Here is a 72089-nt window from a genome sequence, read left to right as displayed (position 1 = left end):
CAATCTTTTCAAAGGACAGGGGCCAGGTAATATGATCTTCTTCTATTGTGGTATTACTGGAAAGTGGTCTGGACTTCTGTTCGTGTTCCATTTTCTGCTAATTTGTAATTGTGACTGAAGGCAATTTATGTCACCTCTTTGGAACTTGGTTCTTATGTGTTAAGTGCGGTGGTCACATAGTTTGATCTCCAACCAATGTTTTTGATCTTTCAGCTCTGAATTTCCAAAGTATTAACTTTGCTTCATTAGTTTCCATCTTAGACATAGGCTGGAAAAGATGAGACCATGGTAAGAGGCTAGCAAAAGTCATTGTACTAGATAATTTGGAAAGGATGTCTAAAAGATAATTATAAGACAGATGGCCATCTTTTATTTGTTTTAATTTCTCTAAAAAGGATAACAACTGTAAATTCATTCTTTGCTTTTGACTTAAAAAAATCACTCATTTATTCTAAGGGATATTTAAGAAGTGCTTTATAGAAGTCCAATGAAGCAATTTCAAAAGTAAATTAGACAGGTACCTGGGTGGCTCAGTTGGTTGAGCATCTGACTCTTGATTTCAGTTCAGGTCATAATCTCACGGTGGAGGTCAAGCCCCATCTCAGGCTCCATGCTTTTTGTGGAGCCTGCTTAGGATTCTCTCTCCCTCTCTCTTTGCCCCTTCCCCATGTGCATGCAGGGTCTCTCTCTCTCTCTGTCTCTCTCAAAAAAAAAACCAAAACCAAAACCAAAAACAAAAACAAAAAAGTAAATTAGAAAAAGAGACAAGAGTTATAACAAGCCAATGCAATAAGCCGAACTTGTTTTGACCTGGCTTGGAAAAAACAGCTGTAAAATATCTGTCTTGCACAATTGCAGAAAATTTGAATTCAGCTTAACTATTAGGTGATATTAAGGAATTATAATTACTCTAATTTTCCTAAATGTGATAATATCAAGATTTAGGAGAATCTTTGGGAGAACATTTTGTGAGAAATTGGAAAATTGTTCTTATTTTTTCCATGATATCTACTCAAATATTTAGCATTAATGTGACAAAATATTAACCTTTTTGATGAAGGTTCTATGGCTATTTCATATACCAATCTCTCAGCTTTTCTGTAAGCTTGCAAATTAAAACAAACAAAAAAACCCTAATTGGAGACAATGGATTATCCTTTAATGTTTCAAGCTGTGTTCACCTTACATTTTTATTTCAAATACAGTTCAAGTTTTAACTTTTCCCAGTTGAAACAGCACTTAAACCTTTTTAAGTTAGCTAAAATATGGCACCGGGATTTTCATCTTTAGCAGTGTGAGTGATAAGGTAGCAAAGTGGCAACCTATTTTCTATGAATTAGGCCTTAAATAGAATCCTTAATAGTTAACACATCCCTACATACACATAAACACCTGAATCCTTGTAACTTTTGCTAATTGTATCGATGAGGCAAACAATATAGTGGTGATGCATTCAGACTCTGAATCCAGTTGCCTGGGTTGGGATGCTGTTTGTCTTACCACTAATCACCTGAATGACCTTGGGTCAGTTACTTCACACCCTGTGCGTCAGTCTTCCCAGCTGTAAAAATGGGCCAAATGTTATTCATATAATGGGATCTTTTTGAGCATTAGGTACACAACATACTTAACACAGTTTCTGGCACTTAATAAAGTGTTAATGATTATTTATGTACTTTGCCATAGGAAAGACAAAAAGGTCAATGTCAATATTTAAGGAAAAAAATGCTTTTGCATTTCAGGCGATAAACTTTGTTCAAGAGATATGTCCTGCCCTATCTCAGTGAATAGCACTGAGATAGATTTTTAAAAACAGAAAGGGGGGCGCCTGGGTGGCTCAGTCGGTTAAGCGGCCGATTTCGGCCCAGGTCATGATCTCCATGAACTCTATGATCTCCATGAACTCCAGGTCTGTGAGTTGGAGCCCCGCATCGGGCTCTGTGCTGACAGCTCAGAGCCTGGAGCCTGTTTCAGATTCTGTGTCTCCCTCTCTCTGACCCTCCCCCGTTCATGCTTTGTCTCTCTCTGTCTCAAAAACAAATAAACGTTAAAAACAAAATTAAAAAAAAAAAAAAAACAGAAAGGGCAGCATCGCACTGTGGCGTCTCTTCCATTTTAGTAATTTCCGTACCAAGTGGTTTAGTTAAGGTTTTCCCCAAGTGCTAGAAAACTAGTATCTGAGAAAATAAATTTCTCAAGGGTCTCTAAAAATAACTACATTTTCCCAACAACTTCAGGCTGGAAATATATTTGATAGATGCTTCATGGTACTTGGCAGACATACTAAGATGATGGTGTGGTTGTTATTACAAAATATCCTGCAATCGTTTATAACCAAGTAAGACTCCATCATTAGCTTATATACCTATTGTAAGTGCTTATTAAAAATCAAGGACTTGATCTCCTTGTAATATGTTTCCCATTATCTATGACCTTGTAAAACATTGCCCAAGAATATGAGCAAAGAGGGGCACTTGGGTGGCTCAGTTGGCTAAGCATCTGACTTCAGCTCAGGTCATGATCTCATAGTTCATGAGTTCGAGCCCTGCATCAGGCTGTCTGCTGTCAGTACAGAGCCTGCCTCTGGTCCTCTGTCCCCCTCTCTTTCTGCCCCTCCCCTGCTTGTTCTGTCTCTCTTTCTCTCCAAATAAGTAAATAAATAAACTTAAAAAAAAATTAAAAAAACAGAATAGGAACAAGGAAATTATTTTCAATGGAGATACCCAAATATTCTTTTTCTTACCAGACCTTATTATGAAAATTCAATACTATTCAAATTTATTTAATGAAACTTTAGAGAAACTGCCAATGACTTGGGTTTCACGTCTGTGATACATTTTTATGACATGTATGTTTTACCCAAAGTAATTCTTTCCTCTGGAAGGTTAGGTCATGGGCGACTTCTTTATGGAGACTTCCCAGAGGCCTTAGAGTCCTCTGCCATGCCAAACACAACTCTTTGCCCATCACAAAAGCCATTTAAAATAATCTGTATAATTAAATCTGTTGTATTGCCGGAATCCATGTAAAGAAATTCTTTATCGCCTTGGAGCCACGGCAAGAAGCTAACATCTAAACTTCTTAATTCAACATAAATCAGGGAAATCTTTTCCTCTCAGGGAGCTGTTGGTATTCCTTTGGAAACAAGGTCATTTCGGTTCAGGTCCTGTCACTCCCTTTGCAAACAGTCCTACTGCAGGGAGACACATAATAGAAGCTGTTCAGGAAGGCCCAGTCAGATTCAAGGCTCCTTTGGCCCCAGGGACTCAACCCAGGTTGAGGTGGAAGTGATCACTTCTTAACATGGTGTCACTCAGCTTTGCTCCGGGCAAGATAGATGCCTTGATTCCATCTTCAAAACTGTCAACTTGAACATCAACATGCATATCAGAGCTTCCTTGTAAGTGAAAATCACTTTGATAATATGATTAATAAGTCTTCGCCATTTCCAACTGGCAGTATCATTTTCTTCTACTCATTTTTAAGTCTTTAATGTTTGGCCCAAGTTTTAGCACTAAGAAGAGTACCCAGACCTTGAAAGTATCTAGCCAGCACCGCATGCAGAGCAGTAGAAGGACACAGGGTGCCTCCAAATTATTGGGGATTTTGCCCTCTCTTTTCCAGCTCCTTATGGTATTCACTTTGAACCATTACTCTACTGTATCTACATATTTACCAAAAAGAACCCACATCTGGGGGAACTTGGGTGGCTTAGTTGGTTAAGCGTCCAACTTCAGCTGAGGTCATGATCTCACAGTTAGTGAGTACAAGCCCTGCATCGGGCTCTGTGCTGACAGCTCAGAGCCTGGAGCCTGCTTCAGATTCTGTCTCTCTGTCTCTCTGCCCCTCCCCCACTTGATTTTGTTTATCCCTCTCTCAAAAATAAATAAACATTAAAAAAAAATTTTAAATCCCCATCTGTAGACTTTATATGCTTATAAATAATAATAATAACAATTATTATTATTATTATTATTATTATTATTATCAGATTATAAATTTGTGCCACATCCTCAATTTCTTTAGGCTCATTTGTTCTTAATAAATGTGTTTCTAATTGCCTTTGACCATATCCTTCAATTCTGGCCCCACCTGGCCGCCAAACGAATTTGCAAACTTCATGAAAATGTAAAGCAGCCAGGGTTCCAGGTCAGCCCTCACATGTGGTTCTCTGTCCCTGTGAGTTCGCATTTTCTCAAGTCTTTGGCTAGCAGTCTAGGAGCCCAAAAAGGAATGTGACGTCTTACTAAACTCTCCAGTGGTGAGGCAGGCAAATTTGGACACGGCAGCTGTCTGCTCCTGAAGACAGTTGGAAGTAACCATGTCTGATAAGATCAGCTATCAGAGGCAGGGCAGCACTGCTGTGTGTAAACAGGATGCTATCTCTGAGACTCGAGACAGTGACAGGAGCAGCTCTGGTTCAACCTGCCCCCAAAATGGCAGCGAAGACGCTTCACACCCAGTTTTGCCTAAGTAGAATGAGAACCACAGACTTTTAGGACTGCAGAGCCCCTTGGAGATCGTGTCACAACACTCTTGTTTTACAGATGAAGCAACAACAACAAAAGCCTAAGACCAGGGGAGATACGGAGACCAGTGATATTTATAATTGTCACGTTTGCATGGATGGATATATAACTAAGTCCTTTAGGGAACGTATCATTCTTTTGTGCGTAAGCTAGTACGTTTGTGGCCTTCCAAAGAGGTAACTCTGCACATCAACAAATTTCAACAAAGCTAAGATTTAGCTTTAGACATAAGAGTAAATATTTGGATCCACCCTCAATCCAAATATACCCCTACCATGAATGACATCACCAGTTCTGTGGTTATTCCATGCTAGCCTTTGTCTGGGATCAGGCACTAAAACTACAAAGCTGAAAGGCACAGGGATCTAAAGATGTTCACAGTCCAGTGTGGGAAACAGGTACAGAAGTAAATAATTAAGGGACATTCAAAGGGAGATTTATGTAAAGTGTGATATTAGCATCTGAAAAACGAACCATAGAGAAGGTGAGGAGAAAATCAATGAAGGCAGTGCAGAAAAAATCATATTTAAATCTCTATAGTAACATTTGAATCCTGGAGAAGGGAGTAAGAAAGATGAAGTGAGGGTACAGAAGAGACGGTGCAGAGAGAAAATTTCCGACAAGAAGTAAGACTGTTTGCATTCAACGTGAGCTAGCGTCAGAGTCATCTTAGCAAAATGATGCAGAATGTATTCATTTTCTCTCTCAGATTCTTCTATTTTGTCATGAAAATTTGTATAAACAAACTCTGTTATAAGGGTCTGTTTTGGAGCAATACGCGTGAACTTCATGACTGCATTTTCCTTCATTGTAGAGACCTTTATATTTTATCTCTTGGTGTGTGTTTGTGTTCTGTTTGACTGAGGTTGTCAGAAACCCTAGAATGGACAAGAAGCATTGTGGGTTAGAAGTGACCAAAGAATGACTGATGTTAACTCTTAAACCAGAGAAGACATTGGGAAATCGAAGGATCATAAAAATAACCCAGAGAGAAAGACTGTTGCTGTGACTTCAGACTAAAAGTAAACAAACAAAACATTCACCAAAAAATAAAAAAGGAAGGACTAAAGCACAGACTTTCAAAGTTCAAGTTTTTAGAAGTCAGGAACACACAAATTAAGGCAGTAAGATAATTGTTTACCTACAAATTGGGTTTTAAGAAAGAAGAGGATAAAGGGAAATAGGTACTTCCTTTTATTTCTGAGGGAATAAAAATTGGTAAAATCTGTATGAATATCCTAGAAGATAATTCTTTTCTTTTTTCTTTCTTTCTTTTCTTTCTTTTCTTTCTCTCTTTCTTTCTCTCTCCCCCCCCCACACGTATATCTTATATTTACATATATTTTAAAACAAAATATGTATTATATAAATATGTACATTTTGCTAAATTACTTTTAAATTTATGAATCCATAGACTCTCATCCCAAGAAGGTAATATGTATGCATCTTGACTATGATATAAAGATGCTTATGGTAGAGATGTTTATTTAAGCCAAAATATGGAATAAATCTAAATATTTAATAATAAGATACACTTCAAATATCTAGATATGTTCATATAATGGAATACTATATAGTCAATAAGAATTATGTTCTTCTGGAAGTCATAAAGATTAAAATAGTAGACATAAAATACTTAGAACAGTGCCTGGTACCTAATAAATATTCGTTCAAAGTTAACCTTTCCATCATCAACATCATCATCATCATCATCATCGGTATATCTTAAGACATAGGGAGATGTTCCTACATGTAAAATGAAAAAAAATTATAAAACAGTATTAAATTATTATATCAACTCAAAAATATTTATACATATGTGTATATGCATGTATGTATGTGTGTCTGTGTGTGTGTGTGTATATATACATATATATATATATACATATATATATATATATATATATATATATATATATATACTCAGCAAAAAGATGAACAGTGTATTAGTTTTCTAGAGCTGCCGATAACAAAGCGCCATGGACCAGGTGGCTTCAACAACAGAGGTTTGTTGTCTCACAGTTCTGGAGACTATAGGTCCAAAATTAATGTGTCAGCAAGACTGGTTCCTTGTGAGGGCTGGGAGGGAAGGATCTGTTCCAGGCCTCTCTCACTGGCTTGTAGGCAGTGTTTTTTATCTATGTCTCTCCACATTGCCTTCCTCCTATGTGCAGTAGGTCTGTGACCAAATTTCTCCTTTTTGTAAGTCATGTTGGATTAGGACCCAATCTAATACCCTCACTTTAACTTGACTGTGTCTGTAAAGACTACCTCAAAGAAGGGAACATTCTCAGGTACTGGGGGTTAGGACCTCAACATTTGAATTTTGGGAGGACACAACTCAACTTATAACAGAATGTATGTATATTAGTAATTTTGGAACTATGGATGACATTTATTTTACTCTTTTTGCTTATCTGTTATTTTCTACGATGGACTATTACCACTAATAACAATTTTAAATGTTATTTTGTAAAACTCCATGCTTCAGAATCCTACACACCTTGTTTAAACATAAAATGAAAATACTTTTAATTCGTCCCATAGTTCTCTATTTAAATATCACCTCTATTTCTACTGTTTAAGACTAAGCCTAGGACTTCTAAAAGAATACTTAACGTTCTCTCTGCAAAGGGGAAGTTTGAAGATTGAAACTCTGGATAGTCAGATTGTATGTGCTATGTATACTGCCTGGACTATAGAGTCCAAGATTATTATTTTCCCTTGGAGTTCTTGTTTCATTGTGAATTCCTACACTGCACTGACTTAGGATAAAGTAGAATTATTATGTAGCTTTTGACTACTGTCTTTGGAGGAATGCTTATTCCTTTGCCAGTTTCAGAGCTTGTCAAATCTAAAGCTGGTACTGTACATATTTCTTGAGTGGTGCATTGCTATTCAGTAGGAATCCTGAGTATTGAAAAAGTTAGAGCAAATGTAAACCCTGTTTTATACAATAAATAGGCTTCTGAGCAACCATTATTATAGAAATCAGATTAGACTTAAATGCAATAAACTGTACATTTGTAAAATAAAGAATAAATCTGTAAGCAACAAAGTGATGATTAATTCATTTATATATATGTTTAAACTTTGTTGCTGAATTGGACTTTTTTGAAGCCAAGGATGTGCCTTGCTTGTGGTCATAAAATGGGTGGAATTAAGACATGCTTCGTGAAGATGAAAAGTTTCTATAAGAAGACCTCACACAAAAATTGTTTTGAAATCTATCATTTGAAAGTGCTAGTCCTTTTCTTTAAGCTTCATAGCTCATTTATGGGTGGGGTATTCTGCCAAATTAATTCATTGCCCATAGTTATATATCCTCGACATACTGTCTGGTGGCTTATATGGCTAATGCTTTAGCTGTCATAATTATTGATCCAATTTCATAAAATAAGTCAGATACAAAAAAAATCAGTTTCTTTACTAAGATACCTGGTGAGGCTATAGAATTAAAAAAAAATTACTGAAGCCTGTTTGGTGGCTAATACCTTGCAGAGTGAGAAAATTACTCATTATGTTAAGTAATGTCTTCTATCAGCATGTAAATAACTTGAGTGATTGCTTGGAAAGAAAACTACTCCAAAGAGAAAATTAATGTATCTGATTTGTTTATTTATTCATCTAATTTAGGGCCAAAAGATTTTTGGACTGATACTAGATATGAAAATGTGTCACTGAAATTTATTGGAGCTCAGAGCTAGAGACCTTCCCTATAAATATAGATTTAAATAGTCGCATGCTTGGTTATCTCTGATAAGTTAAATCAGATAAGATATTTAATATATAATTCTCCCTTGTATATTAGAAGACAGTCTTACCCGTCTCTCTGTTTCTGTTAGTTGTAGCTTGGATGGGAAATTAAAAGTTAATTTTGTCTTTGTCCTTCTGTCTTTTTCTTATCAGCAATGCCTGGGAGGCATGGTAAAGTATGCTGAAAGTGACCTTCAGTTTCCTCATATCATCTTGACACAAATGAGCCAGGCACTTGTAATTTTCATTATTCGCCACAAGAAGAGGAGCTTCTCTCAGTAGGAAATATACAACATCCGAAAATATAGAGGTATTTTATGTATCTCATGAGTGATTACTTAAAGAAGGTTGAAGGGTTGGAGAATCAATGGAGAAGGTGACGAGTGAAGGAGAGAAAGTTATAGCCAAACTGCCACCATGCAGAGGGTGACGTGATTTACCCAAGGTGAGTAGCAGAACTTCTCTTTAGGGGCACAGTCAGAACTGGAACCCAGAGATCCTGGCTTCTGGTGCAGAATACCTTCTCCAATTCCATCCTTCCTGAGTGGACAGAAAAGCAAATGAACTTCCCTTGTCAAATGGGGCAAGATAACTGTTTTTGGTGCTGCGTCTCCACATGTCAGCATGTCATGTTGTTTCTTTACCTCTGCCCTATTCATATTTTTGTCTCTCTTGACTGAAGTCAGAAGGCACTGCTTGTAAGGACACAAAGTGGCCCCATGTCAACTTTCCCCCTGTAAATTATTTTTATGAGCATACCAACCAAGAGCATATCTAGAACACATGATCGCTTTTGGCATCTAACCCACCCTTCTCTCCCCCCATCCTCCTACCACCATTTTATGGGTAAAAAACACTTTTTCTCATCATTCTTCTCAAACAGGATCCTTGAAACTACTGTAATGTATAATGTTAATATATCAACTACCAAAGAAAAAAAAAAAGTAACCTGATGAAAGTAGGCATCTGGGAGTTCAGGCTTCTGAAATCGACTTCCATTTCTTAGGGATATGGAACACGTGACTTCAGGCTATTCCTGCATCACTTTTCACTCCCCAGTAAAAAGCTGATTTTAGGAAGATGTCCTGTTCAAAAGTTGCTACACTAAGAATGTTAGAACTACAAGTTTTCTGCATCTATGGCTGAATAGATAGGTGGGGTTGCTAATGACTTTCTTGCATGTTCGATGAAAAATGCTGTGTAAAGATCTTAACCTGGATTTTCTGTGTGACCCCTATGTGTTCAGTAAACACAGTGCAGGGCATCTGAATTCAGCAAAGGACACTGAGCTGTAGTCTGTGCCCTTGGGATTCTTCTTTATAAACATGCCACAGCAGAGATAGTGACCTCATGCTTCCCGGGGAACATCTTCACTGGGTTGTCCTGAAGTCACCTCAAACTCAACACGTCCAAAATAGAACACAGTCCTTCTCACACATTCATGGTCACATCATGGGGTCACATCATTCCTCCGTTTGCTAGGACCAGAAGTCCCACTTTCGTGCCAATGACCAATTGTTTCTGGGTCTGCCCTGTCTCTTATATCTATACCTTCCATTTCTCTCCCAACATCACTAGCTTGGTGCGGGCTGGAATTACCTCTTGCTTTGACTTTTGTAATGACCTCACAGATGGTCTCTGCAAATGCAGATTCTCCCTCACCAGCCCACCTTCTGTGTTGCTAACAGGATAGCTTCCTAAAACACTCAAATGTTAACCACCTTCCCCAAAACTTTCATGGGCTCTTTGCTGCCTACAGAATAAATTCCAACATTCTCAGTCTTGCAGACAAAGCCCTTTTGTAATTGGGGCCCACCATGCCTTTTACAGGCTCATCTGAGACTAGATCACTAATGAAATAAATCCATTTCCTTCAAAAACGTGCTATGTTCTTCAGCCCCTAAGTCTCCTCTCAAACTATCCCCCGAAAAGAATTCTCTTCCCATTTGAACTACCTTTTAAGATCTACCAAACTTTTATATCCTTATTAGGAAGACTGGGTAAGTGTCAACCCAAGATGGAATCCTAGCAGTTGCCCTTTATGCAAATATACAATCAAATCATAAAACATGTAATGATGAGAAAATATGATGTGGGAATGGTTGGCTGGATATCAATAGGCAAGATTCCATTACAATGTGGCATGTTCGGAGGACAAAAATCACACTGGAAAACATGACCCACGTATCACTTGTACTACTGAGAAAACTACATATATGTGTGTGTGTGTGTGTGTGTGTGTGTGTGTGTGTGTGTGTATTATGTATATATTACTGTAATCGGGGATGAAAGTTAAGGAAGGTGAGAAGGCAGATGTAAATGATGAATGGGAGTTCTTCAGTGGTCTTTGTTTCACAATTAACCTAAGGCCGGGAGCGGGGGGGGGGGGGGTTGAAAATAGTTTTATTCCAACACTCACAATTCCTATACTTCCATTGTATAGGAAGATGAGATTTAGAGAGTAAATTAAACTTTCTTGCACTTCATTTGTTTCTTTCAAATGTATTTACCAAAGCACATTTTAAGGGAGGGGTGGGAAATGTCAGTTACACAAGAAAATCTATCCTCTGCCCGACTGAAGAAATTGTTCAAATGAAGTGCATTCTTTCATAAGCACTGCTTCCTAATGTAGCCAGGGTCACTAAGGGCTTAGGTTATTAGTTATGTAATCCCTGGTTCCTCAAACTGCAGTTTTGATTTGAACACATGGTTTCAATTAGTTACTTCAGTTTTTGCCTCTAGATGTATTTCATTTTTAGGATCAAGAGAGGCTCAGACAATCATAGCATTTTAGAGCCACTCCTAATTTCACAAATATACACCTGACTCCCAAGAGGTAACTTTACCACAGACACAGCTCTCAGCCCAGTTCTCTTTCCATAACATCACTTGTAGGTTGAATTATGTTCCCCAAAAAGATTTGTTGAAGTCCTCAGCCCTGGCATCTGTGAATGTGATCTTATTTGGAAATAGTCTTTGTAGACATGATGAAGATGTAAGTTAAAGTGAGGTCCTATGAAGCAGGTGGACCTTTAATCCAATATGACTGAGGTCATGACAAGAAGAAGAAAAGAAGAGTGCCTGAGTAGATTAGTTGGTTAAGCATCTGACTTCGGCTCAGGTCATGATCTCACAGTTCCTGAGTCTGAGCCCCGCATTGGGCTGTGTGCTGTCAGCATGGAGCCCACTTCAGATCCTCTGTCCTCCCTCTTTCTCTGCACCTTCTCTACTCATGCTCTCCCTCCCTCAAAAAGAAATAAACATTAAAAGAAGAAGAAGAAGAAAAAAGACATGGAGACAGACACATGGGGGAACACCATGTAACAATAGAGGCAATCCATGGTGTCCCAGGAATTGTTGGCTCCCACCAGAAGCTAGGAAGAGGCACGAAAGGATTCTACCTGGGATTTAAGAGGAAGTATGGTCCTCTTGGCAACTCAATATTGGACTTTTATCCCTCAGAGCTGTGAGAGAATACATTTCTATTTTTTTTTAATGTTTATTTTTGAGAAAGAGAGAGAGTGTGAGTGGGGTAGGGGCAGAGAGAGAAGGAGACACAGAATCCAAAGCAGGCTCCAGGCTCTGAGCTCTCAGCACAGAGCCTGACACGGGGCTCGAACTCACAAACTGCGAGATCATGACCTGAGCTGAAGTCAGATGCTTCACCGACTGAGCCACCCAGGCGCCCCAGTTCCTACTGTTTTAAATCTTCCGACTTGTGGTACTTTGTTACAGCAGACCTTGCAAACGAAGACACCACTTGCCATCTTTTGATTGCTCATTTTTGTTTTTATCATGTTCTTGGGGAATCTCAAAACAACTTGGGTAGTGTCTGGGTGCCAGACACTGCCTTTCCACTGGTGAAATCATCACCCCTGTCACCCTCCACCTGCTGCTCCTGAAGTACATCTCTTCTGACCTTTGGGGCCATTATCATCCATAATGTCACATGAAATCTTATGTCTGCCAGTATGTTTGGTCCAATGAGCACTTTAAATTCTGATCCCTGGATGCTTCTATAAGCTGCCTGATGGTACTGTAATACATGCCAGCCCTATCTCTCCATGTTGCTGTGGATCTAGTGGCATAAAAATAATTTTACAAGTGTAATATTACTGGGCTAACATTTATTTAATACTTCTATGTGCCTAGGACTATGCAGATGCTTTACATATGCTGTCTTGTTCAATTCTCACACACACAAAAAAAAAACCTTGAAGGTAGATGTTACCATCATCTATGCCCATTTGACAGATCATAGAAATCGAAGCACAGGTTAAAAGGCTTGCCCAAGGCCAGATGGTAGGAGAACACTGGAGCTTGGATTTCAAGCTACATCTGACAGCTTCCAAAGTTCACGGATTCCCCTCTATACTGTAGTGTAGGCAATGACCCTAAACTATTTACTTGAGAAACTCACCTTGAAAACCCCCTTACTTACCATAAGAATTTAGTCACAACCTTTTTTTCTAGCCTCGTTTCTTGTTATCATCCCCACCACATACACACACACATACACACACATACACGTGTAGACACACTCACTAGCTACAGAAGTATTTTCACCTTGGCTGGAATACACAAGGCTCTTTTATCTCTGTTTATTTTCCACATTCTGTTCTTTGACCCCAGATACCATCCCCGTGCCCTTGCATATTTCAAGGAAACATCAACTTCGCTGAGTCCCAAATGCTCCACAGGTAGCTACTCCCTTCCTGCATCACTTACTCAAGCTTATACTCTGATACTGGCCTTGGACTAGGATGAGGCTATGAGCCACGGTCAGAACAGTTGAGGAGACACTCACTCTTGGGTTTCAGGGGCAGAATAATCTCTAAGATCTTACTTTTTATTCATTCCTTGAACATATCATCTCCTGGAGCAGATTCTATTAGGGTGAGGGTAGAGAAAATACAGATGAGGGAGGCAGAGAAAACTATGCCCCCAGACAAGGAAGACAGCAAAGCTGGATGGTGTTATGGGCAGCAGGACCTTGGCAGGGCCCCTGCAAGATAGCAGAACCACATTTTGGGAAGGGGTGGCTACCTTCATATCTAGGAACCTGATCTTAGGCATCTGGCTCCCAGGTCCTCAAGGATCCAGTAGCCTATCTGTACCATGGAAGTAATGGGGCTTCTAGACCTGAAGCAACCAGCCAGGCTTAGACCATGGGCATCCAGGATAGTCTGTGTGGACAGATTGCAGGGGATCTCCTCACATGCTCTGGGCTAAAAAAACCCCACAGGACCTTTGCGTGACAGAGGGACAAAGCAGGAAGGGATCCTCAGTGATGACTGAAATTGAACCTCTCAGATGCTCTGTAAGATGAGAGTTCAGAGTAGCATTTAATCTCCTTAACAAAACAAGCAAACAAACGAAAAAACAGACACATGATGTTTATTGCACATACACCTCAGTTGGTGAGTCATGAGCCACACCCAAAGCATTAGTTTCCATATCTGCCTCCGGCACTGGATATGAGCTTCTCCAGGGCAAAAACTGATATTTTTTGTCTTTGCATTTTCAACACACTCCTCCCCCCCCCCAAAAGTGCCTACGGTAAAGCAAGTCCTAAAGAGATGCCTGCTAAATGGGTGAATGAATAAATGAATTAATTGAACAAGCAGTTAATCAGTCTCTATGGGTTCTTCGTGTCCTTAGATTCTAGGAAAGAAATGAAAAGGTACCAGATTCTCCAACTTGTCTTTATTTGGAAATGGAGCTGAAGCCCAGGGAAGAGGAGAAAGCAAAAAGGGAATGGGGTTACAACCTTAGAAGGGCTTCTTCTTTCTTTAGGCATTTGAGTCGAGAGGATGAATGAGTGAATCTTCCTCCTCTTTTATTTGGGATAGCACTAGCTTCCTCCAGACCATATGCGACATCAGGGAATTGGGCTGGGTAGCTACATCAGAGAATTTGATAGAGGTCTGCTCTATCTAGAGGAAGTCACCAAGAAGTGAGCCTCAGGGGAATTCTGTTAGCAAAATAGCACTGTCTCTCTATTTCTCTTCATGCCCACTGAGAACTCAGAGCTCTACTAACTGGTTCTTCCAGGTGTGTCCATTCTGGACGGCCATGACCAGGATAATTTGAGTGGGGGAATTTCTGCTCATAATTGTGTAGTTACTGGGATTCCAAACACCAAGGACACCAGGACACAAAAGAATATTCTATGATAGCAAGGTTTCATGAGATTTCTTTTATGTGCAATTGTTGGGACCAGATATGATCATCAAAGACCAAACTGTGAAAACATTTCAGGGAGCCATCAGGAACACGAAAGGGACCAAAAACTTCTCATGGGAATTAGTAAACCAGCATACTGCTCTCTGGTCTCTTTCCAGCTTTCCCACTACAAGGAATTAGGCTGACAATTTTATCATAACCAGGGTGTGTCACAGGGAGCACTGGCTTCCTAAAATCTTTAACCAACTGTGGAATTTCATTCTTCTTTCTGTTCCTAGGGATCCTGAGAGCCCCTTTCCTCTCAGGAGTGGATATCAGGAGTGGTTTAGCTCCTAATTAAATTGTTTCTTTTAAGACAAATGAATAATCTGGCCATTAGCTCCCAGTTCCAAAGGTCTTATCCTCTTTAACCATCGGTTAGAGCTGAAGTGTCCTGCCTGTCCCAAGAGGGAAGACATGGAGGCCAGGAACCTCTAACCCCCTAGAGCTACTTGGCCATATCCCTTCTTCTTCCTTCTACACCCATTTTTGAGGTAAGAGTCATCCCCATTCCTGCTTCTTTTAGGTTCTGCTGGAGTTGGGAGGATTAGGTAATGGACGTGACTGAAATGCTCCAGCCCCACCCTTGGGTCAGGGCTATTGGCCAGGTTACTCATAAGAGGTCACTGTGGCTGTCTGCTGCCACTCAGCCCAGGCTGAAGCCACTAGCCACAGATTACAGATACACAAGGGCAAAGACCTAGGGGTCTGGCTCTATTAGTTATAGGACCAGTTTGTCATGGTGACCAGATGGATGCTTCAATGACTGAGCGGCCCTCCTCGCATGCTCCTGGGTTCAAGGCCAGAAACACAGATTTTGAAACCAAGAGAAATAGAAAGAGACCTTAGAAACCAAGAGAGAATAAGAAAAGTGCTCTAAGATTTACAGACTAGAGAAAACAATTTTGCCTTTACAAGAATGTTTTTGATTTCTGATAGAAATATTATATATTCGTTACATTCATGAGCCCAATATTGACCCGACCATGGCTTTTAATTACAGTGTTCAGATAAACCTGTAATTCCTTTATCAAGGAATAAAGTCAGATGAAATTAGATATAAATAAAACCAGTGTCTCTAAGCTGAAAATCTCCTGGACGCTTAGGGTTCACTTTCAAAGTTCAACAGCAATTTGTCTACCTTCTTGACCTCCTCTAAAACGTGTCTGCTTTTCCCTCAAGTGTTAGCAATCATGATGTGCTAAATTTTTTCCCCCTACTTTATTTCGAGGCTTTTCAGTTTTGTCTCATTGGTCATGTTTTTTTAAGCTGCAAATTGCCTGTGGGTCTGTCTATCTTTCCAGATACTGGATACACCCTGAGTGTTTAAATAAGCACTTGGAAAATAAAGGTTTCATTTACATCATTATAAGTTTGGGTAAACTCACCATTGCATTTGGGTTAAAAGAAGCATAATCGATGATCTAACTTCCATCACCTCCTCACTGCCTTGAGTTTCTTCGACTCACAAAGTGTAGAGAGAGTTGGAGATTGCTTTTTGCTCTAAGCACCTTTTATTTTTTTATTTGTTTTGTAAGATACTCTTTGGTACTGATGCACTTCCTTAACACTATCCATAGAAAGATATGTATCAATGCCCTGGTAGAAACGTCCAGACGACCAGAACCTGTTACTTGGTTCTAATTTATTCTTCGCTTGTTCCATAATCCATTTAAAACAGAAGAATGAAAGTGATCATAGAAATAGGTTAGGCATCATAGAAATAGGTTAGGTAAGGGGAAAGGAAGACAGAAATGCTTACAAATTGCAAACAGGAAAGAGAAATGAGGACAGCAGAGCTTCAGAACGGCTGCAAACACATTCATAAACAAACAGAGGCGGCCCTGGAACAATTCATGTTTGTCTTTGCTCCGATGGTGCAATGTGGTCTAGTGGTCCGACCAACTGGGAATCCAGGGCCTGGGTTCTCAGTTTTGCCGTAGACTTGCTGTTCTGCACTGAACGGCCTTGGGCTGGATGGATTTGGGCAGGGTTTCTTGATCTGAGAGATAGGCAGATTTCCCGACGGCCGGGCTCAATGTTTGTAAGCGGACAGGTGGCAAAGGGGTGAAGGGCAGTATTAGAACCAAAGCAAGATCGTCATACATGAACAATCAGTCGAAGGAGTTTTATCTTCACCGGCACATTTAAAGTCAAACCCCAATCCTCTCGGCCCTGTAGAGTGTATGCGTTTGTTTGTTTGTTTTATTGAGGTCTCTGATAATCTCGGCAGTTTGGAGAGGGGTAGGAGTGTGCGTGAGGAGCAAATGGGGTCATCTACTCACAGTCTGCCAGTGTTCAGTGTTTTGCGCATGCTCTCGCCCCATGCCCAGCGCCAGGTCTTATTTTTTCCTTGGGAATTCATATTGTAGTGTTAGATTTTATAATTAGCAAGACTAGTTTTGCGTATTTTTCTCAAAATGATAGCATGTTTACATATCATAAAGGAAAATATTCAGACGTATCTGAAGTTCTTTTTAAATGCACCCCTGTTTAAAGAAAACCCCACTTCTATTAAAATACGGAGCTACTTGGAGCGGTTCAGTTTCGCCGAGCCTGCTGATCAGTGAAATCCATAAATAGTTAAGAGCCTCCAGCCCATGTTAAAGAGGAAGTAAAATGGACTGATCTCATGACCCCAAAACACACCAGATACTGCAAACTAATTGACTTTTTACTTGGTATTTAAGCAAACTATTTTAGAGTGAGAATTCGGTTATTTCTGAATTGTTTTTATGTCTTAACATCGGAGTCAAATAAACTTGGAAATAATTATGCTTTCTTTGATTTCAAAGTGCAAGCTTTAATGAGAAAATTATTGCTTTTGTTTTTTAAATCGTGTAGCCACTCAAGAGGAATTGTATCAAAACTATTGCTTTTAAGCCTTATGAACAAGTTACAAAATATAAGAGCTAATTCTTTAAAATGTATGTTTTATGTTTAGAAGTTTTGTTTGTTTGTTTGTTTTAATTTTGGGCATTGTTTTCCACTTAGAGCTCATTTCTGGCTTAGAGAGCCTAGAAAAATGGTCTGAACAAATAGTAATTTTTCCCCCTCTCCCTTCCTCCTTCTCTTCCCCCACATTCTCACATTCTTCCTTTTTCTCTTTCCCATGCTCCCTTTTTTTTTCTCCAACATGTTTGAGCTCCTACTGTATACCTGGTATTATAATGCCGAGTGCCTTGAATTTAAAGGTGAAAAGACCTGGGTTATTCAGAGAGCGAATCAGGGAGACACCGAGGACAGGAAGCCGCACTAGATATGGAGAACCCCACTGGATACACAGAACCTTCTCCATAGTTAGACAGAGAGACAGCCAGGCGGTAGGAAGTAGGGTTTCAGGGAGAGCTTCTCAGAAGAGGTGAGCTTTGAACTGATGCTAAAAGATAGGTAGTGATTAGCCAGGTACCTTAAGAGTATGAAAGCGGGAACAGCATACACGAAGACACAGAAAGAGAATACAAGTCAATGCATCTAATTTTTTGTGGGGGCAGGAGGGCGGAATGTGGGGAAGGGGGAGTAAGAGATGAAGCTGGAGTCCCAGGCAAGGGTTTCCCATGTCACACTGTGAGATTCGGGTTGATTCCTATGGGCAAATGGGAGCCACTGAAGGTGATCAGCGAAAAGAATGACAGGACCAGGTTTGCATTTTAGAAAGCTCACACTGGCATCTTCTAGATATCCAGAGGAGATAGGGGTTGAAATTGAGAGCTTCCAATAGATACTATGTGATACGAATGTAAGTTTTCTTTCAGAATAAACCTGGGCTCATGCATTTATTCATGCAGCAAGCTTTAATTGAACACCTACTTTATGCAAGGCCTCTGGTTCAGTGCTGTGGTCAAGACAGAAAGAGATGAAACAGAGTCGCTGTAAGCCTCTCAGCATCCCTCCCAAATACCATCTTTTTGAAAGGTAAACTTCCTACTGCCTGAACCTTACCAGAGGACTCCCCCCCCCCATACTGTGTATAATATACGTTTTGTGTACAACTTAACTCCACTCTTCTAAAAAATCTTTTCTTTTGTTTCAAAATGCAACAACTCTGATAAGTTAAATAGCATCTATCCTTCCCCTTCCTTGAAGAATATTTTCAGTGTCAATGGACATCTCCCCTGGTACCCATCAGTAACAAATCCTGTAACAAAATGAGGAAAAAAAACTTCAGTCTTGTAAATCTGCACACCTCCCTGATCTAGGTGGATGAATTTCCTTCATTTCCAAGAATGTTCCAAGTGCTAAAAGTTAATTTAAAAGGAAAAAAAAAAAAAGGCTGGTTGAACATTCTCACTCTAATTCCACTTGTAGGAAATAAAGAAGAATAGAAATTAGCAGCTATCTCGGTGGAGTGTCCTGAGAAATCACTGTGTGAAAATACAGAGTGTGATCTCAATCAGAAGCTTCTGCAATGAGATTTTGGAACTAAATATAGCCCCCATAAGCAGACTTGACTCCTAAGTGGAAACAATTGATCTTACAATTAAATTTCTAGGGCTTTTAGATAAAAGAAAATCCAAAATAATCTTTATTCATATCTTACACCAATCTCTTTAGGTTTTAGAAATCACAGCACTTGACAATTACACAGTCTTTTCTACAGGTACTTGTGCAAAACAATTCCATTTTCAAAAATTGGGAAAACCTTCTAAAATAAAATATCTCAAGGGAATTTTTTTTTAAAAATTGGAAACTCAGGTAGCACTGGAAATAAGAATACGAGCTGACCAAAATGGATGTCATACAAGGAACAACAATACAAAGCTGAATGCAGAACTCATAGTTTGCATATTAATAATGCAGGATCCATATACATTTATTCATAATAATTGAAGATAATTTGCCATGGAATAATTGAACCAGAACTAATTGTTGCTCTCTGCATTTTATTTTAATACTATAACCCGATCTTATAAAGATTTTCATAGTAAAATTTAATGTCAAGTCAATGCAGTATTAATATCTGATTATCTATTCATACAATACATATATTATGGATACTATGAACAAATTAAACACGTCACTAATTACAAGTAGAGGCCTACTGTATTGGGGAAATAGGATTCTGTTTATTTCTTGGAAGAGAGCTTCAAAAATAATAATGGATCCTGAAGAATCTATAAAAATTATATGAAGAGGACATTGTCAGCTGTCAAAGATACTCCAAACTGCTTAAAGTTTATTTATTTGTTTCACCCACAAAGACAGGGAGCCTTCGCTGCCTTCCAGCTTCTTCTGCTCAATAGATTTGGTGCCATCGAACAGTTGAAATCAAAACAATGCTAAGAATGGAAAATTAAAATCAAGAAAATTGTTGAAACATAAAACCACCAGCGCTGTTCTTGGTATCCAAAGACTTGACTTCAAATTGCCTCCACCAATAAATAGCTTCAAGGCCTTGACTACAGCACTCCCTTACTCTGGACCTCAGTTTACTTACCTATTAAATGTTAGATAATACTACTTATATATTCCACTAATTGTGAGTAACAAAGCAAAACAATGGGATAAGAAATGTATAAGTGTGTGTCAAAGTATAAGGCAATGAAACTTTGCTGCAGTGATCAGTACCATTCTTCCTGGATAGAGTTCTCTCTCTTCAGGTGGTTTCTTTACTTAGGTACTAAGAATACACAGGCTAGTCCAAGAAAAACCCACCCGAAATAATGTTGAAAGAAATATTTTTAAAATTTTAATCATCAGAAGGAAATATTTTGGTCTGGTTGAGGAACATCTACCTTTGATATTTGTTTGTTCGGATATTAGTCTATTCAGGTATGCAAGGGTAAGTAAAGTATGGCCTCTACCCAGAAGGCACAAAGACTTGTCATTTCAGAAAATCTATAAACTGAGAAATTTCTGTTCTATGAAGTTCCAGTTTATGGTTCGTAGTACTTTGACACCTACAATTTGACCACATGTCTTACCACCTCCTTGAGCGTACAGAGCTTTTGTGAGGACAGGCTTTCCAATGCCCCTTCCTAGTGCCACTAACACTATGTTAAAACTGAGTATTGATGAGATGCCACTCTACTTAAAAGCTTTATTCAGTTCAAGTCAGTGCAGTTCAGCAAACATTTGTGTAGGGTTAATCCTGGGCTGGGAACTGTGTTAGGTACAGGGCAATTCAATAAGGATTTAGATATAGTCCAGGCGCTCCAGCAAATCCCACTGCCTATGAGATACTACCCAACTCCATGGGATGGCATTTGAGCTTAAGAAAACAAAACCCATCACCAACTTAATAAATTAGCCATGTAAAAAGACAGTTTTAAGGAACATGGGGAAATTTAATATGGCCCTACTATTAGGTGATACTTCAGAATTATCACTAATTTTGTTCATGATAACTGCATTGTGATTATATAAGATAATGCCCATCCATTTTAGAGACATGTATTGAAATCAGAAGAGGTGAACTGATAGATGTCTGGGATATCCTTTTTAAAAAATTCAGGAAGAGGGGCATCTGGGTGGCTCAGTAGGTTGAGTGTCCGACTTCAGCTCAGGTGACGGTCTCATGGCTTGTGAGTTCGAGCCCTGCATTGGGCTCTGTGCTACTAGCTCAGAGCTTGGAGCCTGCTTTGGATTCTGTGTCCCTCTCTTGCTCTGCTTCTCCCCTGCTCATGCTTTGTCTCTCTCTCTCTCTCTCTCTCTCTCTCTCTCTCTCTCTCATAAATAAAAAAACACTTAAACATTTTTTTAAAAAACTCAGGAAGAAAAGAAAACAAGGTAGATAAAACAAATGTGCCACCATTTTGATAATCTTTAAATGTGGGTGATGGGCATTTATTTGAGGGATCATTTTATTATTCTCTTCCTTTTGTGAATGTTAGGAATCTTTCATAATAAACACATTATAAAAATTGGTTGCCCTGTCTTCTAGCTTTTGTTGTTCTTCCCCTTTACCCAGGATGAGTCTCAGCACTTCCAGCACTGGGCTACCTACTAATATATGGATCCTCAAGTAGCATTGGGCATCTCCAGTTCCTAGTTCAAAGCCATCTTTGAAGGCCTCACTCAGGCCACCTCTGCTGAGTGGCTCAGAAAAAAACAAACAAAAAACAACAACAACGATTTCTCCCATCTTTGGGTACTCAGTACATGACTTATAATTCTTTTATGGTTTGTGTACAATTTATTATAATTATTACTTCTCTTCCTCTTGCTTGAGTGGAAACTCCTGTAGATTGGACATCATGTCTCAATTGTCTTTCTTTCCCCTTACTCATCACAGAGTGTGACAGAGTCTCCATCACGTACGGCCCTTAAAAATGTCTGTGGGATGGTAGCATTATCAGTCTTCATGTTGCTTAGTACCTAGCACAATGGTCATGTTTGTGAGCTCAGTAAAGATCGCTTGAAAAGTATAGTTTGGCAGCTAATCTGTGCAAATCACATTTGGCTATAGAACTATGGAACTAGGCAAAACTTAAGTGTATTTGTTTAGCTTAACCTAGTTACTAGAGCAATTTCTGAAGTCTCCTCATTCATTTCAGGTGTCAGGTATTTGATTGAAGAGAGAGCCAGCAGAAAGTCATTTGGAGAATGCTGCATAACTAGGGCTCATTCTGGTGCAACACACAGTATGACTATCCACGAAGCGCTTTTGATTTACCAGGCAGTCTTTTGACAGAGCTCTTCTCCCTTCAGGGAGGTGTGGGTGGTAGAGCTGGTGACATGGGACAGGGGAGCAAAAAAAGTCACTCCAAATAAAGCAGCGAAGTGCTCCTGTGCAGTTATAATGCGATTCCATGAGATAAAGAAGATTTGCTTTTTACATTTACTTTCACAGAGATTAATTCCACAAATCTTTGTAATAAGAAAATATTCTAGGGGCAAAACAAACGTGATACTTTCTAGAGGCCAACTCTATATACAAATTTAGACTTTGCTAAAATAACGAGTTTTCATGCAAGCCAATCTTGACAAGCTTTTAAAAATCGGCAAGGAAAATATATTTCATTCGTTTAAGTTGGCTGTCAGAGTCCAGTCTCAATACATGATTTACTTGGGCACGTGGCATGTGTTTTGAAAAATCAACCTCCTTTGGGAATTGTCCTCTTAAGATATTTATTCAGAGATGTGCAAGCTGTCAGTGAACACGACGCTTGAGCCAGAAATGGGCAAGTCTGGGTAAAGTGCAGTGGTTATGTAGTTTTTCTGTGTGTGTGTGTGTGTGTGTGTGTGTGTTTGACAGTTTTGGTCAAATATATAGGTGTCATTTCCCTCAAGTAATCTTTATCATCTGTTGCCTCGGCTCATCTGAGGGTTCATAATTGTGTTGTTTCTCTTAGGACCAAGCTGAGAGTATAATGTTAAGCTTAATATAGAACTGTTCATAGGCTTTTTTCTCCCCCCATCCCACAGTTTCACCATGTGCATTTGTCCAAAGAAGGCGACAAAGTATTTTACAATATTTGACGACAGATTGTGACTTCCCACTTTACTGGCTTCCTTTGCCCACCCTGCAGCAGTATCTTCTGTGTTCCTTTAACCTGCAAAGTAATGACGGTGGCTGATTGCATTTGATAAAGATTTCACCTTTCTGGAGCAATTCTTTACTAAGAATTTTAAACTTCGTTATTGTAAAAACTAGGGAAAACTACAGCTTAGGCATTTATTTTTTCCAGGCAAAATTCATTTGCCATGATGAAGGATTCCTCAGTTCTAAAGACTGAATATGCATAATAGATATACCCGGAGGTAAGTTTGCTTTAGGGTAGGAATAAAGCTTCTAGCTCCTCAAGGAATAATGTGCCTTTGATTTGGAATACTTGGACACCCCTATGAGCACAAGTTAACTGAATATTTTTGTTACATTTAAGCCCCATTTTCTTGGGACTATAAACTCTGTATTTGTTATGGGGCTTACGTATGGATTTGTATAGTCTGTGATAGGTTGATCTTTGTGATTCAAATCACTCTTACTTTTATGGGAAGTACTGTGCCATTTTCGATATGGTTATGTAAGTTATGCAGTTTAGCAGCAGAATTACATTCATTCTCTCAGTGAATAATATTCTTCTAATAACAGCATATTTAGACCCAGATAGAAGTTTAGTTATTGTTCAAGTTTCATTTATTGAACAGAATAAGGACAAAATGCTGTTAGAAATTCAAAGAAAATCTTATGAAGTATACCTAGAATCTATACTGTAAACACTGTGTGTATGGCATCCTTGGGACTATGCAATGAAAACAGTGATGAGTAAACAATAAAACAAAAGTAAATCCATTTACCAAACCCAGAAAGGTGAAAGCACTTGATGAAACACAACTCCACAAGAAATCTGAAGTGCTGATAGAACTGTTACATAACCTTCAATTTATTTTAATAACGCTGGAAGGGCAGATGTCATAGCTGTTCCTGGAAATCTTTTTGAGGTTTCCAGGATGTGTTCCTATTACTTTTTTTTTTTTTTAAAGCATCTACTATATTGTGCAACCTGCAACCAGCATTGACTAATTTATATTATGTTTCCTCTTAAGGCTGACTCAGGATCAGTTCTCCTAAAAGAAGTTCAACTGAGTAGCATGTAGGAATCATATGCAAAGAAGCTTCTCGATGCAGGACAGAGCACAGCCTGAGGAAGGTCACACAGGTCAAGCTGATTACCTCCTCCAGCTCTGGCAAGCAGAGGGCTCAGCTGGGTTACCCAAGTTCACAAGGAGCTATTGACATTCAGCTTCAGCTCTCACTCATTACAGATCAGCAGGGGACTGTCTGGGCCTTAGGTTAACTCTTCCCTGCCCTCTTTCAAGATTGCAGTGAGGCTAAAAATGAAAAGAAGCTACACGGTAACATGGACACAGTTTATTCCTGGTTATTATTCAAGAAATGAACCTTTTCACCCAATATCTAATAAACCTCTTCCAAGGGAAGCAACAATCGCCTTCATCATTTTGCAAGTAAATATATTTGTCCCACATTTGTTCACTATGCAGTAAATGTTTATTTTGGAGGAGGACGGCAGTAGGGAGGATGTTTTATCTTCCCATGGATTATTCCCACTTCGGCTTTGACAAAGGAAGCCCCATATGATTTCTAAAAAGATAATAGCATTTGTAATTCTCTGTCACTTAAAAGTGCAGGTTTCCCCTGAATTCTTCATGTAAAACTAACCTCGGGGAAAAGCATAACGACCCATGACCTGAGAAGCGAAGTTTTAGGAAAGTTTGGAACCTCTCTCTTAGGTTACAGCTCAGAGCCCTTAGTGGGAAGCAAGTTCCGAACTTCAGGCTTTGATTTCCTGCTGACACATTAGGATCTTCCAGAAGTGACTTAACCTGTCTGCCTCTATAAACTCATTTGTAAATTGAAAATAATAGTTATTTTTAATGCATAAAGAATGTCTTTCCAGTAGCTAGGGGAAGTCTGACTTCCTGTTAAATTCGAGGGTCATCTTTACCTTTGTTAACTCTCCATTCTTTAGCATTCTACTGGTCCTGGCACACACATTATGCTGAATCCTTGGTTCTCTTCTTTTATTCTTAATTACTCCTGCAAATGGCTGAAGATTTCACATAGTTGAGGCCAATTTTTATTCTACTACTATACGTAACAAAAGCAAGTATCAAGCTTCCTTCAAGGGCCTTGCCCTTGCAAGACCCAAGCCCTACCTTTCAGGAGCTTAGAGTTTAGCCAGAAGACACAGAGTTAGAAAACAATGTGTTCACTTCTAGAAAATCCAAATGAATGATTCAAACTCCAGTTAGGTGAGTTAGGAGTTACCCAGTTAGATTTCTGACTATGTCAAATGACCTACCTAACTGCCAAATTCTACACTTGACGGGAGGAAATAAAAAGACTGCTTATGTAGATTCTCAGAATCATGACTTTAATCCCAAATGCAAACAGAAATCCACAGATCTACCTTTTACTATAACATTCAACACTGTTGACCGTTCTCTCTATGATGGAGGTTCTAGGAGCTGTTCTGAATTTAGTGTGAGTGAATGAAGTAAATCAGGTAATGCTAGTCCCAGATGATTATTAGCTCTCTACGTTTCTGTCACCATATTCTTTCATTCGGTGATTTTAATTACCGCCTCTCCCCTCCCTTGGTCTTAATCTCTTTCCAAATCTTCAACACTAACAACCAGCCCTCTTTCGAGCTTCAGCTCTATTTCTGCACTGGCCTTGTCTGGGTTCCCAACCGGCATTTTCAACTCAGCTATTCTGTAGTAACACCTTTCCCCAGACAAGCTGCTTCTTCTGACTTGCTTTTTGCTGCGCGTAGTCACCACCCACCCAGTCAGTCAGGCTCTCAACTTCAGAGTCATCTTTGATTTCTCTGTCTGCTTGGCCCACACAATTTCTCTTCCGTCAATATCTGTTGAATCTGATTTTCAGATTTTACACGCCTGTTACCAGATCAATCTTCTGAAAACAAAACTGTCACTCTCACACACTCTGTCACGCCCTTCAGGACCACAGGGTGACTTCTAAATTCCTGAATGTTACCTTTAAACATCTGTAATCTGGTACCGGTTTGCCTCTTGTCAACCTTATTCCTAATGATACCCTATGCTGTCTTGATAGCCTCCTCCGAAGTTACTCCATTCCCAAACATGCTCCATATAGTACTGCCTTCTCCCATCTACACTTCCTTCCTGTACAATCACCATCCTACAATTCTTCAGGAACTAGTTCAGATGTCCATGAAACTGTCACTGATTCCTCTTCCAAATAATCTACCTTCTGATAGATAGCTTTTAAGTTCTCCTTTTCTTAAAGACTTTAACATTTACTATCAAGACCATCACTACCTATGAATGTATATTAATTTTAAGTTCAAGAAGATACAGGAGATTGTGTCTCGTTGATGTTTGGATCTTCCTCAACACCTAGCACAAAGCTTTGTAGAGAGCAGATGGTTAATAATACTTATTGTGAAGACAGTATGAATGAAGTAGAATTAAAGGCTACCTTTTTCTGAATAGTTTGAGATATTTAAAATTTTTGAATGTCAAGACTGCAATAAAGTTCATTTTTGTTCATCATTTCCTGTAGTCACATTTCTCAAGAGGACAGAGAAAAATCTAATTTCTTTCTTTTTTTTTTTGACCTGTAGAGTTAAGGACAACAGATGGCTTATAAATGAGGATTAAAATTTAAATGTGAAGAGTTAATAACATCAAGAGTGAATATCCCATTGGATTGCAAATAGAATGGGAAAAATCAAATAGTGTAATCATACCGTTCTCATTTGACTCTCCATTAATAACTTGCAGTAACAAAGTTCTCCTCAAGAATATTAACAGCAATGTCCAAGCAGGAATTTCTGTGATCAGATCTATGCAAGAAACCAAGGGAAAGAAATGAAACAGAAAAAGTAGTGTCTGGAAAACATGGATAATTTATTATCATATTATGGTGAGATAATTAACAAATTAAATATTAGTAAGTCAAAGACAAAAAGAAAAATGAGTTTTATTATCTCTCTGTATAAGAAGAAAGACTAGCCTGTGTGGCTCATGGCAGGGGATACAAGAAGAATATGAAGTTATTGAAGAGGCTGATGGAAAACTATCTTTTTGGGAAGGAACAGTGACAAATTAGGCAACATAATCAAATCAATGTTGTGAAAAGTACTGTAGAAATACCCACTGCATAGGCGCACATTTTGTATATCTGAAAAAAGAAAAGAAGAAAATTGAATTTTGTCTAATCACTGCTTTTAACCTCTAAGGTTGAGTCTGTCGCTCCTAGGTCATTAGAAATTCATTTGTTTTCTGCCAGTGTTCTTGACATAAAATCATGGGATTCCTATTGGGTATTTTCCTTCCCCTGGCAGGAAACTTTTTATGATTGCTCCTAGTCAGAAATGAAAAGGTCCTGTTTGGAACTGTTAGAGATTGACATGTAGGTATGAGGTTGTGACACTGATCATGACTCCAATATGTGACTTCCCCGTGGTCTGTGTTTGCAGTGTCTGCTTACATTTTCTCTTCTATACTTTTCACCTGTAGTCTGACCTGGGCTTTTCCCTAACAGAGGTGACCTCACAGGAGGCTGATCCATCTGCCTTCTGGTTTCCCAGATCATAATTATGCTGTAATTGAAATTGTGCTTCATGGTAACTTGAAGTCATCATCATGTTCCAGACTGCCTGTAACACCTCAGTGTAGATACAAGCACCATTATGCTGATCTCGGAAATCTGGCATCGTCCATTCATCCTACATCTTCATTTCAGTGGACTCATGTTATTGTAAGTATTGCTTCAATGCTAATATGTAGGAGACTTCATATTTTTTTTTAAATTTTTTTTTTAACGTTTATTTATTTTTGGGACAGAGAGAGACAGAGCATGAACGGGGGAGGGGCAGAGAGAGAGGGAGACACAGAATCGGAAATAGGCTCCAGGCTCTGAGCCATCAGCCCAGAGCCTGACGCGGGGCTCGAACTCACGGACCTTGAGATCATGACCTGGCTGAAGTCGGACGCTTAACCGACTGCGCCACCCAGGCGCCCCAGGAGACTTCATATTAAGTCACCTGTGAGCAGTCTGTATTGTAACAAGCTCTTCTGGTGATTTTGAAACATGCTAAGTTTGAGAGTCACTGGTTTAGGTAACTAACAATAACTACTGGAACAATCAATCCCCAAATCTCAATTGCTTAACACAACAAGGCTTATTTCTTGTTCACATCATAGTCCAATATGGGTCAGATAGGCTCCCTCTGTCTTGCAGCTGAGACATCTTGAACACCTGGCTTCCAAATTGCTGAGGAAGGGAAAGACATATGTAAGATTGCTTGGGAAGAGTTTTTGGGCCAGGTTTGGGAGCGGCTCACATCACATCTGCCCACATCCTGTCGGCTAGAGTCTAGTCACATAATTGCAACATCCTACAAGGACGGCTGGGAAATGTAGAGGGGCACATGGTTATTTGTGAGAGTTAACAGTTGGCCACAAGCAAAATCAGAGAAACAGTATATTACTTCCACTAGGCAGATAGGTTGTTCTAATTTTTTTTATTTTATTTTTTATAGTATCCGTGAACCCCCAGATACTGAACCATTGCCTTGAAAGCCATCTTCCTACTTATAGTTGACCCTTCAACAAGCATAAGGTCTCTTCATTTTTTTTCTGAAGCTTTATTATCTCTGATTCAGTCTGTGGCCAGACTAGAGCCAGGTAAGATATAGGCATAGACATAGAAATACATGGACAAATAGACATAGAAATAAAAAAGCTGGTTAAAACTGTCCTGAAATGAAAGATTATTATCTCCCAAACTAAAGTCTTTCCACCCTTGATCTCATTTCCCCAGAGGTACCAACCTTGAGCCAGGTATAGTTCTTCCGATATTTAACTCTGTAACTCTCAGTGAGGGGTCAAAGATTCCACTCTCACAGAAGCTAGGCAGTTGGTGTAAACAAAAAAAGCAGGGCATAAGTAACATACCTGGAAGCCTGTAGAATGTTGCCAAAGGCATAGCACAGGCTCCATCTAAGGGAAGCCTGTTTGCTAGCTCTGGCCGATTGCTCCCATGGAGGAATGCAATTTCAGTGTTGCTAGATCTTTCTTACATTCTTTTTTTTTTTAAAGATAAATTAGAAATCTCAATGTTGTGGCTAAGCTTCTCAAGTTTTACAAACATTATATGGGAAATAAACAACAACAACAAAAATGGATTCTTGCAGAATTAGCTTATGGGCCATCAACTTGGAACTCCTGTGCTAAACTGCACATTCATACCTGTATTTTACACTAACCGCTTAAAATTATTTAGCAATTATAAACCCTCAAATTTATACCTTAAAATATTTATTTTTCTATATGGAAGCTGATGAATTAGCTAACTTATACTCTCTTAACTTCCAGTGGACTTCCGCCCCCTTAAATTTTTGTCACGTGATTACTAAACTTCATGTTTTATTCATCAAAATCGATATTCATTACTCCGTAGGTCCCATTATTAAGATAGAAACATTAGTGCTTCTTTACACAATTTTTCCTACTTTTTCTCTATACTTACTTAGCTCTGTAAACGATGTCATTATTTTTACACTGACCAAATTCGTACTATTTAAATTCTGCATTACCGTTATAATTAATTAAATATTTAACCATTTATCTATACTTTATAGGCTAGAATTCAGACCCAATAAGTGTTTTCAATATTCTAATTGCAGCAATTATTAACCACCATGGAACATGGTAGAATGATATAATTTTATCTCACTAAACATGGGCCACTTTAATCGTGAAGGTCAAGTGGATCTCTTTCCTTCCACTCCATGAGGACCTCAAAGTTATTCCACATTGCACCTTTCTTCATATTTGGTCCAAGGCTTCCTTATAGAGTTCTTTGATCTTCCGTGAGCTTCTAATTTTATGTTACTTTCGTTTATTTAAAGAGGCAGCATAAACCTTTATTTCAGCCCCACAAAGATCCTGCCTTTTAGCTGCATTATATGTCAACATGAAAACATTGTGGTTAAAACCTTCCATATTCATTTGCCAAGTTTGACCATTGTTTCTTCTCACTTTCCACAGAGCCTGTTTTGAAGGAGTCTCTTTTCACTGTAGTTCTGTGTTGGGTGTACTATTTCTTGGATCTCATGGCTTCTCTTTTTTCAATTTCTTTTCTGTTGTTTTGAAAAGAAACCACAGCTGTTTTTTTTTTTTTTTTTATAAGAAAAGGGAAATGAAGATAACTCATTGTGTGTTCAAAATGTCTTTATTTTATACCCTCACATTTTTAATTGCCCTCAGACTGAGAACGCTGAAGGATATAACTAGTTCCTGTTGGTATAGATATGAATACCTCATCCTATGCCCAGTTGGCACTCGGGCATTTCTTGAGCTCCTGAAAATTTGCTTCTTCTTCTCTGCCTCCTGCTTAATGTCTCCCACTTCTGTTCTCTTTGTTGGAAATTTCTCTTAGGGTATTGAACCTCTTGATTAAGTCTCCATGTCTATTAATTTTTCTTTAACATATATATGTATAATATATAATACAAATATATATAATATATAACACAAAGTATATTTTAAAAAGTTATATATTATAAATTAGCATGCATTTTTATATGCATTTAAATATATTACATATATAAATTTCTATACAAAGCTACATATATATTAATCACATATGTACAAGGAAACTTAAACTGAGGTGGTCTAAGATCTCGGTAGCCTATATAACACACTGAAACCTAAGTCAGGGTCAATGCACTTGAATCCGAGAAAATGAAACTTAAGAACATCTAATCGCAAACATCCAACTAGGCTTCCACAAATTGGGCAACTGATTAAGCGGTAGCCAATCAAATAATTCCCTTACTTTGCTTCCATCTGCAAAAGCCTTTCCCAGCTTGTCAGGGGAACACTCTTAACTTTGTTCGGTGCTGCCTAATTTGAATGGATGTCTGTGCAAAGAAAGTAGTGTAAATTTTAATGTGCCTCAGTTTACCGTTCAACATATATAACCTATATATTTAATCTTTGAGGCTTTGACTCTGGGTTTCAAATTAGAATTGAATTCAAATTGACTTATATTATTTTTAAAAATTTGCCATTCATACATCTAATTTCCAAGAATGCTCATTTTCTATTTGTGTATTTTTCATAGTGATCTCTTCTTGATGTGCTAGGGTTTTTTTGTTTGTTTGTTTGGTTTTGCTTTTTGATTTTATTTATTTATTTTTTTGTGAGCAACATATTCTTGAATCTCTCTGAAAGACTAATTCCATTCCATGGATTATTTGTTTCTCAGGGGTCACTTGCTTCTGTTCAAGCCCCCTTTTTTTGACCCCCTGGTTTTCCTCAAATAAGTAGTGTTCTTTGGTTTGTCCACTCGAAGTTGTGAATAAAAGTTTCAATTAATGAATGTAATAACAGGGGAGGGTTTTCTCTGCCAGGAATTTTGTGTGTGTAAAAAACAGCAGGTGCACTTTACCATTTAGGGGTAGACCTCCTCCCCACTCCCCACAAAAAAATAATGATGAGAAAGAGGCTTTGCTCTAGGGTATTAACTCCCACTGGGGCCCCGAATTCTGTCTTGTTAGGGAGTTAGTTCCTTTAGAAAGCATTTACCTGAAAACTGTCCCTAGATTGCCATATGGCTATATGATCTCAAAGGTATTCCTCAATCTCCTCCTGCCCTGCTCCACAGAACAGAAGCCTTACTTCTTTTTCTTTTTCTTTTTTTTTTTTAATTTTTAAGTTTATTTACTTATTTTGAGAGAGAGACAGAGAGAGGGAACAAGTGGGGGAGGGGCAAAGAGAGAAGGGGAGAGAGAGAATCTTAAGCAGGCTCTGTACTGTCAGCACAGAGCCCCATGCGGGACTCAAACTCACGAGCTATAAGATCACGACCTGAGCTGAAACCAAGAGTTGGACATTTAACCAACTGAGCTACCCAGGCACCTGAGCCTTATTTCTCAGGCTTCCTTGTCAATTGGATAGATTCCTCCAGCAGAAAGTACAGGTGGAAGACTGGAAGGTGGGAAGAAGAAGAGAAACCAGGGTATTTATCACTGTTTGTGAGTCCCAGGCAGCTGTAGTATCGCAGGCAGCATTTGCAGAAGTGGCAGTGCTTTCTTCATACCTCTCCTGCCAATCCGTCCTTTCTTCTATGGTCTCAGCTTCAACTGCGCAGGCTTGCGGCCATTTCAACTTCTGCTAGAAGGCGATAGCTTTGGGCTCTGTTAGCACTCCCTTGTCCTTTGGCTCTTCTAGCCCTTGGGGATGGTAGAGGCTTACTGCAATTGCCAATCTCTGAGTTGCATCACCATCTCAAGATCTTGGGCATTTCCAGTTCTTCCCATGATCAGGATAACCCATTCTCTGTAGCAGTTGATTTCTCTAGTTGAGGATAACTTTTAAAGGTTTTCTTTAATTGCCACACAATTCCAGGCAGAGAAAACCCACCCTTGTTATTATATTCCTTTTAAGGTTTTTCTTGTTTGCTTGTTTGTGTTTGAGAGAGAGAGAAAGTGCAAAAGCAGGGGAGGGTCAGAGAGAGGGAGAGACAGCCCCAAGCAGGCTCCGCACTGTCAGCCGGAGTCTAATGCAGGGTTCGAACCCACAAACCGGGAGCTCATGACCTGAGCCAAAAATCAAGAGTTGAATGCTTAACTGACTGAGCCACCCAGGTGCCCCAAGGTTTTTATTTTTCTGGTTTAGACACTGACTGGCATTATTCCACAGCCCTTTGCTTCCCTCTAATCTGTTGATTCTTTATTTAGAGTTTTTCCAGAACTTCACCTAAGAAGGGTCCTCCCTGAAATACAGCATTCTTCAACAAGTGTATATTACCGTTGAGTGTGTGGCTTCCTCCACCCTGGGGGTACACTTCCCTGCGATCCCCGTCTGCTTCCATTTCCTAATTAGGCCACCTCTTGTACTTTCTATAACCCCCCATTTATGATGTTACCAATTCATTCTCTTTTAAACACCTTACTGTCATTTCAATGGGGGGGGGGGCGGAGATGACATCGTGCCCTCGGTTTATTGCCTAGCCATAGGAGTTTTTCGTCAGCAATTTTGGTGATTTGGAGACTGGAAACTTGGCAATTTGGGGAGCAATGTTATTTATACAAATTTACTTTTGTGAAAAACAACAAATAATACTTATTTCTGTATTTAAAGGCGAGAGCTAATCATTTTGAACTAGGCAAAATTAGGGAGGGATTTAGGTGAGCATTTTCTGACTTACCCCTTCATCCACGTCCAATTACATCTTCAGAGCAGAGGCCCCTCCTATTCGATGTTTCTGTGCATTGGCAACTGCCTCTCTCGAGGTTGCATGGTTTAATCGGTTATTCTGTGAACACACCAAAACTATTCAATTTGCTAATTTGGTCCTGCAGTGATTTGAGTATGTCCCTTTCATTTAGCCACTCTGTTATGACACAAACACGATTATAATGTAATAAGAAAAGACATTTCCTCCGCACATTTTCTTTAGTTGTAGTTATACTGAACTGAAAACATCAATCTATTTGGGAAAGTGGAGAAAATTACCTAACAACCAGATAAGGTATGGATTCAATCATTCCTAATGATTTTATAGTGGCTAGAAAATAGTGGTCTAAATTTTTAGGATTGAATCTACTACAAATTGAGAAATTGATGCCTCAATGTTGTGTATTTTGAATGTTTGGCAAAATTGTAACATACAGACATTCTAACTGGTTTCCTTGCCAGAAGAAAGCTGGATAAGAACATGTATGGAATGGACAATTATTGGGGCATCTGCTCAGTTAACACTGACTCGTTTTCTCTGAGGAATTCACCCCTAGGTTATTCTTTCTTTGTGTGTGTTGCTTTGACTGCTTGCAACTGGCCCAGAGTGGACACCTGACCATGCTGAGCCAATCAGATTCTCTAAGAAACTGATTCTCAGAGGCATCTCATTAGTCTATAAACATGGCTAGAGACACACAGCATGTAAAATGTCCCTGGGTGAGCTATCCACCTTCCACTATGTAGAAAGAGAAACAGAGAAATGACAAAAAGCAATGATGGAAACCAGCAAAGAGAATTGTGGAGATAAGAGACCATGGAGAGAGAGAGAGAGAGAGAGAGAGAGAGAGAGAGAGAGAGAGAGTCACTGCCTAGCAGCTTTTATTTCTGAGTCCAATTCCTTTAGAGGGGTGGAATTTGTGAGACCCTCTTGAATTCTTATAATTAAATCTCCTTTTCGCTTAGGCTGGTTGAACTGGTCTTCCACTTGTCATCAAAAGAGCCTAAAATACAACAGAACACACAGAAGACTGGGTTGCCTGTTTATTGCCACTACGTGAATAAAAGAAAAAGAAATGCAGGCTGATGGGTTTACATCTGTGTAAAGAGAACAAATTGAATGCACTTCTTTTGCTCTGGTTCTTAGTTGGCTTTCACTGATTTTGTTCTTTATTAACACATAAGAAATGCATCTTCAACAATTTGCATAATAAGTCCTAAGCAAGCCTCTAATTCCTGAAAGTGTAGCAGATTTACTTCATTTGGCTAAAGTGTTAGAAATTTGTGTTATATTTTATGTAATATAAATAAGTTTTGATAAAAAAGTGGACTTTTGGTAAAACTCATTAAAGAGTTTGAATGAGCTTTGTAGAATCAGCATAATGCCTGGTAAATAGCATAGGTGCTCATGAAACTATCAGCTCGTGTTTCCTTTCATTCTTCAATTGGAAAATGTTTCATTGATTGATTGCTGCACTGCCTCAAGAAACAGATGAACACCAAAAACTATAGGTAGTCCTGGGACTATGGACGTCTTAACTTCAGGAAGGAATCCAGTTAGAACTGCAGAGGAAACAGACTGAGATAGATATTTTCAATACTTCCTGCTAAAGACTGCAAAAGAAATTTACAAGAGCACAGAGGAGGGACAGCTCCTTGGCTGTGAGGGCAATGGGGGCAAATTTGCCAGTTGTACCCTCAAAACAAGTCCTTTACATTCTATAGTCCCAGTTTATTATTTGTACAATGAGGCTAATAAGAATTTCTCTTTGGTTCTTGTCATGGTTAAAGGAGATAATAAAAAATTGGTGCCCCAGGAATATTAACACTGCCTGGAGAAGTTGAGGAAAAGCCACCACTGACAGGACACTTGAACTGAGTCACGTGTTGAGTGAGTCATGCGTAGTTAGCAGTATACATTTTCCCAGAAGAACATTTTAGAAACAAGAAGCAGTTTATATGAGAGCAGCTCCTCCCCAGTTTCCAGGTAAAGTGTCTTCAAGCAGTAGGGAAAAGTTTTGTGTGGCCCCCTACAGAAAGTGCTGGAAAAGAGTGGCTGGGGAGACAGGTTGGGGCTCATTGTGAAGGGCCATCTGCGGAGATGGGTTATTCCATAAGTATAGGAAGCCAACAGGGGTTTTAAGCATGAGTATGGTGATGTCTGGGAGGAAAACTTTTCCCTCTACCTAGCTTAGTTTCACTGGCTGAGGCCTTGTAAATTGGACTAACAAAAGACAAATTAACAAGAGAAAAGCAAACAGAAGTGTATTCATGTGTGCTTACACATGGAAGTACCCAGGGATGAGTAACTCAAAGGGGTGATTAGAGCTTGGGCTTAGAGGACATCTTAACAGAAGAACAATGCATTTTTGGAGAAATGACAAGACAAAGGAGAAACAACTTTGAGCTTTAGGGAAGCATATTGGGGGAAGGCAAATGTATTGGGGAACTAATGGAAGATAAAGGCTAGCTGGAAACATTTGTTATGTGGGTTCATCTGGTGCCATCTCTGGGCTGATAAGGATCTAGAGTTGTCTCTAGTGATTAACTTCTGTCCTTCCTGGTGGAGAGGAGAGGAGAGACATATTTACAATTTATGTCCTGCTTTTAGATAAATAGGGGGAGGGCATAGAGCTTTTCTTGTGTCTGCTTTTTCTCAATTGCCCTCAGCTCAAAACAATCTTTATACCAAAGTGGCATATTTTGAGGTGGCATAGTCTGCTACCCTTTAGCAATCAAATTCATTTTTAGGATAATGAACTGCAGGATTTGTGGAGAAAGCACTAGAAGGAGAATGGGGAGACATCCAGTTTAGAATTCTCAAGATAATAATGCACCTATACTCTGTGTGTGTTTCTTAGGAACCATTTATTCTCAAGACCCAAAAGGCTAATGATGACTGCTGTGGAAAAATACTACCTTCCCAAAAGCGCTTATGGATTTAAAGATCATCTTAAATATACAGAAGCAGAAACACGTGAGCTGAAATATAAAGGAAGAGAAATATTAAGTGTTTTTGAAATTTGTACGAAAAATTAAACATGCAGATGGATAAAGTGACTCAGTGAATGCAGCTGTTTAATATGGTGGAGTGGAGTGATTGATTGCTGCTTGCTGGAGCCCAGGGCTGAAAGCTATTTAGCCAAGCTGAGCAACATGAATTGTCTTATTACACGACTACAACAATTTGTGCCCTCAAATTTTTCTTCCTACACTTTATGGTAAGTTTTAGTCATGCACTTAACTTGGGTAATAGTTATAAAGCCATGAAGCCTGTGGTCCAGTCTCAGAATGTACCGTTGTTAAAGAAAAACTCAGAAACTAAAAAGTCATTTCAAAATAATATCTTTATTTCTTTTTCTAGAACACCACAAAGAGAACAACAAGTCTACGGCATGACTTTTTAAATCCATTTCTACTCTAGTTTCACACACTGCGGTTTCCCCCATGTTTCTCATTTCCGAAGCTTCCCGAGAGCTTTCCCCAGACCCAGTCTGGGCCCTGTTTTTGTTTGTTTGTTTGTTTGTTTGTTTGTTTTATTTCTACCACTTTCCTTCTGAATGTGCATGACAGAAGTTCAGAAGAAACAATCTGGAAAAAGAGCCTTTTCCTCAGATGGCAGAAGGCATTGGGAGACACTCAGAAAGAAATGGCAAATCCTCTCCAGCAAGCAGGAATGAGACAATGGCGGGGAACATTCATATGAGTGATTTATCTATATTAGTAAATTGGACCAGAGTGAACCAAGTATGAGAAATAGGTTATACCAGACAAGAGGATCAAAGTGAGGTATGGGATAAGTTGACATATACTGTATAAGTTTAATCTTTGGTCTGATAAACTTTACCTCACTCCATTTTTTTTTTTTTTTAATTTATTTAGAGAGCGGGAGAGAGCACAGGTGAGGGAGATGGGCACAGGGAGACAGAGAGAGAGAGAGAGAGAGAGAGAGAGAGAGAGAGAGAGAGAGAATCTCAAGCAAGCTCCACACTCAGTACAGTGCCCAACTCGGGGCTCGATGTCACAACTATGAGATCATGAACTGAGCTGAAATCAAGAGTCTGATATTTAATCAACTGAGCCACCCAGGTGCCCCTCACTCCATTTTTCATATTAGCTTGATGAGAATGAAGCATCTGAGGTATTTATTACATTTTCACTCACTTATTTGGATAAGGTGTGATTTTATTTTCCTCAAGTCTTTAGATGGGGAAATGAGGAAAGACAATTTGTAACAATAAAAAATAGTTAATATTTATTGAGTGCTTATTAAGGGCCAGCCATTTGGTACACAATATCTTATTTAATCCTCACAGAGACCTCTGACAATGTGCTGTTATCTCTACTTTACAGATAAAGGAAACTGGCTGTACACTGTTTAAATAATTTGCTCATGATGGTGGAGTCAGAATTTGAACCCAGGCATTTTTAGTCAAGAGTTTATAATTTAACAGTTGTGTTGAGAATGTGTCGTAAACTTTTTCTTCCACGTTAAGTCCTTGAAAGGGATGGAAGGAAGAGAAAAAGATCATAAAACACACTAAAGTTATTGTCGTTGTCTTACTTCATGATACCTCCTCTGAGTTGTTAGCTTTTATAAAAATGAGACTAAAATTCTTATGAATATGAAAATTGGCTAATCTTAGAAAGACCTTTACTAATGGCTAATAGAATGAACTAGCATTAATAACATCTTTGGGAGGAAATAACTTTAAAGACTGATTTTAAATGAACAAGCATTTCTTGAATACCAGTTTTGCCCTGTGTTTTGGAATTCAACAAGAAGTGTAAAACCTTGATCTTGTAATCTGGGATCACATATATAAAATACATAGCACATTCCATTGTTTATAACAGGTCAATTAGTACTGATTCTCTTCCCTGTTCTTTATGAATTAAGATCTAGTTGGGGAAGCATGACCAACATATGTGACATATACATAAACTAGTGAAATATGATTAATACAGGTGGTACAAACTATATTTTAAGTGGAAGTGAGCAGTTAGGTAAGACTTCCTAAGAGAAATGGGCACTGAATTGGGATTTTACCTCTGGGGAAGATTTACTTAATTGAAAAGTTAAGAACTTACTTTAAGAAGATGAAACAATTTAAATGTATGTAAGATTAAATATGAGTTTAGGAGAACATTGAATGTATTTGATTGGCTGAGTTAGACTTCTTTCTTTAAGAAAAATCCCAAAAGTTTCTAGCAAATGATATCATTTTAAATCCTTTCACTCACTAATTTGGGTTAAACACCATAATCATGATAAATGCTTTGGTGGCACATTATCTCAAGTGAATTAAACATTATGAGTGGAGACATCTGACCCCAAAAGAGATTTTAAACAAAACAAAGGTACTTATCAAACGTTTGGTTCTATTCCCAAGAAATCTCAGAATCTGACTGAAGGGAAGTATTTTAAACATGTTTCTTAGGATAACAGCCTGGATTTTAGGAGTCTTCCAGGTCACTTGGAGAAGGGACTGTCAAGATAAGAACATTATCTTAATATCTGATCAGGTATTATCCGTCCTTACAAATACAAACTTTTCCCCTTGTCCTGAAATATTAAATTGATCATCACATGCAACTTTCACTACTCAATATATTACCCTGGAAGTCACATACACATCGGAATGTACAGTTTGTGACAGTGATTAATGAAACACCAGTGCATTATGAGGCACCAACTGTCTGTCGCCACACATTTTTGTTAGTTTACAGTCTTGGCGTTTCTTCTGTATTTTTAAGGGGACGATTTTGTCAAACGAAAGCCTAAATCTTGGGAGTGACTTTTTAGTTTAGAAGAGAAAATTGGATCTTGCTAAAGCTGAGATGTATAGTCATTAGTCGTGCTGCAGTATATCTTGAAAAGACAACAGAATTACATCTCAACATTTATGCTGCCGTTCTGTATTATGCAAACTTGCAACGTTCTGCATGATGCCTAGCACATTCCAGAGGAGAGAAGAGCCAAAGATGATAACATTTTAATGACATTAGGTCATATGAATTTATTTTTTACACAATGCACATTGGATAAAATATATAATCTTATTAGAGCTAATTGAAATCACATGCCAAAAATGGAACTATAGTTCATTGTCTTTAACTTGTCCAAGTGCCATTTAATACCAAAAATTTTCACAATTAACTTGATTACTTATATATTATATTTGGTGCCTAGTGGGTATCAAATGGAACGATATATATTAAAATGTTCTGTGAATTGAAAAGCACAGAACAAAATACAAGGTTTTCGTAATAGCAGCTTTCTTGGACTCGTGTGTTTTAAGTGAAAAATGTGGTATACATGTGGTATTTTTTTCTTGTAAATCTTCATTTGGCTATTTTAATGAGTGATTCCAAATTGTTGTCTTTATCCAATCTATTGGTGCTACAGCTTTCACAATAAAATATGAAGTGAAATAAAAAAGACCTAAAATTAAGATACTTTATTGATACCTTATTTTTTTTCCCTTTCAAAATAACTTGGAAAGAAAGGTAAACACAACTAAAAATTCAGGCATAAACTGCTTAAAATGTACTTTATACATATTTAAAGGTAATACTGTAAGGTCGTTAATGCCTCATTTTGATCTCTGTAAATACATGGCACACAATGCTAGGAAATTGTCGGCACCCTGAGTCTTAATGTCATCAGCTTCTAAGGAATATAATCATTTCGAAGCACAACACAGAGAAAATGGCACCAGTGATCATGACTGTGTGCAACAAGCAATAAAATTGACACCTTGGTCTTTAGATAAGACCAGCACACATTTATTGCTCTGAAGTAAGTCAAATTCTTATGAACCCAACTTAAGCTTAAAGGCATGTTTCCCAACACATTTAGGTTTGCCAGATTCCATGGCCCATATTTCTTTAACCTTGGCAAATCAGCCTATTGATCTTTCTCTTGCTACACCCTCACGCATGGGTTTCTTCCAGTTCCACACTCTGGTTGAAGTCTTGTTGGCAGAGCATTCTGACCTTTGGGACACAGCCCTGGACACCCCGACCCTAGTGACCTGACCTCTTGGTAAAGGAACTTCTGACCTTTGGATCCCAGTCTTTCAGGATAGCTAGGAGGCAGTTCTCATTTGAAATCTGAAACCTGCCAATTTTGCAACCACCCGGTGAAGGTCACTGGGTTCTAGGTGGGCAGTATTTTTGCTTGATTAATAACACCAGCTGTGCCATTTTCTAACAGGAAGAACTGCTATACTGGTCTGAATGTAATTTCTGACTATTCGAAATTCTCCATTTATAGGAACTTCTGTCCTTAAATTCAAGGACTTAGTTAAAGGGGTAAGCAAACCCAGCGGGCAGTCCTCTTTGATGTGCAGGAGCTCAGATATGCAAAAGTCTTGATCAGCAAATGCTTGAAAAGTGCTTACTCTCCTCCCCTTGGGATTGGCCATTAACTCACTTCGAGGCATTCTCAAATAAAACTGTTTTTCTGGTTGCTTCAATTTCAGTCAATAAGTGGCTTTTCGTCAGCAAGTGTGAAAAACCCTCCACCCAAAATCGCCAACGTGAACTCATTTAGCCTTTGTTAGGGACAACCCTTTGGCATCCACATGGTGTTCCCAGATACTATGGTCTTTTATTTGTTCTCTCTGCCTTCAAATTTCTTCCTGATTCAATAGAACCTATACATAACTGTGTTTGAAATCGTCAAAACTCACTTCATTTCTCAAGAGCTCATGACTCAAGAGCTTTCCCTGGGGACCATGTTCCACCTTGGTCATTTTCTCACCATTATTTCTCAGCATTATTATTATTTCTCAACATACTCTCCTTCAATATGTTTCAATGTTACTTATCTACTCCTGGTATCATTATTTTTACCTCCAGTAATTTTTTCCCCTTCATTCCATGACCTCCATTTGCATTACACCATTAAAGTTTAAAATCCCCTTCCTCCAGAAACTCTGACTTGGTTCATTTACATGTGACCCATCCTCTTCCTATTCATTACATCCTCAGTACAAATATATGAAATTTTACTTTATTCATAGGTGTGTGAAATTTAACGATATTAGATTTAAGCTATTCTTTAAAAATAATGACAATATTAACTTCCATTTTCCAAGTCTCGCCGCATTCCTTCACATGTCACTTTTTGTCATAGCAACAGCTTTCTGATACAGATATTATTTCTTTTAGAGAGGAGAAAACTGAAGTTTCAGGAAATTCCATAAGGTCACCTAAGTAATAAGTATAGGGTTGACTGTGAACTCAGATTTATCTAAAAGCAGAACATAAGCACTTAATTACTCTGTTGTGCTTCTGGCTACTTCAATACCTAACCCTCATTAAACACCTAGTAGGGGCCAGACTAAATGCTGGAGACAGTAAGAATGGAGTTCCAGCCTGCCCCCATGGGCAAAGAGATAAATGGTGAAATGGGCAAAGAGATAAATGGTGAAATGTGTTGCATGACCTAGGTAAATAAGGAAGACTCACCAAAGAAGGTGACAGATCTGAATCTGAAATGAGAAGAAGGAGCTTGTCAGGCCAATGAGGGAGCGGGTGGCTCTCCAAGTGAAGGAGGTACAGATGCAAAGTGTAGAAGCAGGAAGGATCTTGATGCCCTTGAGAACACAGGAACTTGGGTCAGGATTAGTCACAGAGGAGGCTTCAGAGGCACAGAGGTTTATATCCCAAAGGGCTTGTGTAAAGTCTGAGGAGGTTGGACTTTATCCTCTGACATCTGGTTGCCTTTGTAACCGTACTTTCTGCATGATTCTCTCTCCTGATTAAATTGTAAAGGCTGTGAGGACAGGGTCATTATCATCTCAATTGTTTGTATTCCCACCAGGATGATCCTTCAAGCAGAAAGGGATCCATCTGGCCATTGGAGACCTTGGATTCCTTGATGTTTTTGCTGAGTGTAAACCTGGTACCATCAAGAAGTACTATGTACCCTTATTCTGGCAAGTGCTAGATGGCTTCTGAGCGTGTGGAGTCCCTATTCCAAAAGTTAGGTGACTATTGTTTAGTGACGTGATGCTTATGGAATCTGTATTAAAGGTGTGATATAAAACAAAATGTGAGAGAGGCTTTGAGAGAGTGAAAATGGAGGGGATGAAATGGAAATATACATCAAGAAACAAAACAGGGAGCGAAGGGAGGGAAAGACATCATTTATCAACACTTACCAGCTTTGCTTTGGAGAGGGACACTGTTTTTATTCCCATTAAAATAAGATCACTCCTGTGCACTAGGTCAGTGTGAAAAAAAAAAAAAAAGGCTTCAGAAAGGAAGTAATGTAAGTTGCAAAGTGAGAGGGAAATCAGAAAAAAATCCAAGGGTTGGACCAGTAATTCTGTGAAGGGAAGTTTAATGTGGGTGTGTTTTTAATCTGTCATAGAGATATTATCCCTTCTTGCTAATGAAAGGGATGGGTGGTCTTAAAGATATTTATAACCTTGTAGTTTGGGACCCATGCTGTTTTAACTGTAAGAGATTTCTTAGTGCTGTATGTTAAAAGACCCCAGAAAAGACGGAGTTGTAGCATTCCAGAATGCACCCTGACCATCCACCTCACATGAGATGAAGGTGTCTTTGACATTCAAGTTCCTGGCAGGCTTGATTGTAGGAAATGTGACAATTGTTCCCTTGTACTCTGGAGTCTCAACACAGTACTATGTAGTAATGCAAACTTGGGAGGTCACAAGAGAGGGAATCAAATGTGGCTAAAAATAATAAAGAACACTGAAATAGCGGTGTAGAATTCCTTCAATGACAAAATGATATACAAAGGTTTGAAATTCAATAAATTAAACCAGGGAAAGCAAATGTTTAAAGGATGCTTATATTCTGTTTGAATTGAGACAGCTATTCTACTGCTCAGAAGTAATGTGACCCTGGGAGCACCATCAAAACTCTGGCCTCTGTTTCTTCATCTATAAGAGAGGAGAAAACACGGCACCTCCTTTTCTGCATTCCTACGAGAATTAAATATGTTACGGGGCACAGAGAACTTGGAACAGTGTTGGCATGCAGAAAGTCCTCACTAAATGTTAGCCATTACTTTTTTTCTTTCTGAGCCTATAAATCTCTTGCAACAGTATAACGATTTATAAAAGAGGTGTCATTTGAGTGTCTAATGCAATTGTTTTCAAGATGATTAAGATGATAGTTTGAACAGATTTATGTATTTAATTTTTGTAGTAGCTGTGTGTTGGTACCAGGTGTTTGAATTTTCTCTCTAAGAATATATATATTCTTCTGCCCTTTTGTCTTACCCCAAGGCAAATAGTAGCATGTATAGGAAGAGGAGAGGGCTGACCACTACACTATTAAATTTAACACACACACACACACACACACACACACACACACACCCATTCTAAAACAACATTTCTCAACACATGGCACTCTGTACATCACTCATGCTTTCCCTTCAGCTGCCAAATCAGGAAAAATGGAGGGTGGGGGGTGGGGGGTAGTAAGCCCAGGAACCTACACTTTAACTTGCTAAGTGGTGATTCTCATGCATAAGAAAATTTGGACTAAATGTCTTTGAATTTTACATTGAACTAGTGCTGAGTAATCAAAGTTTTATATGTTCTGCTTTATAGTATCTATTTGACACTTAAATACATAAATTCCAAGTTCCAATTCTTTATAGTAAATTTATTTGTTCCTTTTTACAAATTAGACTCTTTTGGTGGCAGGTGGAATGCAAGGGTCTAAAAAAGCAGGAAGACGTGTTTATGGGTTTAATCCTTAAGACTGTTCCACCAACCTTATCGGGGTTTATGCAATGCTGGTCTGATGATAGGGTTATTTTCCTCTTAAAGACCAAAAGGAAATGTGTCCTATAGCTCAGCAGAGGTGGATTTCTGTGCTGAGCTTAATTTCTGTGTCTCTGCATGATTTTGTCTCTGGGCCATCTCCTGTGGAAATGTTTCCAAGATGAATATTTGCCTCAAGGCCCTCTTCTGATAGCACCGCCAGCACGAACATCGAACATCGGCCCTCCAAACAGCCACGGCACTTTGCACAGAAGCCTTCAAGTTCAGAAGGAACTGCCTTTTATGTGTCTCATGAATATGGTCTAACCGTTCCAAGCTCTCCTCTCTGACCTTTGTCCTATTTAGTGGAGTTCAATTGTCTTCCACATTTATTTAAGCTAATGATAGAAGCATTAAGCAAAAGTTGAAAAAAGGGACAAATGGATTCATCATGAAAATGCACTGTGCCATAAAAAAGTCCATACACCAAGATGCTATTCACAGTGGGTAGTAAATTTATGAAACTCATTGCCTCAAGGTATTATATTGGCTATTATATATAAATAGGCTCAAGAAGGACTATAGCAGGTTATTAAACAAAATTGGGATGCCAGAGGCAAAAGTGGCAGGCTCATCTCTTACCTTCGGGAACATTGTGGAAGTTGGCGGAACATTGCTTAGTGCCTCAGTCGTAGAAGTGCTTAACTGGGGTGTATTAGTTTTCTGTGGCTGCTGTAACAAATTACCACAGACTTGGTGGCTTAAAACAACAGAAATTTATTGTCTCACACTTCGGGAGGCCGGAAGTCTGAAATCAAAGTATTGTATCGACAGGGCACGGTCCTTCCAGGGACTCCAGGGAGGAATCCATTCCTCTTTCGGCTTCTGGTGCTTGCCTTGGTATTCCCAACTCTGCTTCTGTCTTCACAACACATATTCTGCTGTGTGTCTGTCTTACAAAGATACATGAGATTATATTTGTAATCCAGGCTAAGCTCTGCCTGAGATTCTTAACTTAATCGCATCTTTTGCCATATATGGTAATATTAATATTCACAGGACCCAGGGATTAGGATGTGGGCATGTCTTCCTGGGAGCCACTGCAGGGGGGCATCCTTATTTTAAGCATGCTAGAGTTTGTCTTATTCCTCCTGTGTCTCTGCAGTCAGAGGGCTACTCCTCTCCAAACAAATAGTTTTCATCACAGGACTGTCAACTTTAACTTTATGTCCTTGTCCTCTCCATTCCCTGCATCATATCAAGTGGTGGCTCTCTGCTGGATGCTGGTAAGTTGTTAAATGAAAACAAGAGTAACTAAATATGTTTGAGAAACATAGATCTAAAGGACACTTACCAGACTTCTCAGAGGCTTCCTATGCCAAGCGTCTTTGCGATGTTCCCAGAAGACAATATAGTATGTTCATTTCCTGTACTCTCAACCACAAACTCCCTAGCTAGTGTTCCTTAGCATACACTTTAAGAAACTATGCTTTAAAACTAATGCTTACAAGGGGAACCTGGGTGGCTTCGTCCGTTAAGCCACCGATTTCAGACCATGATCTCATGGTTCCTGAATTTGAGCCCCACATCGGGCACTCCTCTCTCAGTGCAGAGCCCATGTTGAATCCTGTCTCCCTCTCTCTGCCCCTCCCCCACTCATGTCTCTCTCTCTCTCTCTCTCTCTCTCTCTCTCTGTCTCTCTGTCAAAAATAAACATTTTTTAAATTAAAAAAATAAAACTAATGCTTATAAGAATAATATTCAATCAAACTTTGTTGGGTTTTTTAAAAATATTTTTTAATGTTTGTTTATTTTTGTGAGAGAGAGAGCAGGAGTAGGGAAGGGCAGATGGGGCAGGGGAAGTGGCGGGGGGCGGGGGGTTGGGTGGGACAGAGCATCTGAAGCAGGCTCTGCACTGAGAAGAGTGAGCCCGATGCCGGGCTCCAACTCCCGAACTATGAAATCATGACCTGAAGTGAAGTCTGATGCTCAACCAACTAAGCTACCCAGGCACCCCCGTTGTTGCTTCTCCTTTGGGGGACAGATGTAGGTCTACGAGCCCTCCTGGTTGTATTTACAAGTTATGATTGCCTCATCATTATTTTCATTGTTACAAAATGAGCTCAGTTGTTGACATAAGTTCTTTCTGCATTTGAGCAGATATTCTTTCTTTTGCGTTTTGCATGAAAGTCCATAACTTTCCCTGGAGCCATCCAGCTACTATAATATAAACATATCCACAGTCCAAGAAAAACTGTATATAGGCTTCTGGAATTTTGCTGGCTCATTCTGGGTCAAGAGCCAGTGCTGCCTGTCAGAAACTCCCGTGTACTCGTTTTGACTCTTTCAAGTCAGGCTGCCAAGTTTACCTCTTTTAGAGACTGAGCAAATCTTAAAAAGAGCACTACACCTATTCCCCTAACATCTTTATATTTTTCTCTTGGAGTCAGATAAGAGAAGATGAATACTATTTTATCACAATAAGGTTGTTATATTTTTAAGTCTTTGAGTTTTCTTTTATTTTAAAAGTTCTTTATAACTGCCCTTATATTTTCATCATCTGGTCATTCAATACATAAATATTCTGATGTATCAGCACCTGAAGCAGGTCTGGGATGGAGAATGATATGGAAATCTAGGTGGGATCCTTCCCTGGCCTTAAAGGCGCTCTCGGTTTAGTGGAGGGTATGCAGCATGAAGGAAATGTATATATAATGAAACACACTCAAGTAGCAGTGGGAGAAATATGTGATAATGGTGAAGAGGAGAGAAAATGAACTCTGCTTGGGAAAGTTTTGCATAAGTAACATTTATACCCATTAACTGTGGAAAAAGACAATCCAGGATGCAAAAAAAACCACAATATATTTGGGGGAACAGAGTCATGGATGGGTCCGGTGTACTTGGGGAGTAGTAAGAAGTATAGAATTACCAGACAGGGTAAAAAGCCTATAGAAGTGGAAATAGAGAGGTCGAAGACGTGGGCCAAATGTCTACTTGGGAGGAATCTGATCGCCCTGCCAAGAAGCTTAAACATCACTGTGCAAGAAATTGGGAGCTTTGGGAGAGTTTTACACAAAGGAGGGACATGATGAAAGTTTGATATTAGAAAGATAATTCTGGGGGCACCTGGGTGACTCAGTCAGTTGAGTGTCGGAGTGTTAGTTTCGGCTCCGGTCATGATCTCAGATTTCATGAGTTTGAGCCCCGCATCAGGCTCTGTGCTACTTGTTTGCTCTTCTCTCTCCCCCTTCCACCTCTGTCCCTCCTTCTCTCTCTCTCTCTTTCTTTCTTAGTAAATAAATAAACTAAAAAATACTTATTTTTTAAAAAGAAAGACAATTCTGAAAGTTAGCTCACATGGAAGATTTCTTTAAAGGGAACAACCTGCCTGATTATTGGTAAAGAAACTTAATAATACTCTGTTGAAAAGGTGAACAGGGTTTGGACAAAGACGGTGGCATTTGAAAGAGAACTAACAGGATTTATTGACCACACGACTGATAGTCCAGTGAATGAGGAAGCAGCTGAGGCCAACTCCAAGACTTCTCTGTCTCAGTCATTTGGGCCGATGGTGAAGATAATAAACAGGAGAGTCAAGGAAAGGCATTGCCTGGGGGTGAGTTCGTAAGTGGAAGTACATAGAGAAATACCAGGTTGTAAGCAGGGAGGCCAAGAATCTGGTCTTTTGTGGTAGAATACGGATTAGTTCAATCAGCCTCCATTCCAGCCCTTTTCAACGTGTCTAGCTGTCCTATATCCCATATTGTGCTACGATATAATAGTGCTAAAAATCTACCTTTCCCAGACTTCCTTGCAGATATTTATCAAACGTACACCCCTGAGTTTTGGAAGGTGGAAGTGGACATCCTGAGGTGGATACCAGCTCTTTCCACTGGCAACCATGACCTTGGGTGTTTGTTACTTGTGGGGCAGCTATAGTAGAGTTGTCACTGTCCAGTCTTTAGCCTGACGGTGTTGAAAGGCAGTGTGGGGACATTCGGTGTGCTGGCAGAGGTTGTGGAAGAGGTAGCAGAGTGGCTCTGGAGCTAGCAGCCTTCTGCTTCTCCAATCTCTTATCCATCACAGAGGCATTGTCTCCCATGGAAGTACCAATAATGTTGTTCTGGGAGGAAATTTAGGGTCCATTCCTCCATCTTTCTACAAATCTTAAAGCACCAAGATCTTCTTTTTTTAACCTACCTGGAAATGGTACCAGTTATCTTCATCTGATATCTAATTCACCTTTCAAATGGAAAGAGACTTTATATGAGAATTCCTTAAATACTGTTCTTATAAAATCATTACGTATGTTTGACATTCTGCATTGTTGACTGTTACTGACAATGTGCTGTCTTCTCAGTTGTGGGGTTAAGGCAGACATGACCTTGTTTTAAACTCCTTTGAGTGCCCAGGGCCTAGAACAGTGCTTTGCACTTGGTGGTGGCCAATAAACCTGTTAAGTTCCATTGCATTTAATTGAATTGAATGAACAATTTGTGCTCTCCTAATAGTGTCATATAATACAGTTGGCAATCTCCCTAAGTCTGATAGTTGTTTTATATGATAAATTGCCCATATTGTTAGTATCCAAAATGCTTTGATCTTAAATTTTTTAGAATTCTCAAATGCATGCCATCTGGCTTCAGTGACTCATGGAAATTTAATGTCTTGAGTTGTATTCACCACCTGTTGTTTCTTTTTTTATATTTATCTAGTGAATCATCTTTGTTTTCAATGAAAAGTATTCTTTAGTAAAAATTCTACAACTATCCTGTCAGTGATGATCACTGATTGAGGGATACAGAGAAACAATTCAACCTTCACTGACCCTTAAATGCTCCTGTCCTCTCCCGTAAGTATGTGATTGCATTTTGAGTTCTTTAGGAACAACCAGACAGAGATCACTTTCAACCCTTAGACGAAGAATCAGACGATTCTTATAGAAGAGTGTTTTTTCCCCCGTATATTTCACCTGACTTTGTTATAGCATCTCTTGCATTTCAGCAGTATTCATATCTGGTATTCTACGCCAATGTTGCTGTCTCTTCCACGTGTTGTATTTTTTTCTTATGGACATTTAATACTTTTAATATTTTCTATGGCAGGGTGGCTTCAAAAGGCTCCCCACACATTTCTGTATACTGGATCAACTAGAGGACATATAAGGGATATAGATTCCCTTTCCTAAACTTGTAGCAAGCAACAGAAACCCAGCTCGAACTGGATAAAAGGATTTTAAAAAGCCCTGAGTAGAGAAGACTTCAGACATAGTGCACCTGGATTTCTTGTTCCATTTCTTTGAGATTTTCTTGGTTCTGCTCCTTCTGTGTTGGCTTCATCTTTAGGTTTCTCCATAGTTGCAAGACAGCCATGAACAACATCAGGAGTTATATGCTGCCTTGTTATATCCATTGAACAGAATTCCTGGCTTTGATTTCTTTGGGCCACCCTCTAATAGGGAGGGTGGATCCATTCTTGGAATAAACTGCATGAGCTGTATTTCATGAGTGTTACCCAATGAAGGAAACCTGAAGGAATTTCGGGAAGGAATCTATGCAATCTCTTCTTCCCGTGACCCAGGCTTGCCACTGTCTGATCTAGACTCCAGGAGGCCAATTGGGCATATTTCTCAGTATCCTCAAGGTCAGAATAACTTCCATTATATATTGTTGCATCATTTTTACTGTATCTATTTTTCCTGTTTCCTCTGTAAACAGTGCAAAGCTTGAGGGCAGATTTCATCTCTTTTATACTTTTGTTATTGATGCTAGCCAGCTACAACGAAGGACTCCTCACTGTAGGAAACCAAAAAATGCTCATTATCTGTCATCATTTTGATTATATGGCCTTAGAATAATGCAATTTTTAGCTTTATTTTATATAATTCTTGACTTAGGCTTTACCTCTTGGGTCATGTTGAGCCAGAAATAGGAAACCAGTCACTAAACACATATTAAGTCTTCCTGTATGCCAGGCATTTGGTGGGAGCTTGAATGGGGAAAATAGCAAGCACATGTAGGATAGTACATGTAGTATCTCATTAAAATATTTCAAAGCAAAAGCACTGGGAACCTATTTCCCAGATCTGTGCCTCTCTGATCACTTTTGGAATTCTCCTTACTCTCTTTGGTGCTCTTCCCAGATTCCCAGTGCTATTTTGTGGGTTGCCCCATGTCTCTGTCTTTCTACAGCTGCAACTCACCGCCAGTCCTGGGAGGGCTCCTTTATCTACCTGTTCATCAAGCCATTATGGAGCACCGATGAGGATCTCCAGATAGCTGAAGCACATGACTTGTCTTTGGGACTTTACCATTCAGCAGAAGTCTTACATGCAAATAATAATGTGATGTGTGCCAGTATACAAATAAGCATTGGATCTAATCCAAGCTTCCAGAACAAGGAAGTCAAGGCAACTTTCCCTGTGACCATGATGACTATGGATTAAAAAGGTAAAAGTCAGGTGAAAAAACATTGTACTTAGAGGGAACAGCATTGCCAGAAGCCATGTGAAAGAACCAAGTTTACAGGGAAATATAGATAATTTTCCATATCTGGATCATTTAGTGTACATGAGAAATTGCCGAGAACTCAGTGTCTATGTTCTGATTCAAGTGTTGTGGCCGAAGTTTTTAGGGATCCTTAAGTCACTAGTTGACGCCAATGGGAATGATTTTCCTCATGAATATATGAGGAAGTCGTAGTCAGAAAAGGCCTGGGAGTATCTTTCTGCTCAGTAGGAAGAACAATTTTGTCTCCAGAGCCAGGCCTACATAAGAGGAAGCCTATTAAGGCAACTCCTTGCCTGCAGTGACTTGAGAGGATTTCTCAGCAAAACATCTTCCCAGTGGGGTCTCCTTCCCTTTCTGTCTGGCCACAAATCCTCAACAGTCAACTCACTAAGTGGTGAGGTCAATAAAAGTGGAGCATCCTCTTCTATAGAAAGTCTTGGTGATAATGCTGCTCTGCCTGAAGAGCACATTAGCCTAGATTAGCTCATTATCTTTGAGATGAACTTCAGAACAATTTCCGTTCAGTGGAAAAAAGAGGATGAGATCACAGAGTACAAAGCTAGGCAGAGCCGGGAGGGGAGCAGTCGGGCCCCCGGGAGGAAAAACTCATTCAGAGGGTATCAGTTCTGCTATCTCGTCTGTGGTTGGTTGGGTCCTGAGGTGTCTTGAGTTCTCTTTTCCCACTTTTAGCTCTTTTTTTGCATCCGAGGAATGCACTCCCCCTCCCCCAAGATGTCCACATCGTAATCCTTTGAACTTGTGAATATGTTACCTTTGCATGGCAAGAGGGATATGGCTGATGTGATTTAAATTGAGGATCTTCAGATGGAGAGATTATCCTGGGTTCTCCAGGTAAGCCCAACGTAATCACAAGTGGCCTTATAAAGGAAAGAGGGAGGTAAGAGGGTCAGAGATCTGCTGACAGAAACAGAATTGTGACACAGCCATGATCCAAGAAGTGTGGGCAGATTTCAGAAGCTGAAAAAGCCTCCCCTAGAATCTCCAGAGGGAATGCAGTTCTACCAACATCCTGATTTTAGCCCTTAAGACCCTTTACAGACTTCTTACCTCCAGCACTATAAGATAATAAAAGTATGTTGTGATAAGCCACCAAGGTTGTGGTAATTTGTTACTGCAGCCGTAGGAAGTGAGTGCATGTCCCTTCACTTGACACTCATGCCCGGTGAAGTCATCCCTTCTGCCATCCACCACCCTCCGCCTCCTCCAAGTCTGTGCAGGGTCTTCGGTTCAGTGGGCTAATGTTGGAATATTGTCTTGAGGCAAACCTTTCCCAGAGCCACAAGTACGATGCAAGTCACATCTCAGGGAAACGTGAGACGAATGCAGGCTTGTGGTGATCTAGTCTGTGACACACACACACACACACACACACCACCAGCAGAGTATCAGAAGGAGCAGTGACACCAAAAAAGAACAGTAAGCATCTCTGGGCAGGAATGGAGGAACCTGAATCAGGGATAGCCGAGAACATTTCAGCCCGAGAGATGTGTGTTCCCGTCAGCTTCCACGGCCTGTGGAACACAGTGACCCACGTCTGAAGGTACAGTGATCCTGGCCTTCACTGTTGCATCTTTCCATAAATAAACAGAAAACAAAGAGAATCAAGAAACGAAAACTTCCAGAAAACAATTGCTTTGATATATGCATATATACTTAAAATTTAAAAATTCCGTATAAACTTTATTTTTCCTTTGACAGTGATATGCAGCCAAACTCTACGGGAGGTCAGCCAAAAGGACTCAGATTATTACCCTAAATGCTGTAAAGGAGGATTTTCTTTTGCTTTTTGTTTTTTTTTAAATGTGTTCCGATTTTTTAAAAATTCCTCAAAGATGTCCACGAATATATAAATTTTCAAGGACATTCACTTCCTTAGCTCCTCACTACAGCCTTAAAAAGCAGCTTGGAAAAGCATTACTGTTACCATTTTGCAGGAAACTGAGGCCCAGAGAGGTTAAGTGATTTGCCTCAAGATATAAACTTAGAGCAACGAGAAGCTTCAATTGTAACAAATATTATTACCTCATTAAATCCTCACAGCAGGAGATGAAGAATGGTGGTTGTTTCTTTACTTTTTTTTTTTTTTTTCATTTTAATATTTGGGAAATTAAAGCTAAATGGGTGAAGCAACCTAGTTAGCAAAATGTAGCAACGTGGAAGAAGGTATGACTCACAGCCTTTTTCATTCCTAACTAAGCACCTGAGATGTCAGTTTTTCTTCCCTGTTAAGAAACACTTTGTAAGACGTCTTGGCTCCTTCTCTTCTTCTGGAACTAAATCCCAAGTAAAACGCTGACAGAGGATCCAGCGGGGGAGTTCAGTGGCCTTTGCTCAGCTGAATGGCCCACAGAATCACCAAGGAGACAGGTTCTGGGTCAATGCCGGGAGGAACCGTCCCCTTATTAACTGGATTAACTGCTCTGTCCCTTCTTCAAGCAATGACTGGCATCTCAGCAGATGGCGGGGGTTCCGTTTCTGAAATCGTTCAGAACAAAGCCTACTGAAGAGGTCTGTTGGAGCAAGGCCCTAGTTGTACTGTGGTCTTGACATTTGTTTTGAAAAACCGGAAAGGGAAGATGCTGTTCTTTGATAGGAGGTTGTTCCTTGGGTTACCATGGGTCACATTAAGAAAGAATATCAGTTCAGGAAACCAGTTCTCCCTCAAGTTGGCCTCCTCTATATCCCTGAGAGAAAATGGGTGTGTCCTCTATGGCTCCACGTCAGCACTTGTCAAAGTGCATTCCTTGGAACCCTGGTTCTGCCAGGTGGTCTGTGAAAGGAGGATCCTGCGGTAAAATAAATTTAAAAAATGCTACTACTGATACTTTACCACTTAAATTCCCAAACGTATAAGAACAGATTAAAAGCTTTGTTTTACTAGAAAAAAAGCTTTCTCAAATTTATTTTGAATTTATCTTAAATTTGTTTCTCTACTCTTCCCTCCTACTCCTGCCGCCATAAAACCAAATAGAAGCATAATGTGAGAAACTTTCTCTTATCATTAGGGTTTTTTACCCTAAAAATTTTTAGTAGGATTTCAGAAGCAAGAGGATAGAGCAAAAAAGGAGGAGAGGTGAAATTCTGGCCATTGTATTGTTGCCTAGAGTGGAAATCATAATACGTCTTCAGTTCTTGTGCAGCAATCTGTAATACGTGTAATATTTTCCTCAACTTATTGTTTTGAGGATATTGCAGTTATCATTAAACTGTACTGATGTGGTATAAAATACAAGGAAAACAATGCAAACACCTTAAAACAAGATCATTTCTTTTTTCAGAAATGACTTTAGCAAACGGCATGTAATACTTTGCATGATTAAAAAGACCAAACTGGGGGCACCTGGGTGGCTCAGTCAGTTGAGCGGCCCAACTTTGGCTCAGGTCATGATCTCAGAGTTTGTGAGTTCAAGCCCCACATCAAGCTCTGTGCTGTCAGCATGGAGCCTGCTTCAGATCCTCTGTCCCCCCTGTCTCTGCCCTTCTCTCACTCATGCTCTGTCTTTCAAAAATAAATAAACATTAAAAAAAACAATTTCTTAAAAGACCAAATTGTAGTAGGATTCATGTTTTCTTCAAATCTGAGATGGAGCTTAGAGGTTTGATTCCCTATTTCAGGTTGCATTATAGAATTTAGAGAGACAATCAGCATTTTACCATGGCTGAAAAATAGAGAAGACATCTGAGGGATGAATGATGTAAAAACCATGAGAATATAGACAGTTTATTTTCTCACAACCTAAATACATTGAGTTCCTTTTCAAAGGCTGGTCTCGTGGGAGAGGTAAAAATGTATTTACTTAACTGCTATATATGGGATAGCATGGAAAATACATTTCTTGGGATACTGAGGTGCCTGCCAAAGATTATCTTCCTATGTCTACTGACTATTAATCAAATTAACTAGCTTGGAAAATAACACGTACTTTAGAATATAACAAGTAGTTCAATAAGATTATACTGACAATTTACATCACTGGGTATTTTCCTCCCGTCATTTACTAGGGGTCAAGGGAGCAGGTACAGTGTGTGAAAATGTTTTTTTATTGTTTTTGAAATGTGAACTACTTCATTCACTAGATCTTTAACATCCGCCTTGAACTAATACTGCATAGAAATATACAATAAACACAGAAATATTTACCTTGCATTGTGTGGATGCGTTTAAAATGAATCTCTTGAGACACGGACCCAGGACGTTTGAGGGTCATACTTTTGTTCAGGCCTGATCATAGAAAAGTAATACAGAACATATTAGCTCAAGCTCTTATTTTCAACCTCGAGTGCTTCCCAGTTGCTAACAGCATGAAATGAGAATCCCATGCCTTTCCTTTTAAGACCCAGCACGCTCCGCTTTCTCCCTAATTCCAGACTTAGTTCCCATGGCGCTGAAGTATCTAGTCTTCACTCCAGCCAAAATCCCTGGGACATGCATTCGTCCTGTCTCCACTCCTGGGGCCATGGTTGCACTCTCCTACTCACCTCTGACCATCCGAACCTATTACTAACATTAGAGGTTAAAACGTTCACTGCAGGTCACCAAGCAAGGAATGGGAAAAATTACAATGCAAAACCTGGCACCCAGCCCACAGTCTTCACCACGCCTCTGAATTTGTAAAATGCGGAAAGAGTGGTATCGATAGACCTGGACGTGAATCTTGGCTCTGTGGTTCCCAGCGAGGTGACTGTGGGGTGGATGTGTGATCTCTGTAATCATCAGTTTGCTTATCTGTAAAATGGGAAGGATTGCAGAACTTCCCTCATAGATTCCTATGAAGGATGAATAAGAGGATTCCACGAACTTGGTTCAGTGCTTGGTTTGTAGTGAGGACCTAATACAAATGCCAGCAGTTATTTTTACACCTTTAAAGGGTACGATTTCTCCTGCTCTCTCATATATATATGTATTTCCCCCCTCCAAACCAGATTGTATGAATCCTGAAGGGGAGAAAAAGTCTTACATGTTTTGTCAAATGTGCTTGGAGCGTTAAGAACAGTTCTTGATGGGGCTTCTGGGTGGCTCAGTCGATTGAGCGTCCGACATCGGCTCAGGTTATGATCTCGCAGTTTGTGAGTTCGAGCCCCGTGACGGGCTCTGTGATGACAGCTCGGAGTCTGGAGCCTGCTTCGGACTCTGTGTCTCCCTCTGTCTCTGCCGCTTCCCCACTCATACTCTGTCTCCCTCTCCTTCAAAAATAAATAAGCCTTAAAAAAAAACCCAGTTATTGATTTTGAAACGTGATGAATATATATTTTTAGTGTTATTGGAATTTAATTATCTGCTTTTCTTCATGTTAACATGAAGCTCGTTAAGAACACTACAATTAAAGACTTCTGTGATATGAGGGGCCCTTGGGGGGCTCAGTCGGTTAGGCATCCAACTTCAGCCCAGGCCATGATCTCATGGTTTGTGAGTTGGAGCCCTGCATTGGGCTCTGTGCTGACAGCTTGGAGCCTGGATCCTGCTTCAGATTCTGCGTCTCCCTCCCTCTCTGCCTGCCCCCCCCCCCCCGACTCTGTCTCTCAAAAATAAATAAAAAACATTTAAAAAAAAGACTTACATGATAGTTGCCTATCCTGTTATAGAATGGACACTTCTCAATAACATAAACATTTTAAGTAATCTTTGGTATTTCATTAACATTCAGTAAATGTTCTTAAATGTACTTTTCTTTGACAAGTGGTATAGCCTAACCGCTTTTATATTTCAACTTTCAATCTTTTTTTTCATGCCATAGGAAATGTTTTGTTAATATTTTATCTTAGCTGAGCGAGTATGCTGAATTAATTTAGTGTTCACATGGATAGATACCGCATGCACTTTTCTAGGTGTTTCACTATCATTTAGCTTTAGCTAATGGGCACTTAAAGTCTTGCTGATTTTTCCCCAAAGACCCATAGTCATCTATAACGTTCTTGAATAATTGGGCTTTAAGTGGAAGTTAACAGGGTTGACTACTTCCAGAAATATGCAGAAAAATTTTTACTAGTTTGAATGTAAAACTTGCATAACTCTTAAGATACCAAGTTTTAAAAGTCTCCTCTCAAAAACTTAAAGTTAATTAATACATGAAACGGAATGACTTGGAGTTTTATTATCAGAAGTTACTTATAAAAGTCCGATTTTTATAAAAGTGTTTTTCAGTATCATTGTAGTTCTTACGTTAAAACAACAACAACACCTGAAACCTAAAAACTGGTGCTGGAATAAATAAAATATATCCTTAAGATTTTTAAGCAGCCTTATTTTATGGATGTTCTCATTTCAAAGTCAACTGTTCATCTCCCCTCCTAGAGCCATTTCCCTCTAGATCAGCATATACACGTTGACATTGATTAATTGTCTAAGAATTGGCTGACAGTCATTTGTAAAATATAATCTTTCATCATATTCAATTGTTTTCAAATCTTTTCCTGAAGTGGTGATTGGAGTTTGGTAGAGAGGGATTGGAGTGTCTCCACCACATAGCCCTTCTCCACTCTGGGAGTGGTTTCAGCAGAAGGTGAAAGGAAGGAGTGATGGTAGATGGGAGGGAGAAGAAGGCAGGAGAATATTTCCAACTAGTATCTACCAATTCACAAGAAATATATATATATATATATATATATATATATATATATATATAGGAGGAACGCCTCCCCCCCACCCCCCCAGTTTCTAAGAACAAAATATCATTAACCTCATATTTGTCACCTCTTATATCATCTCCTCTAATAACTGCAGCAACCCCGTGAATTTGGTAAGTTATTATGACCCTCATTTTAGAGTTGAAGAAACTAGAACTAAAAGAAGTTAATTTATGAGGATCACACATGATTAAATGAAATAATCATGACTTTCATAGAGGTCTTTGACTTACTACTTTACTGTGATGCATTTACAACTCTGCATATTGCTGAACTTTTCCACAGAAATGGAAAATAAAATCATTGGCAATTTAATGGATACATCTTTAATAGTATTACTAATTGTAAGTGTGCTACATGATAATAATGGCATAACAGACAAGCAGTGCACATAAATGACTGAAATTAACACGACTTTTAAACATAGCCATCCTTGGTATTTTTGGCAGCTAGGAGGAAGGGAGAAAAGAGGAGAGCATGATAAGGAGTTGCTAAGATTTCTTTCTGGATCTGTCACTCACTCTCTGGATTTGGGAAACTGAAGGCTACAAAATTTCATTTTTCTACTTTCCTATCAGAGTCCCTTGATAATAAAGTCTATGTGTTGCAATATAAGATACAGCATGGACGCAAATCAAATCCACTTCTCTTTTAGGGCAGGTTAATTTAATTAGAAAGCAGTTGCCTGAACCTGTCACTAGCTAGGGTTCTTTCTTTCAAGGAACTTAGTAGTATTTTCTCTTAATCCTTAGAGTATGGATACCTAGAGTTTGTGGAGAACAGGTCAACCAGAGGTTTTGTTTGTTTGTTTGTTTGTTTTTTAGTAAGAGCAAAGGGAGGGAATTTTGACAACCCTCCATCTCAGTTACTGTGTCTCCAGCCACCTCTCTGCATGCACAGAAGGTCTCCCTCCTTGGTCTCCGTTTTCTAGACCCCCCCAGTGAGAACCAGAGCCCTCATTCTGTTCTAAACACTGTCCTGAAGCATTCCAAAGCTCTTCTGATTCCCAAATTATCTTAACCTCAAAGAAAACTCCCAGTCCCTTAAGGATTCAGCAAACGTTTTCTCAGTAAATGTTTTCACCTCTGCCGGCCAGGCGGTCTCTGTTGCAACTACTCGGTGTGCAAGTTGTAGTGTGAAAGCCGCCACAGACAATATGTAAACAAATGAGCACAGCTGTGTTTCAATAAAACTTTATTTACAAAAACAGATGGCAGGCTAGATTTGGGCGAAAGACCACAGCTTTGGCGATGACCTACGACACAGACCGTCTCCCTCATTATACTGTGTTCTAGGGTCAAAGTAATGAAGAGGAGAAAGGTAAACCTGACATGTGGTTCTCATTTAGTCAGCATCAGAGCACCCATAACATGTCAAGACCTATGCCCCTCGCTGTGGATTTAGTGGTGATTAACTCAGACTTAGATTCTGGATTCATGCTGCTTCCCTTCCTTCTTTCAGAGGAAGAACAGTACTATCTCATCACACGGCAATATTCCAAATTAGTAACCTACTTCTTTTGCAACAGTATACGCGCTCTGCCAGGTAAAGCTCTTGGTAAACTTGCAAACTAAACAAAGTTTGCCTATCCACATTCCCTTCTCAATCTTATCTTGTGCCTTATCTCTCACCCCCAGATAGTCAGTGCCTTTGCTCTGTTGCTGAGAGTCCTTCCCTCCTCTGTCTTTTCCATCTTCCTTCTCCATATCCCTCCCTCCCACAAAACCTTCCTGATCTTTCCAACACCAAGACAATGTTTTTAGAGTCTTGACCTTAACAAGTTAAATGTATTAACACCACGAGACAGATTTTCTTCTTTAAAAGGGAAGCTCGCGAGCCCAAATTCTACTGCCGCCGGTATGATCGGTGTGCATCTCCACTTTGCCTCTTTGATCGGGGATCAAATTCCTCTTCTCCAGGCTCAGTAGAAATTAAGCTGAATCCTGAATAAGGAGAGACCCTGGTAGTGTTTTCAGTTTTCTGGAAAAAGAGAAAAAAGAGCAGAAGTGCTTATTATGGGAGGTACAGGCAGTTCAAGGCTTACCTTGCTGTGCCAGTTCAAACAGAAGGTATGTGACAGATTAATTTAGACCAGCACACACATTACTGGGAAGTAGGCGCTAATACAGGAAAGTGGAATTCAGTATTTAAATGTGTCAAAATGAAAAAGTGAATTGCCTCTACCCTCTTGTCTTTTTTCTCTCCTAATTTTCCAAAGATGATTTTTGTCTGGAGGTGTAGGTAGTCAAGTCTGACTCATTGTAAAGTCAAATGCCTTTTGGATTGTAGCATAGGTGTTGAGCAACCGATGACTCGGCTGTGTTAGATGAAAAACAAAAATTTAGGAGGCTATTTATGACCGACTAGAAAAACATCACAAACAATTTTTGTTCTTAAAAAGGGAGGTAAGATTCTGTACTAGTCTAAAGAGAAAACTCAACAGTCATAGTATTAGAAGACAGAGGATAATGATGCATATGTAACAAAGAAGGGAGTCTATAAAAGTCAATCAAGTTCTATGGGCTTGTGTGATACAAAAAAAAAAAAACAAAAAACAAAAAAAAAACAAACCAAACAAAACAGGGAAGCTCGGAGTAGCTCTGCATTTCAGCAAACATAATAGATATTGGCCTTCCGCCTACTCCATTGCATTTATTTTTCTCTTGGGGGTTGTTTTTATAGCCCAAGGAACTGGTCTAAAAAGAGTCGGGGTTACTTAAGAAGTGATGATTTACTACTTAGTCCTGGCAGAACTGTAATGGCGTGGAAGTCGAATCTGTACCTGGCTTTATCTGAATGAATTCATTTCTTTTGCTTGATAAACATGTTCACTGGACAGCAATGAAAGGACTGGGCTAATTATGACGTTACCGACACTGGTGGTATAAAGGCATCTCAAAGATGGATTCAGCCCAGCCACAGCAAAATGAGGACCATATTGAAAATGGAAAGTAGAAATTCACCGGAAGCTTTTTTCCCCTGAGGTACAATCTTTCATCTCTGCCTCGTTATGTCTATCTCATCTTTCTTCTCTATGTGAACCAAGGGTTACTAGCCTTTTTTGTGCTATGGATGCCCTTGGCCCTTTGAGGACACCTAGGGGAGCCTTCTCAGAAAATGTTTTCAATTTATAAAAAAAAAACCTTATCTAGGATTAGAAAGGAAACCAAATAGGGAGGCCTGGGTGGCTCAGTCGGTTAAGTGTCCGACCTCACCTCAGGTCATGATCACATGGCTCATGGGTTCGAGCCCCACCTCGGGCTCTGTGCTGACAGCTCAGAGCCTGGAGCCTGCTTCGGATTCTGTGTCTCCCTCTCTCTCTGTCCTTCCCCCATTCACGCTCTGTCCCTCTCTCCTTCAAAACTACATAAACATTAAAAAAAATGTGAAAGAAAGAACGGAAACCAAATATAATGGGGTGCCTGGGTGGTTCAGTTGGTTGAGCCTCCAACTCTTGATTTGGGCTCAGGTCATGATCTCAGGGTTCATGAGTTCTAGCCCCACATCAGGCTCTGTGCTGGCAGTGCATAGCCTGCTGGGGATTCTCTGTCTCCTTCTCTCTGCCCCTCCCCTGTTTGCTCTCTAGCTCTCTCAAAATAAATAAAGATTAAAAAGGAAAAGAAAAAAAAGGAACAAAAAAAGGAAAAAAAAAAGGAAACCAAATATATTAGAACACAATTACAAAATATTGATATTAAATATGATTTGATTTCTTAATTTAATTTTTTGCAATTTATTAATATCTGTGCTTCTTTAAAATACAGTCAATTAGAAGATCCGGCAGTATGTCAGTAAGTACCATAATTCCAAAATAGGTATAGCTTTTTTGAGGATTCTAATATAAAAATCTCTGTAATTACTACTGGAAATAAAATCATAAGTAATGCTAATTCTACTATAGTTTTGCCTAAATTTGTAATATAGTTAGAGGCTATGAAAATCAATGTAATTTTTTCCCTTCCAAGTTCATGAGCACCCTGAATTCTATTCCTGAATCCGGATACCTGGCGTCAGGTTAAGAAGTGCTACTATTGGGGCGCCTGGGTGGTTCAGTTGGTTGAGCGGCCGACTTCCGCTCAGGTCACGATCTCGTGGTCCGTGAGTTCGAGCCGCGCGTCGGGCTCTGTGCTGACAGCTCGGAGCCTGGAGCCTGTTTCCGATTCTGTGTCTCCCTCTCTCTGACCCTCCCCCGTTCATGCTCTGTCTCTCTCTGTCTCAAAAATAAATAAACGTTAAAAAAAAATTAAAAAAAAAAAAAGAAGTGCTACTATTTACTCCCCTCCTTTTTATTTCTGTATAAATTGGAAAGTGGTAGACTAGCTTTAGGTTGCAAAATCCCACATGCAGAGCCCCAACAACTGTCACATGTCTAAGTGTCCCCATGCCAAATACCTAGGAGAGTTAGTCTGATTGGCCAGGGTCCAGGTATCCATTTCTATTCCCCCCCAAAAATAGAATGAATGCAAAAGATCCTCTAAAGCAAGAATACCCTTGACCTACTCTTTTGGAGAACAAGGAGAAAGAGATTTCCAAAGGTAGGATATGTATAAGACAGACATCCCAAAAGGAAATTTTACAAATATAGGTTTAGGGTCTTTAAAAGCAATTTGAAAATTCCTTAGTCTTACAGATATAAAGAGAGAGTTATTCTCCCTCAATGGGAAGAAAAGTTGTCTGTGCACAAATAAAAGTTCAGGTGTTTTAAAAGTCTACTATGGCACTGTCCGATGGAACTTTCTGTGGTGATGCAAATGTTCTTTATCTGCATTATCCAATAGGGTAGCCACTAGTCACATGTAGCTATTGAGTAATTTAAATGTGGCTAACATGATTGAAGAAGTAAATTTTAAGTTTTATTTCATTTTAATTTAACATTTAAATTTATATAGCCAAATGGACAGGAGATACTATAATGGACAGCCCAGTTCTAAACCGTTAAGTCTGTATCTGTATCACTTTTCTTACATGACACTCTAGTCAAACTAGCAAAGAACTACCTTTCTGCTTCTGAACTCTGTTGTGACTGTTCTCCCAGAAGTCAGACATGCACTTATAGTTTGTCCATTTCTCTAGGTCATTCCATATCACATATACCTAGCTCATATCTCACCTCCTCTGGAAGCCTTCTAATATCAGCCCAGCCCTCTGAAGTCTTAAGGCATAAAATGCTCTGTCACTAACTGGGACAAAACACATGCCACTTAGTACTGATATTTATCTTTTTAAAACTATTTATAGTTTACCTTTAAGTAGAGTTCATGGTCCTCTGGGGGAAGAAATGATTTCTCATATGTCTTTGAATACTTAATCTTGGTATATAGGTTTTTGATGCAATTTTGTCAAAGATGAGACCACTAGATAATTTGGAGAAGCAGATGATGCAAATAGAGACATAAATCCACTAGAGCAAAGATGCCTGAAGGTAGAGAATCGCTATGTGGGGAACAGATAACTGAAATATGTTAGATCAAAGAGAGACCAATAATTATTTGGTGCTATTTTTAGGCAAATAAAGTATTCTCCTTTCGTGGATGAGATCACCAAGCTCTGATGATATCGAACAATTTACCTAGGCTCATATGCTAATAAAGGATATAGAGGAAACTGGAACTCAGGTCTCTGGCATTCAGCAGTGTCTACAAAGCAGAATTCTAAAAAGATTGGGGAATTCTTAACAAACAAGAGAAGGGCCAATAGAAGAGGACAGCAGAGAGGAGATTCATGAAGAGAAATTCAAGAGAAATTTATGATGGGCGTCCTTGGTCTATACCGGTTGCAGAAAGCTTAAGGGGTAATTTCCACCAAATTGAAGAAAATTCAAATATTAGGTAAATAAAGAAGTTCTTCTTATTTTAACCATGTGAATCCATGCATAATAACTAGACATGCCTAAGATATGCCTCCATGCTTTATAGTCTCCAGGTCACATTCTTTCACCTGATAGAGACTTGGGGTACATACCTCATTGTACACTTGCATGCCAGACTGCAAAGAACGAAGCACATATGGAAAGCTTTGTCAGAGGATAAATTATTTGACAGCATTTCCTATGAGATTTTGGCATGAAAATTGGAGACAGTGTTAGGAAAAAAAAATGACCATGAATGTTAGGTATGTAGTGCATAAAGGAGAATCACGCATCTTTCTATCTCCTAGGTAATAACAGTATCCTAGAGAAAAGATAAAATTCAACACTGGATAAACATTAGCATATGGACCACATAAACCCATTGGACTCTTTTATACAACTACCTCAAAGCTATTCTGTCAGATCTAATCCACTTGTCTTCTTAGAATAGAGATAGGAGACAGAAGAAGGAAACTCTAAGATAAGTGAGTAGATAGGTAGTAGATAGGTATTTCCATGCTTAGAGAAAGGAGACTCAAACGTCAAATAATTGTATGACAGATGCCTTTGATTTGCTAAGAATGTGATATGCTAAAGAATATTCTTAATATCCACACACTAAACAAAGCACTGATTAAAATATTTAGACTAAAGTGTGGCTACTATACAAAATCATTCTCAACGTTTAATTGGAAGAATGCGCTTAGTAATCTTTTAAAGTAGCTAGTGTTTGAATATTCTTATTGAATGCCTACAGTGTTGCACTAAGACCCCCAAATAGTAATGTTACTTCACATGATGCCAAACTCAGGGGGTTTTCATATGTTATAGCCTATTTTTGCTATTTAGTCATAGATTGGGAAAATTTCAAGTCATTCCATAAATTCTTGGGAGTATGTCCAATCATCTTGATGTAGATATATTTCAAAAGCCAGATATCAAAACAAGAATATTTAGGGGCATAATATAGTTAGGTAGATAAGAAACGACTTCATCTACCAAAAGCAGTCATTATTTAAGAGAACAAGCCTATAAATGGGATTGATGAAGAATAATTTCTAATGGAGAATCAATGGAGAGTGAACACATTAGGGAAAGTAAAAATGAAATTTTGGCTAATTGAGGTGACCATGCTTGTGTGCTACACACCTGTTGCTATGCTTTTAGGGTAAATGTTAGGATCATTTTGATAAAAATATTATTAATAATGTGTATTATGTGCTCAGAATATGCCAAGGCACTTTGCTAAATCCTTCTTAAGTATTATTTCATTTAATTATTACAATTACCTTAATACAGATTATTTCTATTGTTTTTATTTTATAGAAGAGAAAACTAAGATAATTAGGTAAGTTGCCCACAACACATGGGAACTGATGGAGCTAGGGTTTAAAATCAGATAGGCAGACTCTAAGTATCTATACTCTTAGCCACTATGCTATAGTTCATACCGTGAAAACATCAATAAAATAACCCTTTTTTTTATCACATTTAAATAATATACAAAAACTTATTAGAGGAAAAAATTGTTTTATTTTGGAACAACTTAAAAATTGTTTTAAGTCCTCATTTTGAAAAACAATTACTTCAAAACCTAAAGTCACATTCTACGAAAGAAGATTTTATGGACTGAATGGTTGTGTCCTCTACCAAATTCATATATTGAAGTTCCTACCCCCAGTGTGGCTGTATTTGGAGACGGGGCCACTAAGACAATAATAAAGCTAAGTGTGGTCATAAAGGTGGGGCCCTCATCTCATAGGATTACTGTCCTTATAAGAAGAAACATCAGAAAACTCCTTCTCTGTGTAGGTGCACTGAGAGAAGGCCATGGGAAAATAGGGAGAACATGGTCATTGGCAAGTAAAGAGAACTCTTACTAGGAATTCAATAGGTCTGCACCTTAATCTTGGACATGTAGCCTCCAGAACGGCGAGAAAATTACTTTCTGTTGCTTAAGCCAAGTTTAGGGTACTTTGTTATGGCAAAGGAGCTGACAAAAACAGAGCTTTAAATTGTAAATTCTTCCTTCAAACAAGGAAGGTTATGTGTTTATAACCTGCAAAATGATTGTGAGAGATAGCCAGTGAAATCAAAATCTGGAATTAAAACTTCATAATTTGACTATCGTTGATAATGCTGTTGTAAACATCAGGGTACATGTGTCCCTTCACATCAGTACTTTTGTATCCTTTGGGTAAATACCTAGGACTGGAATTGCTAGGTCGTAGGGTAGTTCTATTTTGACTTTTTGAGGAAACTCCATACTCTTTTCCAAAGTGGAAAGAGCCCAAATGTCCATCGACTAATGAATGGATAGGTATATATACACGGTGGAGTATTACTCATCCGTCAAAAAGAATGAAATCTTGCCATTTGCAGCGACATGGATAGAACTAGAGTGCATTATGCTAAGTGAAATAAGTCTGTCAGAGAAAGACAAACACCATATTATTTCACTCATATGTGGAAGTTAAGAAACAAAACAAATGAACATGGGGGTAAAAAGAGAGGTAAACCAAGAAACAGACTCTTAACTATAGAGAACAAACTGATGGTTACCAGAGGGGGAATGGGTTAAACAGGTGATGGGCGTTAAGGAGTGCACTTGCTGTGATGAGCACTGGGCGTCGTATGTAAGTGTTGAACCACTAAATTGTGCACCTGAAGCCAACGGTACAGTGTATGTTAACTAACTAGAATTTAAATAAAAACTTGGAAAAAATAAAATACAAACTTCATAGAACTTATTACCCCTCCCCTTCCCCTTAGAATATATGCCCTTGTTTCCCAATGTTTGTGATCTTCCATAGGAGAAAGCATAGGCTAACCATTACCAGAAACCTTGTCTTGGTTGAGGTCGAGACCTCTTCTCTTAAAAAAAAAAATCACAAAGTTTTCGTGAGGAGTGGAGAGTGTCACGTTTCATTAAAATACAGGTAAATTCAGATACCAATTAAACAAAATTTTTTAATGTTTATTTAGTTTTTAGAGAAAGAGACAGTGTGAGCAGGGGAGGGGCAGAGACAGAGGGAGACAGAATCTGGAGCAGGCTCCGTCACCACAAGCACCCTGATGCGTGGCTTGAACTCACAAACCGTGAGATCATGACCGGCGATGAAGTCGGCCACTTAACCGACTGAGCCATCCAGGTACTCCCAGATAACAATTAAAAAAAAATTAACATTTATTCATTTTTGAGAGTGAGAGAGACACAGCATGAGCGGGGAAGAGCAGAGAGGGAGACACAGAATCCGAAGCAGGCTCCAGGCTCTGAGCCGTCAGCACAAAGCCTGACGCAGGGCTCCAGGTCCCCAACCGCGAGATCATGACCTGAGTCGAGGTTGGACACTTAAACAACTGAGTCACCCAGGGGCCCCCCAGATAACAATTTTTAAAGTGTAAATTGCCCTTTCATTTTGCACAAATAAATTAATGTATAGTTATTAGATAGTCCACTAGAATGTATAGCTAATGTATAGTCCATTATAATAGTTATTGTATGATTCACTAGAATATCTAATTTCCTCTTTAAATGGAGATGATGTTGGTGTTACATATATTATAAGTGGCTTTTAGGAACATCAAAGGAGGTAATCTCCATGAAACCTTGAAAACTTTCAAGTTCTACCAAAATGCTAAGTCAATTATTACTTTTTTCTAAGTCAGTTTTTATTATTGTTGTCTACTCTAAGTGACCGATACATTTTGACTTTAAATCATGTGCAGTTCATTGAAAGGAAGTAATAACCACGTAAGTTAAAAAAAAACAAATCCAACATTTCCTGAATGTTTATGCCTAAGTATGGTGGCGTGACAAAGGCATCCATAAGAAATACCAGTTTTGTTTGTAGGGGCCTGCAGATGAAAGAGCCCAAGTGATTAACCTGAAGCTGAAGATAAAGGGAATAAATTCAGAGACCAAGATGGAGAGCCTTATTAGAAAATAGTGGAATATCATCCTTATATGCCCACTCCAGAAACAATGTTGCCAGTTACAGGCCCACTCTTCAAATGCAGAGTTCATGAAGCAGATTTTTTCTTCCTTGAGTCTTGATCCCCAAAACACCTGGTATCAATAGTGATGAACTAGTAACCTAACCAAAACCTCCCATTACATAACTTTTTCCTTTCCTTTTTTTTTCCAACGTTTATTGATTTTTGAGACAGAGAGAGACAGAGCATGAACGGGGGAGGGGCAGAGAGAGAGAGAGGGAGACACAGAATCGGAAGCAGGCTCCAGGCTCTGAGCCGTCAGCCCAGAGCCCGACGCGGGGCTCGAACTCACAGACCACGAGATCGTGACCTGAGCTGAAGTCGGATGCTTAATCGACTGAGCCACCCAGGAGCCCCAATTTTTTCCTTTTCTTCCTTAATGCTGAGTCTTAGAGGTGCATTAATTACATCTGGCTCTTGTGAAATGAAAGCTATTTCAGTTTTTATGCAAAAGCGGAAGGAAATTCCTTTCCATAGGAAGAAAAATGAAAGAAGAACATATCTAATCCTGGTTTTTGCTTAGATGTGTATAAATTCTATATTGTCATCTTTATTTTGCATCCGGATCATATCCTTTGTTTTTAGGATCTGTCAGCAGGCTTGGGTTTCGAGTCTCTTGAGCCTTCAAAGTTCTGACCACTGGTTTCTGTGCATTTTTTATTTCCAACCTAGCAGGGAGTGAGCCTGGATAGGCTGTTCCTTCTGCCAGTTCCATGGTTTTCATCTCTGAAACATCAGAGTTCGGTTTTTAATCAAAATGCACTAATGTGTGTCAATCAGATTTAAGTGGGTAAATTCAATCTCCAAATGTGAGTAAAAAAACAAAACAACTCATGTAATATGTTGATATCAAGATAAAATCATATTTGTAAGGGGACTATCAGTTTTGTTAAATGAAAGAGTTAATTACGTAGGGTTCTTTTGCCAGGAAAGGGAGGAAAAAAGTTTGTTTTGTTTTGTTTTTTTCTTTTTTCCATAGCTGTCAATTGCAAATGTGTGGTGTTGTAGCTGGAACATGAATATTTTAAAGTAACAGCAAATGCCTGTAATTCTTCTTGGCCAGAGGTTCCAGGCATGTCCTTTACTGGCAGTGAACCACATACAGGCAGAGTCTGTCTCATGGTGCCAAGGAGTCAATTACGCTCTCTTAGACTGTCAGGACGTGACTGCCTTTATTATATGTTCTCTGCCCCTTTCTTTTGCATCAAGTAGAAGAAACCTCTTTTCATCCCTTATCAAATTGCTTCATTTTCACCAGGTGCAGGTTTTAGTTTTTCTCTGTATTCAAGAGGACTGTTTGCAAAATCAAATCAAAGAATAATGATACTGTAACCTATCCTTCCGTTGCATTTTAGTATTTTTTCCTAGGGTTCACGGTATGAACATAGCGCCAAACCTAGGGGGCACTATTCCTAGCTGTGCAATGGAGTAGGGGGCATCAGGCTCTCCAAACTATCTTTAGTTTATACAATTTATATGTTAAAGAAAAGAAATTCAATTGAGGATGCCTAATGGAACTGTCTGGAGCGTGTTACTTAAAGGAGGGTACTTAAATATAGTCTGATAAAAAATTAAAACCAATTTATCAAAATGGCGAAACATCTGGTAATTTGGAACACTCTTAATGTCCATTTAAAATGCAATCGTCAGTAATTTATTCCATTATGGAGATTTCAAGTTATCAGCATTTAGTACAATTTATAGCTCATTCTTAATTTTGCTATTATTTACTTTAGCAAATAGGGGGAGTCTTACTCTGCAAAAAAAAGTGCTGATTCTCATGTTGTAAAGTACCTCAGTGTAACAGATTCAGTGTGGAAAACAAGGTGACAGCTTGCTACCGCCAAGTAGAGTTTTAAACTTATTTTAGGTAAGCGTTTAGATAAGTGGTTCTCATACTTTTGTATCCTGAAGAACCAACCAGGGAGCTTATTAAAAATGGAAATTTCTGACTTCCAGCCCTAGGGATTCTGATCACAAGGTTTGGAATGGAGCCAAGTAATCTGCACCGATTTTTAACGATCCCCCCTATACGATTCTATTCCTAGGACACATTTTGAGAGATACTCATTGAGATAGAAGAATCTGTACTTTTTGTACACGATGTTATTTTATACATGGACGACTGATTAATAGATACAGAAATCCTCAAATTAATGAAGTTGTTGATTATATCCAACTTGCGGGATGTACATGATCTTTCAAATATTCGGTTTGGGAAATCGTTCCATTCTGTATTAACATTCCAAGTTGTGTCACTAAGACCAAATTCATCAAATCAATAATTCATTTAAAGGCTGTGGTATACACTCAAAGCTATAAATATTTAAACGGGTAAGGTGTATTTCCTTCTCTTAGATAACATAATTCATAGGGAAATACAGAGAGTGAAACATATCACCAGAAAAATAAAAATAAATATAACAAACAGCTACTATTAATATACACTGAAAAGAATAGGCTGATTTATTGAAAGTGATATTCTGTTGTATTCCAAAGACTTTCTAAAGAATATGGCTTTCGGGAGTACACACAATACTGAGGCCTTATTCTGGCCATGTATTACGATAATGTTCATTATTATGGAACAAAAACAAACCTCACTGCAAATATTTTTGTTTCTACTTGAAGTATAGTTGCCACGCAATATATTAGCTTCAGGTGTACGACATGATGATTTGACTATTGTATATGTTACAAAATGCTCATTGCGGTAAGCGTGGTTACCATCTGCTCACTGTGAATATTTTGGCTTCAGAACTGAATGTATTCTAAATAACATCATCTTAAATGACAATCCCATTATTTCCATCAAGGAACTGGAGTTGGTGTCATTAGAATAGAATGAGTTGCACGTGAAGGAAATAAGTCATGAGTAAGAGTGGAGGACCAACGAGCCACCTAAAGACTTTTAGTCACGCTTGAAATATTTTTCCAAACAGAAGAGTTGATCAGAAAGGAAGGCTGGATGTCAATCAGTAGATATTATCTTAGATTTGAAATGATGGTCTAAGTAGAAATTCCAAGAAGACTTCTCCATAGTCCTGTGTATTCCAGGAACAAAAGGGAGAGTCAACCTTATTATAAGCAAAAACAAAATACCACACATGTCCACATGGATATGACAATGTAAAAAGGTCATTTACATGTGGGCAAATGAACTCTAGGTTCTAGGCAGGGGAAGGCAGAAGACAAAATAAATCCATGCACCATCAAGTTTTAAAGCTTCATCTCCAGCTCTTGGCAGATTCTGGCAGAGGGGGATAGTTCTGAGTGATGAGTGAGAAGTTGGGGGAAAGATAAAAAAGAAAAAAGAAAGTTGAAAGGAGTTTTCGGCCCAAGGCATTCCTGGTCCTTAAAGAAGATAGTATCTATAACAGGGACCTTACAAGCTTCATTTTTTTTGATGTGATACCTGAATTTTAAGATCCTAGAGCAGAACAACAACAACAACAACAGCAACAACAACTACAATAAATCGTTAGGACCTAGTTTTACATCCATTATCCAGACAACAGGCCACAGAATCAAACCTATTGGTGCTGTTTATGTTTGCCAATGAACCATTTCAAATATGAAAATGACATCAATACAGGTTTCTGGAGAAGCTCACTGACATTAATAGCACCTGCCAAAAGTGTAACGCAAACTTCTGAACGTATGTCATATTTAGGAAGTTCTACTTTTTCAGTTATTTTTCACAGAGCTGGCGAAAGGAAACGTAAATTGCTGTGGTGGTAGGGGAAGGAAACCAAAACTTAACGAAGGCTTATCATGGGCTTCACATTGTGTTACATGCTGTATAGATTATCCCATTTGGTAAGTAAATGATAAATGGTAAGTGTGCTAAAGATGGAAGAGATAGCAACCCGTGGTTTACGGACATTCTGGGGTTTCATGATGAACACGCCATTTCAATTTACTTTAACAGTTTAACTAATTGTTGAAGTTAAAAGTCACTTTCAAACCAATCAACCCCGAGACGAGTCTACAAATACATTCACACACACACGCTTGTGCGTTTTGATCTGTACACCTTTCTGGAGAACCGTATGACTTTAGTTAAAAGCTTTGGAAGACGCAAAAATGACTATTTGGACTTCTTGTGTAACTGTCCGTGTGGCAAGGATGTGAGGAGGGTCAGGGCAAAGGATACAACCACACACAGTATGGGTTTACCTGGGAAAACTACAAGCCAAAGATGGACAAGAGGTGGTGTACATCTCCATTCTCTTACCATTCCATAGGGAAGCCTGGGGTGCCTCACAGCGCAGCTAGACTCACAGTAGCTCATGTCCTGCTACACTAATTCTCACAGCGTAAGCGGAGAATGGCCCTTTCAGCCTGGGTTCCCCTGAAAGCACAGCTTCAAGTATTTACGTTTAGATAGCATATTTGGGGTCGGAATCCATGGGGACAGGAACAAGGAACAGGCAGAGAAATATATGGAAGAAGGGAAAGTGACCCAGGATGTTAATCCAGTTGGTCACTGCTATGGCTGATGAGTTGCTTGATACTGTGGAATAGCCTGAGAATCCTTATGACACATATTTCAGGATCATCTGCTCAAAGGGGAAAAAAAGGGAAATATTTACCATTGGCTTCTGTCTCCCAATGTCCAGGAACTGTCCCGTGTACCCTGCAATTCTTGTCACTCAGCTTCTCTTTGTGTCAGAGTTGCTCTAGAATAGGTTCGGGGGACACCTATCCCAGGCCTGAGGGGACATATTGTGTGTTGCTTCTGTAGGAAACTCATCAAAGCCCACGGCTTAGAATGACTAGTTATATTGTGGTAAGGTTTTGATATATACAAATTTTCCCTTAAGGTGGAAGACTAGACATTTTGGACTCAGCCAATAGCAAGTTGATGGCCAGCTGTTCCAGCTCAGGTCCTGGAGACCTAGAAAGCGATGGAAGGTTGTAACATCTGCTCAGTGGGGGAATCCACTCATCCTATGGAAATTTGGGGTTAAAGTTCAGCCTCTTCCTGCTGGAGCGAATGTGGAACTGCAATACCATGTATCCATTGTCAAACAATGAAGAAAGGGTGCCCAGGATTGCCTTTGGAATTTCTGGTTGGCACTCCATGATCAGATCCAGAGGTTTCGTATGGAAATTCATT

At 39.1% G+C, this 72089-nt stretch overlaps 2 long non-coding RNA genes across 2 annotated transcripts in view; one reads left to right on the top strand and one right to left on the bottom strand.

Moving 5' to 3' along the window:
• LOC111556362 overlaps positions 1 to 8488 on the bottom strand; it is a 13657-nt gene extending 5169 nt beyond the window's left edge. The window contains exon 1 of the long non-coding RNA XR_002735832.2: positions 8354 to 8488. This is a non-coding gene — a long non-coding RNA (uncharacterized LOC111556362). The remainder of the gene's footprint in view (positions 1 to 8353) is intronic.
• A 37381-nt stretch (positions 8489 to 45869) lies between these two features.
• LOC123379900 lies at positions 45870 to 53905 on the top strand. Its single transcript, XR_006584924.1, has 3 exons — positions 45870 to 50418; positions 51169 to 51330; positions 52198 to 53905. It is a non-coding gene; the product is annotated as an uncharacterized LOC123379900 (long non-coding RNA).
• The last annotated feature ends 18184 nt before the right edge of the window (positions 53906 to 72089 follow it).

This window comes from Felis catus, chromosome C2, assembly GCF_018350175.1.
Source record: "Felis catus isolate Fca126 chromosome C2, F.catus_Fca126_mat1.0, whole genome shotgun sequence".
NCBI classification, from domain to species: Eukaryota; Metazoa; Chordata; class Mammalia; order Carnivora; family Felidae; genus Felis; species Felis catus.
This window is presented reverse-complemented; position numbering and strand designations above follow the sequence as displayed.